Here is a 72,089-nt window from a genome sequence, read left to right as displayed (position 1 = left end):
GTGGAGGCATAAAACAAAAGTCAGACGAGTTTTAATTTCATCGTCAGACAGTCACCCAGATCTAACCAGGCCTCACCAATCGTAGCAGAGTCATGGCACACAGGGACTTGTTTGCGTAAGATATAGCATTTAGCATGCTCCTACTGAGGTGATGGATGAGCATTGAGCAGAACTGTCTCGGAGATGCAACATCAATGTTTATCATTGTTTGCCGTGCAGCTGCCTTTAAAATACACAGGCTTAAAGGAACTGCCACGACTGCGTGTACTGAGTGGCTCAACGTGGGCAACAAACGTCCATGAACTCGCCAGTTGATTAACACTTGGGCTACATCTTCTGCAAGCTTCAGTTAACTTGAAAATGCTGTTGCTTAGTCATAGTAAGTGACATCTTTTGTCTTCAAATAGTTGACGACGCATTTTGGAAGGACGCCTTTCACAAAAATGATCACAAACACAAAGCAAAGCGTCTTAACGACAGCAGGATGTTCAACATCAACATTGTGCTCTTGTCTCTCATCCCATCTGTGTGTCAGCGTTCTCCAGGCTATCAGCCCAGAGACCTTGTCTGTCAGGAGTAGGATGCAGAGGCTCCCCGGGCTCCAAAGATGCCTTGTTTCCATGCCAACCATCTGTTAGCTCACATCCCTCAGCTTGCCCTCACATCCCTCCTTTCTGGAAAATCACATCTGATCTGAAGGAGGCGTCGCTCCTGAAAAGCTTTGTGTGACGTTACTGTTGCGAAGCTAAATTCTTTCCCCGTTTGCGTTATTGAAGCTAACAGCTGACCTTTTGGCTCCAGTCCAAACGCCTTCGGTGCTCAATTAAGAAGTCATGTCACTTTAGACAGGGCAAACACCAAACCATCATCCATCTTCTCTTAAAAGAAAACAGCTGTGACTGGCCTATATAGTCTTGTATTGAAATACAAGCTTGTAATTTGGCATCTGCAGCCATAGAAATAGTAGTTTATGTACTTCCACGGTAACAGAATCCACAGAACCTTAATGTAAGGAAATGAACTAGTTAGTCAAATGGACTTAGCCATTAGAAAGTGATCAAACATGAGTTGGATTCTAAATTTATTGATTTTAATTTTTAACTACTGCACACTTTCACATTTCTACACTTTGTAAATAGCAGTGCGATGAGGGGATATCTTCAGTCAGTGGTTAGGACAAGACATGTAGATCTGCAAGAGCACAATAAAAGCCTGATAATAAACAGCATCAGTCCTGCCATCAGACAAAGGAAACAGGCAGTAAATTTGGCAGCTGCCTGAAAAAGGCAACCGCAGGGATACAGAGCTAAAACTGAAGCCTGGCCAAAAACTGAAGGCACTGATGCCGAAGATGGAGCAATCAGGAAAACACACTCGCTGCTGTGCGAAACGAGAATTCATGGCTAAAAGAGACCAATGTAACATCACAGCACATGCAAAGCAAGTCATCTTGATCAAGACGTCAGTATCAGTATCTTGTCAGGAAACACGATAAGTAATAAGAAAAGCATTAGCATGAATGTGTTTCAACATATTTTGCCAACATATCCTGGCAAAAACTCAGGAAGACACTTTTTTATATACAAGCTCTATTAATATCAGCGATGCATCAATCAATAGCTGATACCATTTGTCTGATAAACTGGGCTTCCATCCAAGTGTATTGCCATTTTTTTATTAATTTAAAGAAAATCAGCAGAAGAAAATGTGAATAAATGCTTGTTTCCTTCCACTAACGTTATGCGATTATTAGGAGTTGGTTCATTGAGATAAGCAGGAGGTGGCACTAATGCCGTTACGCCATTGCAGAAGAATAACAACGACAAGAAGCAATTAAAAAGAGCATCAGATTCATGTGTTCATGTGAGGAAGGTTACGTCAGATCGACAAGCCTTTTTTTTAGAATTTCTAGAATCAACATTTTCTAATGTGATACTTTGATAAAAATACGCTGATTTAAACGTGGGTGTTTAAAGTTTTCATCGAACACACCAACATCGTTTTATGCCTGTGCACATTTTTTATTTAAATGTTTGTTGTAGACAGTTGATAATAAAATCGCTTTGTTGCAATTAATAATGACAGTAAACAAGATACCCAGTTTGTTTAATAAAATTAGCATGGCGTTGATATCAATGTATCAACTGATCATCAAGTGACCATCTGCATCACTGTTTCTTAGCCAGCTAATTTCCTGCACTGTCGTCTCAATCACCTAAGCATGCTAGCATGCTAATGTTAGCATTCTACTGTAAAAGGCTAAAATTTCTGAACTTTATTCTGAACCGTGATATGCTTACACGCACAATGGCATGTTAACATGCTGACGGTTGCATGATAAGCAACTGTGGTCATGCCATCATCAAAATGGTATTATTATGACTGAGAATCTCATATTTTTCTGAAAATTGACAATATTACAACTTTATTACTCGATATTTAACAGAATATTTATTTATTGTCTAGGTCCACGAGTACACCATTAGCATCACCGGGGTTAAGGGTTCACTTCCCAGTGGTTTTATCAAAAGAACTGAATGCAGCCATGGCACATTTCTGCTGCTGGATAAAAGCTTCCACCAAATGGCATTCAGAGTGATATTAATGCTTCTGCGAGAGAGTGAGGAAGGCTTCCAGGAACACTGACAGAGAAAACATTACACAACATTACCAGTTAACTGTCCATCAATACCAGCCTGAACATGACGTCTTTCTCTAGTTCAATACTGCAACAACAGGAAGACAGGCGCTGCACTCTCGCTGTTATTCTACCTATACTGTATGTGTGTTCAAGTGTATGTGTGTGTGTGTGTGTGTGTGTGTGTGTGTGTGTACATCCCACTCTCACTGTGTTTATCTTTGTAACTGGCTGTTCTTCAACGTCATCATACAACCCCAATTCCAACAAAGTTATGACCTGATCCCAAGTCCATGAAGTCCAATAGCCATCTATGGGGACTGACTGGTTTTTGGAGCAAGCCTCAAGTGGCCATTCAGGGAACTGCAGCTTTTAGCTCTTCAGTGTTCCCTCCTGAGCTGCACAGGAAATTCTGTCTGGTTGTGGATCCACATATTCAGTGAAAGGCCTGGATGCCAGAGTCCAGTGGTTCAGCTGAGATGCTAATGTGACCTGCTACAAGCGTAGCACACCTGAATCTCTGACTGAACTGTTACTTGTCGAGCTGCATTGTGGGTAATGTAGGCATCCACAGGTGGTTTTACAATAGGTCATAGGCAATTACTTGGGGCCTCAAATCTGTCAACATGTATCCATGGGCCCATCCAGTTAAATATATATATTTGCTGATATTAATATCGCCCACATTTCACATTTAATGGACAAACTAATGGACATTAGCAGCCTTACTTACTTGTAGCATCACTGCCTCTACTGGTTTTGGTGAACCAGCTACAGTGTAGGACCGAATCTGTGAGTGGGACTGCGATCATTAGTGAAGAACCACATGTGGTGGCCGGAAAAGCTGACAGATAAGGAAAGAAATTAAATTATAAAAAAAGGCCCAATACAAATAAGGGATATCAAGTTCCCCAAAAATACAGACACAAGCCTGAGACAGTTTACAAAAAACAACAAAACAGAACTATAGAAAAGGGAAGTGAGATTAGAACAGAGCAGCACTGAGGATAATAACGCTACAGCCACAGAACAAAGTAGAATAAGACCAAACAACCACAGAAAAGAGAGTAGAATAGCCTTCATCACAGCACAGCAGAGAGGAGAATAGTAAGACTTTTGTAAAGTAGTTTTAAATATATGATCATTCATTGAGATATTGTCGATTGGATGTGATTAAGCCACTGACCTGCTCCTTTCTCTTTATCTCTGTCCCCAATTTTCTCTCTCCTGATTGGTCCAACATTGAATGATCCAGCATCCAGACTTCCATGACCCTCCAGCCACCCCACTGACCTGCTGCCTGTGATCTGGCTGTGACCCTAGCATCCCTCCATCCTGCTTCTCTTTTCCATCTCTGAAGATCAATGAACACTATTGACCTGAAGACTTTTAGTGGATGGAACAAGGCAATAGCTAACAGCAGTGTGTGTGTGTAGGTTTGATTATTTTAAATAGAGGGAATAATCTCAATATAAAAGCATTTGTTATATATTCTCGCTGGCTGGGATTGTGTTGAGAAGGGCCCCACAGTGATCTTTGTCTGGGGCCTCCGAACCACTAAAACCGCCCCTATAGGAACCAGGTTTTGACATGAAAAAAGGGCAATGACATGAAAAAGACTATACCTACACTTCTGCTGCATCGATTGCGATACTTTTCATTAAACTGCCCGTCCTGAGTGTGACAGTTTTACAGGAATGCAGCGCTGAATCGGTGGAATATTCCCTTCCTCCCCTGTGTGTCTGCTGGCTCTTCCTCATTAGTCGTCGCTCCTGAATTCTTTGCTGCTGAACTCTCCAGGCCTATTTCTAGTGCTAATTTGCACGTCTTTTTTTTTTTTCCTTTAGCAAGAACGCATTCTTGTGATATTGATGGAATTAGAGACTTTGACTTCTCATCTTCCATCTCTGAGTCAGACATAACCACATTTAGGCAGCGAGCTCGATCCACTCCTCCCTCCACATGCTCGTCAGCTCAGTTTACTCCCTGTCTCAGCATTAAGTGCTCCTTGATTCCCGTCTGTTGTTTGCTTTGGGTCATCGTCAGGTGATTTGAAGTATTATGAGACAAGGCAAAAAAAACAAACTGATCATAATCATCCAAGAACCAATGCTTTCCTAAAATTCCTGACAGAAGAGAAGTTTGCTTTGTGGTGTTTTTGTAGAGGGTAGAGTCTCTGAAACCTCAGCTCAGCGTGATTTTCTTTGTGTCTCTTCTGTGGTGTTCATACCACTTATAAGCATGTTTGAATGTTGCTTTTGTTTGACTTTTGGCTGCGAATGCACCGTGTTCCTCATGAAAGCACCATTTCTACTTCGAGGTCCATCCACATGTCTGATCTCCACAACCCATCCCCAAGGGTGGACACCCTCAAAGGAAGCTCATTTCCAGTGGTCACATCCATCATGCTGTTCTTTTGGCCTCTCCAGAGGAGTTGTGAGGGTTTGTGGCGACAAACTAAGAGTAAAAAAGCTGATCCATTGTTCCACAACCAGGATGGGATCAGCATTGCTTTGCACTGAATATGTGGTTCCACAACCAGACACAAATCCTTTCTGGTTCAAGCAACAACCTTTAAGACTGAAAAACTGCAGTTCCTCAAATGGCCACTTGAGGCTGGCTTCAAACGCGAGTCAATCCCCATAAACCCCCATATTAAAAAAACAAACTTTACAGCCTGAAAAACGGTTTTGGTTTCTATAGCTAAATCATGACAACTGTATGGTGGTAAATTATTTTAATGTAGCTCACTCGTTTATCACTCACTCATTATCCTAAGGTGTAAAGTGTTTCTGGAGTTTGGCGGAGTCCGACACCGCACCAATGGTTACGGATGGAGCCACTGTCACAATGGCTCTTTAGAAACCAGCAACAATACAAAAGATTAGTGAGAACATTATGATGCAACTGACTGATTTCAATGCAAACATGCAGGTTTTACACTGTCAGTCTTGTTGACTTTCAGGGTTTATTGTTTTTAATTTGATACGATTTTATCGCCAGTGAAAACAGGTGTAACACTGCTATGAAACGGCTGCATCTGATATTGCTTCATAAGTACTTTATTACTGGCACAAAGAATGGGAAAAAAAACAATGAAGTTTACATGGACTTTCAGCATGGCGTCATACACGGCGACACAATGAGGCCACCTGTCGCCTCAGTCAAGTTAATTACTTTGTCAACCTTGCAAAAAGGTTGCACAATAATTGTTCAAATGTACACAGAAAGACTATTAATCAAGGGTTGTTTGATTAGGATAATGCTACTGTATTGAAGTGTAACGATGCAAATAAGAGCCAGTGTTATTAACGAGTATTTACAGTGCAATAAAAGACCCTTGTCTCACCTGTAGAAGCTTTGTTTAATGATAGAGAGATGCCAAACACATGTTGGTCCTGTCAGATACTTCTAAATCTGACACCACTGTCCACAGGCAACATCATCTGGGTATTCGTATTACTGTATTTAGGGTTAGTCAAAGCAGCAGCAGTCGACAAGACAAATTCTTTTTTTACGACACCTTTAAACAACGAGGCGATTGAAGAAAAGATTTATTCATGTAAGTTGCAAAGTGCTTCACAGGAAAAGACGTGTTTTTCCATGAATCATAATACATGAAAAGATGTTAAGACAAGATATAAAATAAACACACTGTCAAATAAAGGGGTGCATATAAATAATATTTAAAAGCAATAAAATAGAATGAAATGAAATAGCAAAAACACTGAATTATAACTATAATAAAGAATTAGAGTGCAGTTATTGCGCTGTGAGTTATGAATAAATAGCCTCAAATTTAATTTAATGACAGGTACTAATTCTCAAAGGGTTTAGATCCAGTAATTTTTAAAAACTAATAGCATTATCACATGCTCACAATACTTTCCACAGTGTTAACACTGTGGATAATACACTGGAATAAGTCCAATCACTTAATGAAAATGCCCACAACGCACCAGTGGCTGCGGTTGCTCTAACTTTAAGGAGATCAGGGGGCCACCCCTTCTGCAAGGCATGACTGAAACTGGCTGGCTTTGGTTGCCAAGTTTAATTAAGAAATAAACCTTTAATCGCCTGTTTCCCCTGCTTGTGGCGCGCTTTTGACAGGATGCAAAAACAGATGGAAAATTGAGGCAGCTGGGCGAAGGAGAGAAGAGGAGCAGAAAGTTAAAGTAGGAAGATGAGACGGAACAAGGGGTGATAGGGGTTGTTTTACTTGTAACGGACCACAATACTGTTAATTCCTCTTGGGAACAAAAGTTCTGCGAGACTCCAGCAGACTTCTGAGGTACCAACGCCACTCATGGAGACATCAGGCACGAAGCATTTCTCCAATACTTTGCAAATAATTAATGATGCTTTGACTTATTGGAGTTAGAGCTGGCCCTCACTCACTCTGTGCATTAGCAGCGCACAGAGAAGATTGAGAACATGACTGAAGTAAATGAAACAGTCTATCCATTGTGTTCCCACAGGACCAGAGGACACAAACACAGCTCAGTTCCCGCTGATGTTCTGCTCCTCGAGCTGATTCTGACGGCTGATGGCTCTAAACCTGCAGTCACTAGAGACCATGTCGTCTGCACAGCAAGGGATCACCAGCGTTCGCTTCGTGATCCCTGTTTGCAGCACATTCGCTAAGAGGAGATGTGAAGCTTGCTACCGTGTCATGGAGAGAGCGCAGCCAGCTGTTTGTCAGGCTTTTCTGATGCATCCAGGGAGTATGGAGCTGTGTGAGGGACATGAACATTGCTGAAGGATCCATCCTTTCCCCACTGGACAGAGAGAGGTAGTGATGTTCTCACGACATGACAACAGGCTCTGAGCATTCCAGGACTTAAACCATGCTTATGGTCTGCCCAGTACCACCTTTTCCTTTCCCTTTGATCTGAGATCCTCAATCAGTGTTCACAGGGCTCTACAATTAAGTGTCGGCCTTTAATTAATATATTCTTTCAATAAATATATTCATTTATTTATTTATCAACACATCAATAAAAAGTTGATCAGATTAAAAGCAATGGAAATCGAGAAAGCGGCGCTGGAGTAAAGAAGGAGGATTATGGCCACTCCGATCTGCTTGGAGGCTCCTTCGGCCCTGTTGGGCCCCTGTTTGGCCCCTGCTGCCTCCAACTTCACATGAAATCCAGAGCACACAAACCAAAATAATAAAGGCCTTGTTAGAACTAGATTATTGTACATAATGACACAGCACCCTGTTGGTATTGTACTTTATTGGTGCAAATTCCCATCCAAAGTAATCTAATGACTAAAAAGCAACTGACGCAGTGAGTGGCATGGAGCAAGGATGGAAGGGAAAACTTCTCAAGAGATAAAGTGGAGGTTGAAAGAGGAGAAAAGTGGAGACAGATGGTTTGTTTGAGGAAGAAACGTAATGAAATCAAAGAAAAGAGGAGCACATTAAACAGAAATTCAAAGCACTGATGAAATATAATCCAGGAAGTCGGTCTTGAATAATACATCAGAGAGTCTGAAGGTGCCATGAGACAGAATGTTACAACTGGGCAGTTATTAAAACTGCAAAAAATGTTATAAAGTAATCTGTCAGGAATGTGCACCTGCAGAAACTGCAGCGTCGTCATTGCATTTTGTTGTTTGACCATGGTCTTGTGTTTGTTTTCCCTGAGTGAACACAGTGGTCTCATTGAAATGAATGAGGGGGCTGTGTCTGCGTATTGCCTTATGATCAAGAAATGGGAGAAGCCAGAGCAGCAGTAGAAGGAGGCGAGCAGTCAGGGGAAGTGACCCAACAACGAGGAGGTGAGCTGGGATAAACACATTCCAGAAGGTGTTCATCCCCAAGAGACAGAGGGAGAGGTGAAACAAAGCAAATGTGTTTATTCATATGAGAGGTAATGGTGCAGGTAAAGATGAGAGGAGGAAGAGAGGAAAAATTAAGGAGGAAGGAAGGAGAGAAAGTAATTGAAGCTAGCTTCAAGGCTTTGGACGAGAGAGGCGCAGTTTGAACAGGAGAGAGAATTTGAGTGCATTTGTTTGGTGTTTGGAGGTTGTATTGTGTGTGTGTGTGGTTGAGAGTAAGACACAGAGAATGTGTTTAAGGACGAGTTTATCCCTTAAATCGAGTTAAGAGGAGATTTGACGTCCCCTTGTAAGGAGAAAAAAATAAGTGACTCAGGGTGTTTAATGAGCGAATAGCAGAGCAGCAGCTCAGCCGACCGGATAATGCTTCGTTAAGGAGACGCTGATTGGCCTGCCGGCTAAATCCCCCACCAGACGCACAACAATAATGAGGTCTTTTGTTAAGTAACAAGCGAGGAATCATATAGACACAAGACACAGAGTGGACACAGAAGCAATGAATAATGTTGTAATTAAAATTCCTCCATTGATTTCAGTGCAACAAGGAGGCTGAACCGGGAGTGCAAACTTCACATGTCTCTGAGAGTGCCCGAAACCTCATTTAAATATAATAATAAACACACTTGCATGACAAGTGGAAGTGGGGCCTTCATGCTAAGCTAAGCTAATTACTCCCTGCTCCCAGCAACATACTCAACACATGCATCAGATGTAAGAGTTGTGTCAAACTTCCCATTTAACTCTCAGCAAGAAAGCAAATCGTAGTGTTTTCTAAAATATCCAACTTTTAGGGGTCAGAACGGTCATTCTGTCAACATGAGATTGAGAAATTACTTTATTTTCATTCAGAATTTTGATATTTTAATGTCCACAGGAACATGAAGATAAGAATTTAACTGTATTAAATACGACATGTCACACACCTTGTAGTTGTGTAGCAGATACCTTCAGTACATGCCAAGAAAAAGAGTGCTTCATGCATGGACAGAGCGACTCTGGAGAGCACAAATCTCTCCCAGAATGCTCTGCAAAACACAGCCTCTGCCATGGTAACACATCGACTCTCCGTCTTACGCTCCGCAGCAATGATTATTACCATGGCAACATTATTAAAAGTTGCATGGCAACAATCAGAAGCGTGCCAGCCAGACCTAAACAGCAATGTCTTTCCTATCCTGCTTTCATCACTTTGATTCTGTGCAGGGAGAATAACAATGCCACAGTTTCACATCACATGTCACACTTTTTTTTCCTTATATTGCTTCATTATTGTTATGGAAAAAGCCTGTTTAACCTCAGGTTGTTAGGAAAACATCATTTAAAAGCTTGATTGGGTTATTTATTTGCATGTGAAAGTGAACAGCTACAGAGGAAACAGAAGAAAGGGAAGAACATCCAGAGGCCGTAATGAAGGCATATGTTTACCTTTACAGAACTGTTAAATTGAAATATCTCCAATAAAGTGTAAAGGTATTATAGCAACATTAAACAAATTACCTCTTGGGACACATTTCCTGCAAGTTTAAATCCGCTGCAGTGTTTATGAATGAATTTAGATCATAAAACACAACACAGCATCAGGATATCCTGCCCCTTTTTGTTTGGTAACCATAAAACTGTCTCAGGCACCGCTGCCAGCTGCACTTCTTTCCACGCTTTCAGTTTAGTTTACAACAGTATAGTGTCCTTATTATCAGTGCACATGGCTGTGCTTGACATTCACTTACAAAATGCTGTGTATGTATAGATATAGGACTAACCAACAAACAAGAATTCTATACCTACCTGGAAGCTGTTATCCTGGAAGAAGAATCTGGATTTGTGTCTTTAAAACCTGCTTTAAGCATACAGTATTTTTTGATGTTAATGTTAAATGAAATGTACATTGGTGACTCATACTGTGAAACCTGCAGAGTTTTAGCTCATGTGTCGTGTGACAGATGTACTGAACATTTTTTCTCAGGAGCTGGTGGAGACCAAACCAGAGCTGAAACAAGACACTGGACTTGCAGCACACTGATCACATGATGTTATTGTTGTTGTAGTGGCTGCAGCGTACGAGCAACGGCTGTCTTCCAAAGACTCCTTAATGGTGCATTCAAGATCCCAACAAGATTAACTAATTTTTCACATACCAGAGCCCTACATTTATGCTGGAAATAAGAAAACATGTATATAGCATAGTGAGAGTAAAGCTTTGCATTTCTTGCATTAAAATGCATATTTGATTTTCTGAAACTAGGTATGGATGGTAATTAGCAGGTCTCTGCAAGCATCACCAAATCAGTGGAAACCAGTGGCCTCTTGGATTGGAGGACATCAATACAAAAATGTTTCATCCACTTTCAAAAATGGTTGGCATCCATATAAACCACACATGATTCTTAGCTAAAGAGCTAGTCCTTTAAATAATCCTGATGTCATGACCAGAGGTGCTGTCTGACTGTTCAGAGCTGCATGAGAACACGCATGAATGGAGATGGAGAAACAGGCTGACTAATGAGATTTTGTGCTAAGTTGTGGGGAGAGAGGTGGGTTTATCCATGGGGGATAAAGGCTCCAACCTCCAAACAATGTCAAGTAGTAAGTTAAGTCCAGCTACTGTTTCTATTAAAGAGCATAAGAGCACTGTCAGTGGTCACGCTTTGTTCCAGGACCTGACCGAACACCGGACAGTTCTAATCCTGTTACTTCTGCATCTCTATCTATCTATCTATCTATCTATCTATATGGAAGAAATGGTTTGATGGATTAATAGAGTGCATGCATGAACAGCAAACCACAGGTTGGACTTCCTGTGTAGATTTGAATGTTGCATGTCGTTGTAAAATTAAAATCTTGAAATTAAATCAGTCAGCCATCCATCCTATGTACAATCTTATCTTTTTATCTCACTCTCTTTGTCATCTGCCACATGTGAAAGTGTTCAAATAGTGTACTTCCTGCCTTGAAATAATAGAATAAAGAAAGGCATCCTCACAAAGCATTTGTCTAGTTATGAACATTTTTCCTGCTCAGAAACTAAGCGAGCCCCCTTGCCTGTAATGCTGGTGTTTACTAGGAAGCGGTGCATTTATTTCAGTTTAATCCCTCTCCCTGGCTGGCCGGGGCGGTCAGATGACAGGCGCTAATCTCTGGACTGCCTGCCTCACTGACTGCCTGCTTGCTAATATGGGATTAAAACCTAGCACGCCTCCATCACGTAGCAGACTCTCAACCCAACAAGTGGGGTGAGTGGTGATGTTGACCCCGATGAACTGGAGCAAGCAGATGAGCTGTGTCACCTCTCTTTCACCTCTTAGGCCTTTCGTTATCTGCAGGCCCACTTTGCCCACTGTGTCGGTTGATGTGTGTGTTCCTTCTACATACTTCAAGATCGCCTAGTTGGCTAGTTTTTAGCTTGTTTTTTATCACATAAACAAGCTAGTTTTTTAAGCATGGCTCCACACACCAAGTGATGCAGCGGAGACATCTCTGATCTCCAGGAGAATCTCCATCCTTCAGCAGATCAAAGATGGATAAAGGCACATCAACTCGCTGGTGAAATTTGGCCCAGTGTTACTTCAAGAATAAATTGGGATGTGTACACTGGACCAACGTCTATTAATAGTGCTCGTATATACCCCTTAAAAACATCTCTAAGCTCACATTACAACCTTTTTCTAGCTAATGTATTTGAAATTATTGATTCTAGGAAACTCAAACTCAAACTCAATCCATTCTTTTTAAGCTTTCCGGTCCATTTACTATTGAGCAAATAACACATTTTTAATCTCTCCATTTCAAATGGTACAATTCCCAGTATCTGGAAGTCTTCTCATGTGATCCCTTTGTACAAGGGAGGAGATCAGTTTGGACAAAATGAAACATTGTGCTGCCGTTTTTATTGACTTATCAAAAGTCAATACAGTTGATCATTCTTTGCTTACTCAGCCACTATCTAATACTGGGTTTGGTTTTCAAGTGCTTGTAGATGGTTTCAGAACTACCTTTCTGAAGGATTTAAGAGCAAAAAGCTGGAATTATCCAGTCAGAGTTTCTGCCAGTCACAAAAGGTGTTCCACAAGGATCAGTTCTGGGCCCTGTCTTCTCTACAATTTACATTAATCATATTGTTTCTTCTATAGCTGACTGTAATGTTCATCTTTACGCAGATGATACTATTTTCTATTTTTTTTGCTGACTCAGTACCACTTGAATGGAGACGTCACTGTCACTGGGTTTTAGCCGATAAGTACAGCCTCACAAAGCTGTTAGCATGGCTGTAGACTATTTGTTTTATTCTGTAGAATGAATGCTTGCCTTGAAATGTGTTAGAAGCCACTTAGTGACATCAAGCACCAGATGCGACCACCATAACTGTACCGGAACTGAATCAGAACTATGAAGTGAAGTTTTCTGAAAGAACAAACACAGACATTACACAATGGATGGGTAAGTAATACAAGTAATGAAAAAAAAACCTTTGATAATGTGATCAGAAACTATGAATCACAAACTCTGACCAGCTAGTTAAATATTTACAAAAGTGGGGCACAGGTGGGGATTTCAGAATCAGAATCGGCTTCATTGGCCAGGTATGTGTGCACATACAAGGAATTTGACTCTGGTTTAACATTGTACTCAGTGTATTTGCGTAGAAAAAAAGAAAAAGGACTCAAAAAAGAAAAACAAACAAATAAAAGACTGAAAAATAAGCTACACAAATGTATGTACTTTGGTGCAATGTCACATTTATTTTTTAAAAAATGACTCCTGTTGTTCAAGTTCAAAGTTTTGTTGTATGAGATGAGATTAGACATTGCAACATTTTGAGGAACTGAACAGAAACTTGGAAGTGCACCTTCACTTCCTGTAGAGCTGAAACGTTTTTGCTGTTGTTCAGTTGTTTCCCACTGTGCATCAAACTTCATCTGAGAACCATCGCAAACATTTGAACTATTGCCCCTCCCATAAAACCAAGCTGCCTTCCTCTCTCTAAAATGATATCTTATTGGTTTATACTTTCTTCAACAAACCCTCCCTCATCCTGTCTCACTCGAACATTCTGTTTTAACCTGAAATACTTGACATTAAGGAATCAAGATGCACTTGAAACGTAGTCTCATTGAGAGTTGATGGTTCCAGCCTCCCAGTCGTCCTCTCTTTCATTCATTCACTCTCTGTTTCTTCAGTCTGTCACAAGTCTGTGTTTCCTCTTGGGATGAACATGCTTGTTATCTCTTCTCATTCCTCTCATTCCTTCTTTCTGTTTCTTCTCAGTTTGACATATTGGAAATAACTTTTTATAACCACAACAAGAAACAAATAATCATTGCATGTGGAAACAAAGCAAATAAATAAATCAGGATAAATTTGGTTTGATAACGTGTTCATAACCACAGTTTACATATGGACATACAAAAATGTGACAAGATCCATTTGATCCAAAAGTAGAAACAAAGACAATTTTTAATGCTATCAGGAATTATAAATGACACGGAACTAACACAAATGAGATTTTGAGATATTCGAGACAGCCTTGAATTCACTCTCTCTGCCTCTTTCAGGAAGTCTGCCATCTAGATGTTTGTCACTTTTCCTGTCACATGACCTCCCATCCAACGACACTAACAGTGGCCGTGCAAACCGAACACCATTCAGGATGTTGCAGCGTGTAGTCTGCACAGAGTGCTTTATCTTGGCTGCAGGCTGCAGAAAGAGAAGCTCAAAGAAAGAAACGGCAATAAATTAATAACACATTTCATTACTGTCTATTGATCTTCTTGACTCTATTTGCACAGAAAGATGAAGAATTTATAGTGGCCTTAAATTCTGTACATAAATATTTTGCTGTCATGCACTTTTGCATGTACACAGTTATTTAGGAAATCACTGAGAGCTGTTTCTTTTTATCCTGCCTGTCCTATAACAGCACAGCCACTCTTAAAATCTATCAATCAAATATCAAACACTCGCCTGGTGGAGACAGGGAAGGTGACTTGAAAAAAGTTTTGTAGTTTACTGAAGTCAAGCTGAATTTCCTGCAGTTGGACTGGATTCCCGTGCAGAAGTTTCTGTCATGGTTGTGTGTGTGGAGGTGTAGATGTGATGGGAAACCAGTGTTCTTGAACGCACCCTTGTGTTCAGGCCAACCCTTCCCAAGTCTTCCCAGATTAATCAGAGGGCATTTAAGGCACCTGTGGCCTCCTGGCTCTCTCTTTGTCCCTTCTTGAGTGACATGTGGGCTCCTTTCACCTGGTCGTTTTGGTGTCTGCACCTACTAGTGAATGAATGAAGGTATGTTGTGAACTGCGATACCTGAGGTGCACGTGACATGATTCTAACAAACTTGAATTCTTGCAATCTCTTATAGTTCAACCCCAGTGTTGTGGGTGCTCATTGTACAGCTGAGTTAACCTGTGCACCATTTTTTTATTAAGATATCTAACTGACTGTAAGGCTACATTTGAAAGATCATTGTCAGCTGCTGTTTTGCCTCGGCTCTAGTGTTTGCCTTCGTTACTGATCTGCTTTTTCTGTACGTCCCTCACATGTTAGCCTGGACCAACTGGTGTGTTTTGTTTTCCTGAATGTTTTCTTTTTTTTTAGTGGCGGTAGTCGGCTTTTTGGGGAGGCTAGGCACGTTAGTGTTTCCCTTCACTGTTTGTAGTGTTAAAGTTCACTGGGACACAGTTTGCAGTGGTGCACCATTTGCAGTAATTGCCAATTACCATGAGCACGCCAGGTGGGTAAGTCGTTGCACTCCTGGAACGCACCATTTGGTAGGCTGCCTCCTTTTAGCTTCTGTCCACTCTTTATGTAGGTTATTTTGGAATTTGTTAATTGTTATATATTTGTAGTTTGATTAATTTTCCCTGTGTTATTAACCCCCTTATCTACAGAGAGTTCTAGTAACTAATTATTTCACTTACGATTAATAAATTTGGCTTTATTTTGGAACCACGTCTCTGTCTTGTCTCAGTTAAACTTGTGCTGTCTGTCAAGTAATTGAGGTCTTAGTGAGATTTTCAAAAGAGATTTCCTGGGGTGCAACTCCCCAGGTGGCATAGTCAGGTTCTGGTGACACACACACACACACACACACACACACACACACTAGCGTTTGTCTGTGCAGCCAATGCCAGCAGCCAGCCCCATTACCTAAGAACTAAATTGATTGTTTCATAACATTAACCACATGTTAGGAGAGGCTCTCTGGCAGGAAGGCTTTGTGTCGCTGGGGTGAGAGCATGTTAAATGGCTGGAACAGTTGCTCTGGGCATCTAATATCGCTGTGGATGGTTTCGTATTGGGGTTGGTTGAAAGCCTGGTGCATCTTATGCAGACAGTCGGCACATGCAGGAAGGTGGAGTGGATGGATGGTTCAGACAAACAGGACTTTCACCCAGAAGACCGCTGTTTGCACCCCGTGTGAAGCCGTTAGCGTTAGCTTTTCAACACACATGATCCTGTCTGAAACCCAAACAAGTGGTTTCTACTGTACATCCGTATGCGCAGAACGCATAAAATTCCATTTAGTTTCCCAAAATAAGTGAAATATTGCAAAAGACAGATCTGCTTGCTATGGAGGTTAGCTGCTCATGTTCATGACCACATTCAGTCATGAACGATTTGTGAAGCTAGCACGTCTAAAAACAATTAAGCTATTTTGCTGAAAATTTTTGAAGCTAACTGAAGCAACGTTTCAGAGCCACAAGTCCACAACTGGTGAGTATTTGATGCTTTGGGGTGGAATATTCCTTTAATACCAACATATTAGCATGGTAAAACTTACACTAGATATTTATAATCGTCGCATTTACCTGACAAGTCTAATTTTTAAACAGCGTATTGTCGCCTGAGCTCAAAATACATTCATGTATATATCAACCGACGCAGTGACAGAGAGTGACAGAGCACATCATTCTTATCTGCTTGTCTAATTTGTAAATTTTAATTTTTTTTTTTTGTTTGGATGTGTCAACCCCATGCCAGCTTCACGTCAACTCTTCATATCTTTAACAAAGGCAACATGCATTCTTCAAATCTTTTGGCTTCAAATCAAGACTCTGTGACACACTTGCTCTGTCTTTCTTGGTCAGATGTGAAGGTCAGATGAGGTGTGAAGCCGTTCACTGACACAAAAACATGAACAGGAAAAACGGGTTGAAATCAGTTTAGTTTAGACGCAATTAATTAATGGAGGCTAATTAATGTGTCAATGACCAATCAACACGTTGGCTCTGTCCGTTATTCTAGTTGATCTGCCATCTGCTTTTCTCTTAGTGTTCAGATAACATCCGACTCTGAGGGGAAGAACCCCAGCTCGAAATTAGATTTGGTCACATAAATATAGACGGTGTAGCATTAGAGCTATTAGAGGGCAAATGCTTCCTCCTAATGTAAAATATGTCATTAAGAAATAGAATTTGCAAGCGTAGCTGCTTGTGTGTCCTGTATATGGTTGGAAAATAGGATGCACTTAATAAACTGGTAAAATCTGATTTGTCAATACGCTTCAATCTTCAGTTTCACACATATCCCAAACAGTCACTGATGAGAGTTCAGAATCATGTGTTCCTGCAGTTTGATGTCCGTAACGATGCCTACATAATTTGTGCTGCTGCCCCTTTTTGCAGCGTTGATATTAAATGTTTGTCAGTTTTTTGTTTGCGCTCTGTTGTTTTGTTTGCCTGTTTACATGCAGCACGTTCCACTAGAACGCCATTGATTGTTTCAGGTGTGATAACAGAATGTGGGAACATTCCAAAAAGCAGGTCCAACAAACTTGATGATGATACCGGTTGTTAAGGGAAAAAAAAAAAAAAAAAAAAAATAGGTCAGCCAGATTATCTTGACCTCTTTAACTGGAAGTTAAATTGAGGACACCTGTAATGTCACAAATAATCCCTCAGTGTGCAGGACATTTGTCACATGTACACAATTATGGAAAGAACTGCAAATGCAAACCAGGAAGTGAGACTGTGATGGATGTTCACATGAGTGAACATTTTGGGTACTAATTTCTCCACGTTCATCTTTGTTTTTTGTTTTGTTTAAACCTGCGTGACTGTCTGATAGCTCGTGTTTCTGTCCCTGTATGAGCTGCTTTTAGCGTTGTAGCTTTGGCACATTTCTCTGGCAAGGGAAATATTATTATTGATAGACCTGATGGTCAGAAACACAGCAATAGAACCCATGCTGTAATAAACTGCAGTCCTTGTTATCAGCCATCATTTCTGACTCTGAAACTCATTCAACAAGCAATAAAACCTGAACTACAGATCATCTCAAAACAGCTGCCTTTGGGTATATGAGACCCAAATGTTGACACAGTTAAGTGGACCATGTTGGTCAAGAGCAACAATACAATCTGTAGCAATTGTTTGTGTGTTATAATCTATTAAACCTCCAGTTTATTGTTGTAAGCATAATACGGTACATTGTCGACTCAATCTTTTATCAAGTTTGATGTCAGCTGCAGTTTGTATCCAGTCGTTTTTCTCCTCCGGATCAAGACGTTGCCTGAATTTGATTGTACCTTGATTTGCGTAAGAGCAAAGAGTAAACAAGGTGCAGCCTCCTCTGCACCAAATAAATTTACATCCAAGCTTGCAATTGGACGTCGTCAACCGTACTTTGCGTAATGCAAATGTTTGAACTCGCACTGACTGTTCGTGGCATCCATCAGTGATTGATGGCAGGTTTGTGTGAGATGGCCAATTATTTTGGTAGCATGTAGCAACTAGCTTGTGACAAAACAATGTGTATGAACACTCTAGAAGTCGTCAAGGTGTCTATTTTAATGATGTATTTCATATATGATCCATGGGGATTTCATATAAAGTAGGCTCCGTGCTATAAAAAGAATTTGCATCAGGAAACCGTCTACTTCTGCCACAATAAAAGCATGAGAGCAAAGGTCACATGACACTGAGTGCCTCACTACTGGTTTGTGCTTTATAGCCAGAGCAACAAGATCATGATGAGGCTCTACTTTAGTTCCCTTCTTCTACAGTAAACACCTGCACAGACATTAATCTTGGAAAGTTTTGAAGTGAGTCTAAACCTCTTATTGGTGTTAAGTGTTGAAACTTGCCTGCTTTTCTGTGCCAACAGGATCTGCCCTGCTGTCAAATGAGCCAATAAAAAGGTTCTGTAAGCTTAATGAAGGAGGATACACTTAAACAATGAGGAGCTTGCAGCATTTTCCATTTAGAAAACACAGGACATCTCCAGTGAGAGGAGCTCCAAGAGTACGTTACTAATTAATCTGAGGTGGTTGTAAAACTTGATGCAAATCTCCCTAAACAGTTTTCAGAAGCTCACAACAGAATCTTTGAGTTTTGGAGTTAAATTTCACTCCCGCATCCATTACTGTTTGCTGATCACTCTTCTAGTTGTTTTGGAGCTGTGTTTGAGCCGTGTGTTAGGTTGCTGCTAATGCAAACCCACCCTTACCCTCCACATTTAAAGCTTTCCCAGAGGGATGCTTTTATTGTGAAGCAGCAGTGAGAAATGTATAATTTGAGGCCTGTTGCGCTGCACAACATGGTACACATAGTGTATATTAACAGTAGTTTATCGCGGGGGGGGGGTTAAACAAGGTGATGCACAGGTGCAGGCAACAGGCTCTACAACAGTTTGCAACTGCAACACCACACCTCATCAAGGTAAACGCCCTTCACCATGCGGTGCTTCTCTATAGAAAAACATTCACACCGTGCCAACACAGCTGAAAAGTTTGCAGTTGCTCATGACTCGCTTGGCACTTTGTTGTCGTAAGCTACACAAATAAACTTGCCTGATCTTGCCTTGACTAGGCCCAATTATGCCCACCCTCATCAAAGAACAGCAACATGGGAACATTTGTTTTGCTCTGCAGCGTTGTGGTTATTTGTAAAATATCTCCAAATTGCACCTTCATCAAGTTGCTGTCCTGCCTCGTCACTGTGCAGAGGCCTAACACAGAGCTGTTTCAGAAGGTCTTGTTTTCAGCGCCAGAGCAAAGGTCGGCGCATGCAACTGCATCACAGCAGAACACTCCGATCCTTGAGTGCTACTTTATTATCCAGACCAGAGCACTTCATCTGATAGGAAAGTAAGCAGGATGTTTGGTTGCTCGGAGCAGATTTCAGTGGCCAGTGAGTCATTTGGATGATGCAAAGTTGCCTTTAGGAGCAAGTATGTGCATGTTTGTGTCATTTATTTGAGCGAAGCAGTTGTTTTTTCAGCGTGTAAAAGGCAGTGTGGATGCATTGTGTGTTTCCGTGTGTGTGTGTTTATGGAGATCCTAAACAAATCAGGTCCTTAGCTCTTATGTAACAGGCAGAGAAACAAAGCCAAAGCGCAGAAAACGATGCACTCGGCATCTTATTTGCGTGTGTGTTTGTGTGCATGTCGGTGTCTCATTTGGTGTGTGAAATGCTCATGAATAAAATTCATTGTAAATCACTAAACAGATTATATGGCAGCATAACACACAAAAAATACATTTGTTTGATTTAATAAGATACTTTGATGTTAGAGCAACACGTGATAACATACCAACTCATAGACAGTTTTTGTGTTAGAACAATATTAAAGTTGATATGCATGGTATTTGAAGTGGGGGGGAATAAGTTTTCAACATGTCAATGTGTTTTTCATTAAACATATTTCCAATGCAGCTTCCCACTTGAAATTGAGACCAGACATTAGTATTAACTCAATGAAACTACACATATAAAGAAACTGTATTCCAGTCTTCCCGTCTCTTTGTTTGTAGAGCAGCCAAACAAATTCATTGAATCACAGTGTTTTAATAAGAAAGATTAACCCCCAATGTCCACCAGACACATGACTAATTTGTCCAATCTGTCAATTTTATCTCGTACCAGCTTGCCTTCAGTATTCAAGAAACGGGCACTCTGCCTCTGAATAACTTGCACTGGAAACTGGACCCTTGACGGAAACGTGACAGATCTGTGGTCCAACCAGAGCAGTGGACATCTGAGGTGGTCGGCCGTCAGACACGGTAACACTGAACTCATGATTGAATCAATGTTGTCTTCTGCATCGCATGAGACGTGTGCGTGCGCCTGCTTTTTGTCCACTGCAACGATGATTTCGAAAGTGAGGCAATAAAAGACACAAAGAAAGACGACATTGGTTTACTTGAACCTCCTGATGAACAGGAACAGAAACAAGAGGACATGTGATTCCTATCTATCACGCTGTCGTGGCATCAAACCGTCACAGTAAATGTGTTTCAAAACAAAGACACTCCCACGCACTTCTTTCTGGAGGTTGAGCTGCCAAGCATTGACGTATAGCTTGGTCCTCATTTAAAGGCATGATTGGGGACCCTGTTTGGGGCCTGAGGGCATGTTTTTGCAAAGATTGCAGTAGAAAATAATGCAAGATGCCACTCAGTTGATATTCATATGACTAATCTAGCAGTGTCAATTCAGAAACTTGCAATTAATCAAATTACAAAAACACTTGGGCGTTTGGGGGTCCCTGTGGATCTTGGGCCCCCGGTCAGTTGCCCATATAACAGCACTTGCTCTCACTCTTTAGTTCTGAGGTAAACAAACTGAAATGAACAAAGTGAAGCAGCAGAAGGCAACTAATGGATGATCTGATAATTCATGAGTATTTTTATATGGATTGTTGTGTTCGTACTGCATACTATCTTTTGCACTAATCAATATTTTATAATGATAATAGATCAAATGCGTGATGTGAAAGGTGTTGGTCTTCTATTCCTCGCACTGAATTATTACTCAGTCTTGTTAATTTCAGCCTTTTGAGCATATTTTATTATTATTTTTAATAATGCTGCCTGCCTGTTTTACTCTTCTTACCTGATGTGAAGTTCAGTAACTTCATTCAAACCCAGCAGACACACATTCACATGAACGGCATCTATATCTTAACTGTTACGGCCTTGGGTTGTTGCTTAATCTGTTTCCTGTTTTATTTTGTAAATTATTCTCCTTGCCTATTTGGACTGCCTTATCTGGTTTTGACCCTGTCGAAGGACCCAGCAGAGGCTGCCTCAGATTAACTTTATGACTTGATCGCCGACCTTCTGTGATGAAATGATTTTTTTGGAGGAAGACATCTTGTGAGGAACACAGGACGGCAGCTCGCTTTTGCATGAGAGACGGCGTCCTCAAATCCTTGGTTAAAGATCTCCATACCTGCGTGGGCCACTAGCATCTGCTAGCATCCAGCATGCTATTAGCCAGCGCTCTGGTTGATTAGGCTCAGGTTTGTGAGTCTGCAGCCGTCCTGTCCTGAGCTAATAGCCTGAGTGTGGCACAGCATCCCCTAGCCGCCGGCCTGCTAGCCTCCGTCCAGTTCCAGAGTCGGCAAACCAGAGGTCTCCAACCAGTTCCTGTTATTAAGTTGGCAATCTTCTTGCCTCATTACACCTCCGATTCCTAGGAATCCCACCAATGTCTCCAGCCTCCATCAAGGTCCTGCCTACATCAGTGGCCCCCATAGGAGCTCCACCTTCGCTGTCAGTCTCGCTCATCTGTCCAGTCTGGTCGTCCTCCTGAGTCACTTCAGATTTCTGGTTGTCCTCCTGACAACCTCCTGGTGTCTGGTCCACCTCTTGAGTGGTCCCACCCATCTTTCCAGCCTCCTGGTCACCCTCCAGCATTGCTCCACCATTTGGTTCTGAGCCCATGCCACCCACCTGAGGTCTCTGGCTGTGCCTCGGTATGGGAGCCGTACCTTGAAGGGATGTTGTTATGGTTGGGGGGTGTTGCTTAGTCTGTCTCTGTTTTATTTTAAAAGTCACACTCATGTGTCACGTTTTCTTTTTCTGTCTTAAGTGTTTTCCCACCTTTGTGGTTAGCTTTATTTATCCCTCATTAACCTTCTGGTATTAAAGTCTGTTTTTTCCTCACTCCTCATTCATTCATCTTTGCACCACGTGACAGGTGTTAAGTCTTGATCACCAGGTGTTTTGGGGGTTTTCTCTTGGTGTTGAGAAATTTTGCCTGTTTTGGGATTTTTTGCCTTCTCCCAGTTGGACTTTGTTCGTGTGTTTGGACTGCCTTGTCCCTGTAAGCCTTTGTACTTTTGCCTTTCTGTATGTTAAAACCACTGAACAGCTCCAACCTTGCATCAGGCATCTGCATTTGGGTCCTTCCTCTCACTCGTGTTACCTGCTTGTACAACCAAACAAGACTTTAAACCATAAAATGTGATGGTTTTCCTTTCTGGGACCAGATTTTTGTCCCCACAGTGTGGCTGTGTGTGGGAGCTCTTTGTTCCTATAAGGAGTAATAAAATCAGATAAGACAAATCAATGTACTAAATATTTTAAAAGCAAACAAATAGAAAGTGCATAGGCCGAGTATAATAGCTTCAGTGCTAGTTGCAGGGCACATTTGACGGTACAGTCTCCATTTGTGATGTTTTTTTGTTATCTTACTCGTTTTATTTATTGCGATGCAGTTTGTAATGCAGGTTCAGATAAGAGCTTCAGGGAAGACGTGTGTGTGTGAGTGTTTGCACAATCTGAGTATCTTAGGACACTTAAAGGTACAGTGTGTAGGATTTAATGACATCTAGCAGTGACTGTAGCAACACGGCAGAGGACTGTCTCCCTCTGTAGATATTTAGGGCTCATTCTAAGGTAACAATAACACATTTTCAGGTGTTGATACACCTCAGTACACTCAGGAAGGCTAAACTTTGGAAGTCCCTGGCAGCCAACTTTAGGAAGATGGCTCTGTTTAATAGTTGTTCCACGGCACGGCCTCCTGAGCAAACCTGATTGGACAGAGAAATGCAGGGATTTGGCCACCTTCAGGCTAGTCTTCACACCTTGCAGTTAGCGGTCATGTTTTAATAAACTCATCGCCATAAGCAACTGATGAGCTGCTTACAGTTGTGCTGACTCATGAGCACGTCAGTAATGCACATCATCTATACTCAACGTGCATACGGTGCAGTGCAAGTGGTGAGCTGTGAGCTTACTGATGGTATCGCACCACTGAAATGCTGCACACAAATAGGAGAAATGATGATTGTTGATTTCTTCCACAGCATAGAAAAAGTTGTGCTTCCAATTGTCCAGAAGTGTTATAATATGCAGGAATTTATTTCTTTTTACCTCCCAGTTCGACGCCACGCAGTGAAAGTATCCGCTACAGCAAAAAGCACAGAAATCCAAGCTGGCTTCCCTCTCGGCCAGTTGTGTTTGTGGGAATGTGAAATGAAGCCAGAGGTGCTAATGCCGCTTGCTCTGCTCGTTGCCTGTGGATTTAGCTCAAGTGTTTCTGCATTTTGATGCCAAATTAATTCGCAACCAAGCGGGTTGAAGTACAGTATCACATTTCTGCAATTCAGAATGTCCTCTGAGCCGGTGGCCGTGTCTTAGCATTCAAATGTCCTCCTAAATGGCACTAAAAGTTCAGGCAAAGACCTTTTCACAAAGCTGCTGAAAGCAAGTTTGACTTAGGGACTTTGAAAGTCGTCAGATCGCTGCACAGGGTGTCAAACATTACAAGATCTTCCAACGAGAAGAATCCCTGACGACTCGGTCTGGTCTCCAAACCACGTTTTGTCACTAAAATAAGCGAGAAGTGACACAGGAAGTGACGCGATACCCCGATTTTTCTCTTCAATAATGGAAGTACGCCATGCAGTGAAAAAAAACAATTAAGAAAAAGAAGTGGTTGTGGTTTGGACGTGGTTTCTGGCTGCTGCTCTCTCCTCCTCCCCTCCCCAAACCTGTATCTCCTCTCGCTGGCTGTAGCTCATTGCATGGCTCCCCAACCCGTCCAGACCAGATATTTGACCTGCTTAATATCTATCTATCTATCTATCTATCTATCTATCTGGCGCCTGCGAGGCGCTGAGAATCTCTCACGTCTTTGAACCGTTCTCGCATGCGATCAGAATTTGTCCTTGAAAGTTCATTATCATTGCGTTCCAAAACCACCGATACAACGAGAAGCATCACCTGCAGCACATGACTGACTGTGAGCATGTCCTGACTCAGGGGTCACCTGGACCGCCTCAGACTTTCAGCGCTAAAATGCTTCGTGAATTAGTCTCACAACAAAAACTTCGTAGCAATCGTAAAGTGACCGACACGAGCCTTTGTCACGGTTCTGAAAAGACGACCCAAACCCAGACACAGACTTTGAAGAAGTGAAGCAAAGAGCAGGGGGGGCTGAGGAGAAATGCTGGGACCAGTCGGGCAGGGTTGACGATCGTGGTGTCAGCAGGTTGGAGACAGCAGGTGAACAAACAGGCAGATGACTGGAGATCCTGGAGCACACGGAAAAGAAATTCCGGTTCACTTGCAGCAACAACACCAGAAAACTATGCACTAAGAAAACTGGAGATGTCTCAAAATTAAAGCAGCGCGGTGGCTGGAACAACGGTCCGGCCGGAGGAAACATAAGGAAAACACCAGAGAAAAAAGATGGGACTCAGCCATAACTGTGACACCCTTATTTTCAGGGGGTTTTCATATCTCAAATAGTTAAGAGCTTCTTTTAGCCTGAGGATGTTTTTGTGAAGTCAGCCCCTTTTCAGACATGCTGAGTTTCCATTCCAACATCTTGTATGACAGCATGTTAAGCATGTCCTGCTGTATAGTCACTGTAGAAGGAACTATATGGTCCATCTGGTCAGTTCGGTTTTACTGGTATGGACATAACAGATGAGCGACTCTGTGAGATCCCACATCAGTCAACCGCTCTTTAATCTCTCTGTTACACTGTGCTATTTGCCTTTAAGGTTCAGAATTTCAAGTTTTTCAAGTCTGCAAACGTCAACCTGTTCTTGGAAGGTGAAAATGTCTCCAGGTGGTGAGAATCAGGATCAGAATTAGGTTTGTTGCCAAGTAGGTGTACCTCGTATATTAGTGCATAACAATGAACATATTATGAGACAATATTACTAATGATAATACTTATTTGAACCCGAACCAGCTAGTCTTGGTGCCTGAACATAACCACAGTGCGCCTGTTTTCACAACATTAGTCCCGGTGTGTAATGTCCCCGGTGTGTAATGTCCCTTTTGTTTTTACAGCCATGACAGTGTGTGGGCTGCATCATGAGGTCTTCCAGTGGCCTTTTGTCTGAGATCAGTGGTTATGTGCACAAGACCATTTACGTAATCTCCGTCCCTTTAGTAACAACCCAACTGCACCGTCTTTAATCTCTGTCATTAATCATCCTGCTATGTATGTATACATATGCCGTCACGCGCCAGTCATGTCATTCACTCTTTATGCACATGCGCCAATAAAAAGCAGAAAATACTCAACTTTACATACTATATGTCATCTCATACGTTTCACCTTGTGTAAACTTTATAATATACTGACTAGTTAAGAAGCTCTACCATTTACTTCTACTCTTTCCCCTTTTCCACCAGCTTGGAACAGGTTTTGTTCTGGTTTGTGCATTTAATTTTGAACTGGTCAGAGCATTTGGACCAGAAATAAAGTAGCAGCAATAGGGAATATGTCTACTAATCAGTAAGAGTTGGTCCATGTTTCTTTTTCAGATAAATGCATGTGTAATAACAGAACAAATGCTTGCAAGTAATCAGTGCAATCCACCTTCTTGCTGCTGCTGTTTGCTTCCATTGTGCATTGTGCATGGTCCTCTGTTGGTGATGCACCCTTGATTGCAACGGTTCTGCACAAAACTGGTGGAAACATGAGTTTGTTAGCTAGATGGCACCAAGTTTCCAAAAATCCTGAAGAGAACTGGATCGAGGGCCGGAGTCATTTTTGGTTGAAAAGGGTCATTTTCTCCATTTTTCAGACTCAAACATAGCTGAACCATGTCACATGTTGTGCTGCTGCAGTACACTTTAAGAACATATATTCCTGGGACCACCACAGAGATCTGTGGATGAATTATATTTAAGATCTCCTAAGCTTAGACCTGCACACAGTATTCGTAGTTTTATACATATACATCCAGTTTGATTCCTCTCTCAGTACAAATGTTCAGATTATTTTGTATTATGGCTTTAAGTCTGTTATTCTTATCTCTTCTTATCATATTATCTCATTTCATGGTTTGTGCCTCTCAAAACTGCAACATGCATCAGGGAGGGGGCTGTCAGTCATTACACAAAGCCAGTGTAAACAAAGTAGTAAGATAGCGTTTGAAAGACAATGCAGGGGTGACATTCACTGCCAGTCAAGGGCTCAAGATAAGACAAGGATATAAAGAGTTTTTAGGGCATAGGTCTGTCAACACATTGTCCCGGGAGTTATAAACAGAATGAACTGGTCAAGGATTTTGGCCCCTAGAGCAAGAAAGTTTCCATCGTAGCTGCTGGAAACGCTTCTCAAACCTGGCTTAAAGTGGCACAGCAGAGGAATTTAGTAAAAGCTGCGAGGCAGAAAGGTGGAGCTAAGTGATCGCTGAAACACGATCAAATTAGAGCAAAGGTGAACATGAACCAAAATGTCTGCATGACAAAAGGCATTCGGCTTAGCCAGGGTCTACCTCTGCAACACAATGGATGGCAGTTTGCTCAGTCATCTGTGTATGTCCTCCCTGATATGTGAGTGTAGCATCGTACAGATACGTCTATCAAAGTATTCAAATCTTTCATCTACTCCGTAGCGGCCCAGTCGTCTAAATTACGTCTTTCCCCAACGGTCAGGAGTTAATTCCTACCATTCACACCTACTTCATCCGTACCCCAATAACCGTCTTCCAGCCAATACCAATCCTGCCTACCTAAAAGCTCTTATTCATTGCTCAGAACATCAGCTTAGGCGGCCTGTGTGGCGATGAGGGAGGACATCAGCTTGATCGCCATCGGCTTGTGTGTAAAGTTTGCGGCGTGATCCCGACTCGAGGCATAAATCACTGTTCATCCAGGAAGCTGCGACAGCCGACAGAATACTGTTTACTGTTGGAAATCCACATGTAAGATCCAGGAAGTGCTGCCGACGCCTAACCTGTTGCTGCATTGTGGATTGGATTTACTGCCAGCTTTGGAAAACTGTGTCCAAGCTGTGGAATGGCTACCTGATACCTGTACATCACCTCACCTACACTCACACATGCACACCTATTATGATCCAGCACTGGTTGTCAAATGGTCGATGTGACTGAAGGGAAGCAGCGGGGAGCAGATGAACACGTCCAGCTCAGAGTCTGTAGTGAAGCTGACCTGTGACCTCCGATTGCTCTCCTGACTGCTCTTTGATGCATCAAACACAAAGCAAACGTTTGTTCTGATCAGGAAGTAGCCTCGACTTTTGGATCACCAGCCACTACGGTTGTTATTATAATGCTTGAATTCCCACCGGCCTGAAATGTTTCCTCGAATTAAATAAGATTTGGAGTCCCTGCATCCATTTCAGCACATTTGTTGCAGAGCATTAGTGTGCTCAGTAAATTTAACAGCGAGCTGCCCATTAGGAGCATGTTTGGCCTTATTGGGGCGCTATTAAATCATCAAAACACTGCATTCATTCTCTGAGGATCATTGTTATTCTCAATTTATTCTCTTATTATTTCATGGAAATCCAACCATTAGTTATAAAGATACCTCATGGAAAAACAAAAGAAAAGCGTGCTGGAGAAAATGACCAACAAATTCATGCAAACTGTTGTGAGCCTGCATTAAACTTTTTAAAACTATAAGCAAAATATAGTAAAATGTAATTTGTATGTTGGGACCATGCACTGAAACTTCACATCACACAATACAATAAGTACCTATAGGAATGAGGACATGGAGTCGTAGAGACTATTATTACTATTGGAATATAAATACTAAATATACTAATACTAATACGATATATAAAACACTATAAACCATCTGCAGAGACTGCCTCAGATACAAAATGAACGAGCGCTGCTGCTGTTTGTCTGCACACTGTTTCCTTTATGTCCACCGCCGCGTGCACTCCGGCGCCTGCCCTCGGTCGCTCGCATATAGGAGGAGGGTGGGGGTGCTGCCGGGAGCGCGCCTGAGCATCTGAGCGTGTGCCCGTGAGAGCCAGTAACGATACCAACCAACTCGTGAAATGGGTGGAGGAACTGCCACTTTAAAGCTCCTTAGTGCTGAGTTCAAGTGCCTCCCGTAAAGCTGTGCTTCCTAGTTTGAAAAATGAAAAAATGAACTATAAAATATATTCTTTTCCACCAGTGTATTTTGGGGTTCATCCATCGTGTTTGGAAAGATGCACCGATCGGCACAGTTTGCACTTCCAGCCCTTCTTTCTGCGGCTTCGCTCGCGCAGCGGCGTAGTAGAAAGAATTCCGAGGTTGCGCGCGGTCCGTGAAGGCGTCAGACACACAGCTCTCCTGTTGCTCTGAGAGGAGGCAGGCCGGTGATTTTCCACTGCCGCTGATGTCTCTGGTCCCCCCGTTTTAAGAGACAAAGGTCAGAAAGAGAGGCTTATAAGCAGGCTAAAATATAGGCAACCGACGCGTCTCGCCCTCAGTCGCTCTCACGGACACAAGAGGACACGGACAAGAACGGAGAAGGGACCGCGCTCAGAGGACATTAAGAGGACAAAATAATAACAACAGAACAGGTAACGGGAAAAAAACGACATCCTCGTTGCACACCTATAAAGCAAGCAGGGAGGGATGACTGTGCTGCTCTCAGCCGTCCTTATGATTTTTATTAGAAATAGGATTTGAATGTGTTTATTTGCATCTGGACCGCGTCTGAATGAAAGCAGTTCTCTCTTTTTTGGCAAAACAAGAGATGCAATTAAGAGACGTTTAGGGGGAAAGAAAGAATGAGTTTTTGGTGTATTTTGTGGTGGTTTTATTTGTATGCAGGGATGTGTTTCCTGGTGAGGAGGCTGCGATGTGGATTCAGATAAAGACTGCTCCCTCTCCCTCTCCGTCTCAGGAAGGGTCGCTGGTGAATTTGCTGTTTCTTCGCAGCTTTGAATGCTGCACGAACACGATCCGTGAAATGCGTTTAATTTTTCCTCCATGTGTTTTTCACGTGCTAGGTGCAGACTGATTGACATGCGTGCGTCAGGCGCTTTTAGAAAGGCTTTTATTTGTATTTTTTTTTTTATCATTTTGTCTTTCTTGTTGTTTTTCAGTCTTGTTTAGGCAGTCGGGCAGTCCATTTGTTAGACTTTAGGTCTGTAGGTTATTTTCTTTAATGTATACATACAACCATACACTCTTTTTTTTTCACTGTGTAGATTCTGTGTATATTTGCAGTTTATTCAAATGGAAGGAAACAGAAATGTAATTTATTTCGCTTTATTTTACTGACCTTGTTTCATTTAATTCCGTTATTTCACTGAGCCATAAAGGGGAAGTGAGAAGGCGGAGATGCTCGTCGGGCGCACGTTGCGCACCGTGCGCCGCTTCTCCTCACAACGAGCCTCCTCTGCTGCGCGCGCCCTCTCTCTCTCTCTCTCTCTCTCTCTCTCTCTCTCTCTCTCAGTCTCTCTATCTTTGTCTCGCTTCCTCTTTTTCTCCCTCGCGCTCTGCCTCGCGCTCCCTCTTTCTCCCTCTGTCGGATCTCGGGGTTTGATTGGGTGTTTTTGGCCTCGGTGTTTAACCTGCTGGGATAATTCAATACGTTTAGAGCTTCGTTTCAATGTGCACAAAAAGTGCGATTATTTATATTTTGGACAATTCTGCAAAAATCCCGCTGTGTTATTGACAGCGCGCGGGAAGTTTAGACAGAGCACCTCAAATGTCAAATGCATATAACTGTGCGTTTTGATTGGTGCATTGGGTGTTCATCTTTGGGTCTGTTAGTGGTGAGTTTCTGTGTAGCGTGTGTCTTGTAATGGCTGAAAAAGAAAAAAGCTGTAAGTAGAGCTGCGCCGTTGCTTCAGAAGGGTTGGGTTGTGATAGCTGGTTCCATTTTGGATCAGTTTCAGCACTGGAAAATTACCCAGAGCTGTTCACGCGCAGTCTAACAAACCTCTAATGGATTTTTTTTTTTTTCAATTAACAAAGTGCACGGTGCAAAACATTCAGGAAGATGTGTGTGAATAGATAAGAAAATGCAAAACTTTCATTTTAGGTCTTATTTATCAAATTGTGACTTTAAATTTAAAATTGGTTAAAGCTAAGCCTGAATAGATTTGATAAGCAGTTTCAAAATTCAGAGTTCAGAGTCAACACGCTATCTGACTCCGGCCCTATCGAAGATGACCATGTTTGGTGTTGTGGTACATGTGCTGCAAGGTTGAGCTGATAAAGGTTTTGAGGGTGATACTTTATTCGCAGCTGTCTGTTGCAGGTAGTTTGCGCTCAAATTGCAGAGACTCAGTGTTCTGCCCCGAATGAGACTTTTTTTCAGGATGGAAAATCCCCTGAAACAGCTTTAGACCACCGCGGGACCATAAAACCCTCCCCTGAAACCCAGAGTGAAGAAGTTTTTGATGGCTCTTTAAGATATGGTGACACTCTTAGTTAGCTTTTTGGGGAAGTGTAGAAGGTGGCAGAAAAAGCAACTGAAACTAAGTGCACAAAGAAATAAAGAACAGCTTCAAATTGTGGGGGCTTTTGTCAATGTAGTCGGGTTGGAACCTTCAATGCTTCATTGTTGTCCTGCTGGATGACACTGACTGACTGACTGATAAGCTGCTATACAGGTCCTACCGTGGTTACAACTCTGCAGACACAAAGCTGTGTGTGTGTGTGTGTGTGTGTGTGTGTGTGTGTGTGTGTGTGTGTGTGAGTGAGCTGCTGGCCCTGACTTTAATCTAATCGTTGCTGCCGGTAGAGTCCTTGTTGATCTGATGTTTGACACTCTTCTGAATCGGCCACTGTGAGCTCAGGACAGCATCAGAGCTATCACATCCAGGGACACACCTCAGGCTTGACTATAATGCTCTCTTTGTGTCCTGTGTGTGTGTACGTGCGTGCGTGCATGCATGTGTGTGTGTGACTTTTGGTAAGTCAGCATCTGCCCTATGTAACTTCCTGTATATCTGCGCTCAAGCTTGAGCTTGAATCATTGACACATCATGAATCAATGCATGAATTAGTCATTTTTCACAATTCTTCTAATGTGTGAACACCTTGAAACGCTGATGCATTTTAAGGTTGCTTGAACTAAGATTTAAGGTAGTAATCCTCAAGATCCTTTGATTTCTATTTGGATGGAGTTCCAGCTTTTGTAGGTGGCGCACTTTCCTCTTGCTGCTCAGCCAGTCGCTGCTCGTGCCGAGTTCCCAGTTCTTCATCCAATTATGAAAAAAACATCACTCGAACACATGAAACGCATCGCTTCCTGTGTGCCACGAGGTATTTCAAGGGAAAAGGATCCAGTTGCATGTTTGCAGAAGCAAATTTAACAGATTTCATAGGCTGTTGCTGCTTGGCGATTGCAGTGTTACATCAAATGGCGACTGAGAGAAGTGAAAATGTGCTGGAGTTTAGTAGTTTTTGAGTAATGGCTGTTGGTTCTCATGTCACTCAGTCAAAGCAGCACTGAACGCTCCTTTATTAACTGTAGGCTTGTTTGCTGTTAAATAATTTATTAAGTCAGTAACCTGAGGTTAGTGGAGTGTGTGTGTGTGTGTGTGTGTGTGTGTGTGGCACAGCAGCCTTTCCAGACTAGCTTCTATAAATGAAAACTGATAGAGAGCCGACAGTGAATGAAAGCATCGGCCCGTTACGCTGCAGGAGCTGCTATCAAACCTTTATGACCGTGTGTCCTTCACTTCAGTTCTGACTGGACCTTCACTGCCACTGCAACCAGCGAGCCACTGACCCAGATACACTCATACACTCAGTCAGTACACAACACCTTCAGTGCCGTTAGAGCTGCCCCATTGATCGTGTATGATTTTTGTTTAATTGTGTTGTTTCTGGATCTAATAATTGTGGTCAGCAGCTTTGTCAGATGCTGTCATGACATATTATTGGACATATTAGTGTAAATCGTCACACACCGTCAGTATGATAGAAGCCCATCAGTCTGTTTTGAAGGTGAAATGGCTGGAATAGACCAGCGCCCCCTTTTGGCCACCAGGCTGAAAAAAAGGAGGAGATTGAGGAGGCAGGGGTTGAAGACACTCCAATAAAACACAAGAGAGATGCTTATACTGCGTAATATTCCTAAATTAACTGCTGACCGTAACACTTATCTCAAAGTGTCCATGTGGTGAATTTTTATTTGATTGTGTCATCTTTAAAATAATTGTGATTCATGCATTTTTCGCAAATCCTCTAAGTAGCTGTAGCATGTGTGACTATTAGCATTGTTATTAACACATGAGGCTGTTTGCTACTGCGCCATTCTCCGTGCTACCACTAGATGGCGTCAAAGCAAGGAAGCAGATCTGACAAACAAGCATAACAAATTCATAGTAGTGACGGAAGTAAGGATTATTTTCATTTTCAGTTAATCTGGTTATTTTATGCATTAATAGTTGTGTCTGTAAAATGATTACTTCAGTTTTGCAAAGCTCAACGTCACATCTTAAAATTTCTTGGAATAGATCACAACTTCTCCCAGTAGGAAAGGGGCCTGCTCATGGTGATGAACACCACACAGTTCCCCTCAGCTCTGCAGTGCTTTATAGCATCTCTCAGCTCATTCTTTTGACTTTCTACCCTGCAACTTTTCCAGTTCTCCCACACCTCTCCCAAAGTGTCTTTTTCAGCCACAACATGAAGCTGTTTTCAGTGAAAAACCCCTAAAAACCCACTGTGCACAACCTGTCCAGCACCAGATGGCAGACATATGAAATTATTGACCAGCTGCTGAACTTAGTGAAGCATTTAGCAGCTAAAGAGTCGGTTATTTCCCAAAGGAGTTCCTGGAAAGCAAAACGGAGCTGAAAAGAAAGTGATAGTTGGACTTTGATTCATCCAGTGCACACAAACACAGCTCCAAACCAATGTTAATGTTGCACAACATCTACTGGATGTTCAACAGTCTGTTGGTGCAGGCTTCAACAACAAGAAGTCGTGCATTCTTATAGGATGAGCTTTCAAATATTTTGCCTCATGCAGGATATCATGACCTGTCATCGTAATACAGTGTGTTGCAGTTCTTAACTGCCACATTGATTTAGTGATGACCGACGCACTTCAAGGAAGGCTCAATGCACAAGTCGAACGAATAGGTGGTAAATGATGGCTGTGGTTGATGTGGGTACGAGTACCGTTACATTTGGCTTTTTTCATATGACTCAGACTTCCTGGCAGCAGAATGTTTTATGGTCTGACTCCTCAGTGTTCATGTGGAATTTGCAAGTTAACAGTTTGTACTTCCGACATATCTGATAAGACATGAATGCGAGGTTAAATTGATAAAAGGCGATGTGGTCCTGCAGCAAGCACGCAATTCACGATAAGCCCCCCCGCATAGCGTTAGAGTGACTCACTCAGGATAAGAGCGCCTCCTCCGAGCGACCAAAACAACCCTCAGTTTTTTGGAAATTTCGAAATGATACTGATGCTGCACATGCATAACCATCATATTCCCGGAGTGTTTCATGATGATCATGATGTTGGCAGCGTGTGTTAGCAGGACTGAAGCCTGCTGAACTGCTGTAACCTGCAGCAGTAGAATGAAAAAAAGCATAAACTTACAAGGATCAATAGTGACTGTTGACTCTAAGTTAAAGAAAAACAGAGAGGTGTGCACCTTTTCAGTCATATGTTGCTTTTCCTACTTCCTTCTCGATAGTCTTTGTCGCTCTTGACAGTCACGTCTATTTTTGTCTTTAAACGCGCGTGACTCACTTTTATGCGTCACATTCTGTGAATTTGTGACGTTTCATTTTTAGTTACCACTGTCGGTGTCTGCATACCTGTTGCTTTGTTTTTTTGACTCACCTTTATGTCACTTTCTCAGATATTTTTTTAGTGGACAGACAGGAAGTGGGGGAGAGAGGGGAAAGGGCCTCGGGTTGGAATTGAACCCGGGTCTCTGGCCTTGGTGCTTGGACAGGTGCGCTACCAGAGCACTCAGTTAGCTTTTAACTGCACTTCTCTCTCCCTTTCTCTCTCTGCCCCCCTCCTTTCCTCATTTCCTGTCACAATTATACACACAATAACTTCTGTCTCTTTCTATTTCTCTAAAATGAAAGTCAGACAGACAAGGAGGGACATGGAATGTGTAAAATGAGGGAGAGGGAATGCGTGGCAGGAAAAGGAAGATGCAAAGGGAGGCAGGAGGGAGTGAAGTAAATGCAATTAGAGTAGGTGAACGGCAGAATGAGTATAAAGAGGGGAGAAGGACAAAGGATTGGACGGGTGCTGAAGGACAGGAGGAGGGGGGAGGTAGTAGAGTGGAGGAAAAACGAGGACGAGGAGACACTGAGGAGGAGCTGATTAGAAGATAAGTGACACAGGAGGAAAAGGATGAGTGAGCAGAGGAGGAGAGGAAGCAGAAAGAGGAAAAGGTGGAGGTTAGGAACACAATGAGGGATAAATGATGGAGGAAACTTTAGGAGAACTGGAAGAGATGAGAGAGGAGAAATGAAAAAAGGGAGGTGCAAAGATGAAGAGGGAGCTGGGGGAGAAAAGAGGAAAAAAGGAACCGGGGGAGGAGGAAAGGAAAAAAAAGAAAAGAGGAGAGGGAGTGGAAGAAATGTGGAGCGGCAGAGGAGGAGGAGGAGCTGGAGGGAGGAGAGGAGGGGATTTAATAGTCAGTCAGCCGAGTGGAAATGTACATGGTCTTAAAATAGGAGAGTGTGTTATGTAAGTGGTTAGTGTGTGTGTTTCACTGAGTTCTGAAGTCACTACATGAGTCTGGGTCCAGCCATCACACACACACACACACACACACACACACACACACACACACAGCAGACAATGAGTCTCTATGTTTTACAGTGAGCTCTTGGCCTGAGCTTTAAACCATCCCACAGTTCATTGCGGTTCCCACAGCCAGCATCGCTCTCTGGAGGTCGCTCTGTAGGCAACAACATTTCCTGCTAATATATCACTGCTGAGAACTTATAACAGCAACTCTGAAGACTTTCACCGCCTGAAGAAAACTTTGTTTATTTGAAAAGTGAATCTGCAAATTACTCGTCTGAAAATCAAACTGGAAACCTGTACGGTGATGTCATCTAATTTGGGTTTCCTGTTGGAGCCTCTCTCGGTGCCACTGTTTTTTTTGGCTATATAGCCAAGGCGGCTACTTGTGCTCATGCTCACCACTGACTTCCATCCTTTCTCCGCTGCTTATCCAGGGCTGGGGTCATGGTGGTAGCAAAGTGAGCAAAGTAGGGTCCATACGTCCTTCTTCTGAAGCCTGCAGCTCTTCCTGGAGGATGCTGGAAACACCTCATCTGGCTCCTTTCCATGCAAAGGAGCAGCAGTTCCACCCAGATGTTCATATGCTTACGCGCTAATTAACACACAACTTGATGATGCAAGAACCAGTTGTTGATGCAAGTCTCAATGGAACCCAAGAGAAGCGTGCTTTGTATTAACAAAGTCTCTAAAGCATTTTTTAACGTGCACAGTGGCGCCATTTGCTTTGGCATCAGGCTTTTAATGAATATTTGTCAGCAGTTTTTACATTTTATTATATTCTTTTATGATACAAGAAATGTAGCAGCCATTTTTTAAAAATTCCTTTAAACAAACTAGTTTACACATTAAGAAGTTATATTATGTGCGCATGGTATATCGCCACTGTGGTAAGCACAATGATGACATTGTAAAAGCTTTGTGAACTCGACAGGGTTGCAGGAGGATGCAGAAACATAAAGTGGCGAAACAAACATCTATTTGTATTAACACAGAGAATCATTCTTTAATAATTTATATTAATGCGCATCACTATTGATTGTGGATCTCATTAACTCTCATCATCCTCCTTCCCTGCTTCTCCCGTGTCTTCTTCCTCTTGTTCAGCGGCACAGACGTTGTTACGTTGTTGTGTGTTGCAGATGACTGAATATGCAAGATAATTCCAAAGAAGAGCTCAATATGAAAATAAGGCTCATATCCTGGAGATCAGCCTGTTAAAAAACAAATATTTGTTTAATACACCAGTCCTAGAATTCGCCAAGGCATACCCGAAGTAAACCGAAAACTGTTCTTGAACTATTTGGAATACAGGTGCAGTTTTGGACACACCCATGAATTGATGAATACATTGAAGTAAAAGGGTTTTTTTTTCAACCTGGATATTTTCTTGCAAACAGAAGCCTTCAGATGAGAATGTCTGGGCCTTATTAGCTGGAAAAAATAACGGGACCACAGCACTTCATCCTTCTCTAGTCCAAGTTCAATAAAAACTGATACCAATGCAGCAGAAAATGAATATTTTACATAGGTTTCTCAAACAATATTGAAGCATTCTCTAAAAAAAGGTAATTTTAAAACCAACATGATGCCTATGTGTGCATGTTTAGTGGAGTTAAAACAAAGGGAGCTGGAAGATTATTATTGAGATGACAAAATGATTATTATTGTGTTTTGGACTAAATATTTTGCGGGATTCTCTGGACCTTTGACCATTTTTGTCAGATTGTTATCGGTCGGTGGATTAGCATGAGTGAGCCTCAGTTTTGTAATTGTTAGTTGTTGGTGTGATTGTGTATTGAAATGGTTTGCATCAATCGAATCACGCGTATCTTTGGCCCTTTGTAACCAAGCCTGCGTCTCCTTTGACACGTATCACTCACTCATATCGCTGGCAGCTGTTATGCAGGTGAGTTAACAAAAGCTTTCATGGAGTGCCGCAGGGCTCAGTTCCTCTAATTTTCAACCTTTATGTGTTACTAATCGGGGTCGTCATCCACAAGGATTGTGTTTGTTTGTTTGTTTGGTTTTTTAATTTATTTGCTGATGACACTCAACTCTACAGCAGTGTTGATCCTATTTTATTTCTTATTAGTAGTAGATTGATAGAGATTGTTTGTGTTTTTAGCTGTTCCAAAATGAACCACAGTTACACTAAAATGCATCCATAAACATGATACCGTTCCTTTAAATGAATTAAACACATTTTGTGCCTAAGACTTCTGCTTTTCTGCAGATATAATTCATTTAGATCCTGGAACATCGCGTTCTAAATCCTAACCATTTTTTCCTAATCAGTTAATTCAAGTGTTTGTGTAAACACAGCCTCATGATTGCGTCCTCTCAGTGGTCAAAGAGCGTCAGAGTGCTGGTTCTGTTAGTCACATTAACATCTCAGTCCACTTCCATACTGGAAGTAATATAACTATCACTCATGAACATTTCTATCTGCTGCTGTTAACAGTTTGTCACAGACACAATGGAGTCCACTGTCTCTGCAAACAGGAAATGCTTAGACACGCACACACATACAAAGCAAGTACTTTGAGTTTCCTCTTAGTGTTGTTAATTAACTGTCAAGGAAGTTAGTCATGAAGGGAAATGTAGGTGTGTTATTGTGAAATCAGTAACTTGTTTGAGGCTCATGAGAAACAGAAGATGGCGTATGCACTGTACAGAGAGACAGAATACAGGAAAGTCTAATTTCTTCTCCTTTTTCTGTCTTCCCAGGCTCTCTCATTTTATCTTTGTGCAGACCTATACACAAAGAATATTTTTGGGAAATATAATTATGATTGCGATTCCATTGGAAATATCTCAAAAGAAAGCCAGTGAGAGACAAAGAGAGAGACTGGAAGCACAGCAGACTGACAGATGGAAAGAGATAAAGACATTTTCCACAGAGACAGACGTCTGCTGACTACAAAGTATGTCTGTCTCTCCCTCTAACTCAGTCTCACGTGGGCATTGTCAGGTGGACGTTGACAGCTTCTGCTCAGACGGCCGACCAATCACGGAGTCGCCTTTAATAGTTTTAATGAACAAAGGAGGGAGGAGGAACAGAAGGGATAGATAGAGTTCAGTTTTTCCTCTCATACACATACAGGTGAACATCCCTGACTTAAACCCTGAAACTGACATTTTGTGAAGTTTTGGTTTTGTTTAGCTGTAGCTAACATTCAGAGCAGGTACATTTAAAAAAAAGTAACTTCAGCTCACCTTCAACTCTCCACTTCAGTTTTGTGTGCCTTGAAGTAACCAGAACATTTGTTGGTGCAGTCTTTGTCATGGCGGTGGTTTACACGATGGCACAAAATCGAGGGTTTATGCACAACACAACTTTGCATGTTTTGCACTTTGCTAATATAACATGTTTTTTTTTGTTAGGTTTTTTTTACAAATTCAACTGGATCCATAATGGACTCGCTATCAGAGCCTAACTCCAATCTGGTGCACTGTTTCGCCTGGTATTCGGTGTCGCTGCTGGGTGTCCCTTCTGCACTTTAGTTCATTTGACCAGATCACATTTACACCATTTGATCTGAGCTGGCATAAAATAACCAGACTGAGCCGTTCAAACATAAATGAACCAAAAACAAAAAATCCACCAAGTAAGCTTTTCTAATGCGGTATGAAGAAAAACCACTTAAGCTGTAATTACATCCTTAGAGAGTCATCAATTAAAGATAAACAGCTATTATTGGTTTTGTAGGTAAGGTTTTACAGCCAGTGTTGGCCCTGAGAATGGCAATATAACCAGATTTGTAATGTAATGCAATCAAACTGTTAATGAATATCAATACACACATGCACGTGTTTTGGCACGAAGTATCTCACCGGTGAAGCCAAGAGCTAAGCCTCGTAGTTAGTTAATGATATTGTGATGTCTTGCACGAACAGTTTACACGACTGAGGGAAGCCTGTTGCCACTTGTACGCTCCAACCTCGCGAGTATGAGTCACTTCGTAATGGATGGCTTACAGTAAAGAACAGCTAGAAAATGTGTCTTGTCAAACAAGACAAGGGGAAGTTATCTTCTTTAATGGTTCGCTACAGACGTTGCCCTCCACCTTTTGACGATGGCTTCTGAGGTTTGGGGTTTAGAGAAAGGTGTCAATGATCATTTTAAACATCCGTCATTGCTCCTCATTGCTTCACGTGTAGCACAAAACACGCTTTATTCTTGGAAGTAGGAAAAGTCAGTATTACACTCCTTACTCAGGCCTGATATTATAATAATGTACGTTTACTGCACATCACCTGAATGGTCAAAAGTTATTTTAAGTGCACCAGACATCTATTTGGGACAGGTATTGCTTCTGCAAGTCCAAAATCACAAGTTTGATTCCCATTGCGACTATTATAGTTTGCGTATTTGCTGGTGCAGTTGACTCCTTGCTGAAAATATCCCAGACCTCTGAATTGTAATGAAAGTAATACACATATATATAGACCTGTTGGAAACAGTGCAGCAGTACAAAGAGCATGTGTGAATGATGGTACAATGCCTAGTTTCTCCTCTATTCATTTGAACACATGCATGAAAGGTTTCAGTCCCAGTTAATTTTAGTTGGTTAACAGCCTGAGAAACGACCACCAGCCAAATGCTGGAAAGCCTTGGGTTGTGGCTGATGTGTTGGTCTACCACCCACTTTGGCATGTAGCCAGACACCATCAAGTGGTTCTGTTAAAATCTGGATTTATAGATCGATGATGAACGATGAAGGCTGCCGTCAATCGATTAATTTCGGCCCCCATTCTCACTGGATTGTTTCTCTGTCTCCTGTTTCCACAGAATGGCTCAAAAAGAGAAACTTCAGTGCCTGAAGGACTTCCATAAGGACACTCTGAAGCCATCTCCTGGCAAGAGCCCTGGCACCCGGCCTGAAGACGAGGCAGAGGGCAAACACCCCCAGCGGGAGAAGTGGGCCAGCAAGTTGGACTTTGTTCTGTCTGTGGCCGGCGGCTTTGTTGGTTTAGGGAACGTCTGGCGTTTCCCGTACCTCTGCTATAAGAATGGTGGAGGTAAGGCATTAAAACAAGATTTGCTTATCAAACATCTCTTTTTCAACATTGATTCTGCTTTGAATTTGTGCTGATTACATTTTCGTTCCTATCTTTTACCTCCTTCCCCCCATTCTTCATCTTCAATTTCTTTCCTTCAACCATTTCTGTGTGTCATCTTCTCTCTCTGTCTTTCCCGCTGTTGCTCCATCCTTCCTTCCCTCCACCCAGGTGCATTTCTCATCCCCTACTTCATCTTCCTGTTTGGCGGAGGTCTGCCGGTCTTCTTCCTGGAGGTCGCCCTGGGTCAGTTCACCTCTGAGGGTGGCATCACCTGCTGGGAGAAGCTTTGCCCCATCTTTACTGGTACGTAGCCCCTCGCCGAAGCCTGATCGGGTCGTAATGTGGTCGTATAGAGCAGGAAAACAGATGGTGCAGAGGTGGGAGTGGTGGGTAGATGGTGTATTCACCCTCATTAACAGTGTCCCAGGTGAGTCTCGTCTCATGAGGGTTCTAAGACTCTGCTTCCCTCACTTACACTTTGGAGTCAGTCTACATTCACAAGAGAACAGAACCACGTCAACAGATTAGAGATTTAACTGGAACTGGAACAGTATATGTAAATTTAAGGGGTTGAGCAACTGAATTTCATTCCCATCAAGATTGTGCATGGTTATTTAAAAATATTTAAAATCTTGTAGATTTATGGAAATTTGAGGAATTTAATGCATAAAATAAGAAATGTTCAGTTTATTTGAAGAAATTTGTCGGCCATGATCGTTATTTTTGAAATAACAATGACAACGTGAAAACATTGCGGCAGTTAGAAAGGTGTCGCTCATAATAAGCCTGCAGAGAGTTATCAGCTGAATCTGTATCTGCCCTCAGCTTTATGGAGCTTTATAGAGTTTCAGCCCATTGTTTGTCTGTCGGGCCGCAGCTTCCCCGCTCTGGTTCCTCCTCGCCGCTCTCAGCAGCACATAACACCGAGTCAGCAACCTTTTCCTGCTCAGCGACTGAGTTTAAATTTTTCCAGACCTCTGTTGCTTTTCACAGAGGAATGGCTGTGCAACATAAGGCTGAGTCACACCACACTCCTCCAATCAGACGGCTGAGACTTTACCCTGCAACCGTTACCAGGCAACCAGGCCTGCACTGGTACACCAACACACTGAGGCCTCTATTCTGCTTTAACCTTCTCCAGCGCTCACCTCCTCTCCCGTGAAAACCTTCTCTCTTCCAAGAAAGCGCATTTCGAGTTGGATGTCTTCCCTGATTTTACTTCTGGTGTCAGATGAAGACGTGTTTTGTTTTGGGTTTTCCTTCCCCGTCCTTGCTCGTCTTTCCTCAGTCTATCTCCTCCTTTCTTCCGTCATGTTTCCTTTCCTTCCCTCCTAAGCTTCTCCACTTCTCTTTCTCCATTTCCCTCATCGGTTCTTCTCACCTCCCCCTCTCCTCCTGTTCGACGCCAGCTGAATAAGGTTAATGTATTCATCGCTTTCTATTCTGCTCTGAGTGGTATTTTTTTTCTGTTTTCTCTTCTTAATATTCATACTGATGATTCGTCATAAACCACTAATTCCACCTCTCCTTCGTAAATTTACTTCAGTGATTTAATCGTTAACTATTTGCCATCCTCATTTAATTATTTACTTGTGCCGCTATTCTCACTTTCACATAAACATATTCCTTCTTTGTTTTGGACACATTATACCCCCCACCCCCGTCGTCTCGCGCACACACACACACACACACATCCAGACGGTGTACAGAGTGTCCCAAATCACATGTTGCTACGGCAACAGCGCGGCAACACATCAGAGAGACTGAGGGAGGGAAAGACAAGAAGCAGAGCAGCGAGATCTGAGGAGCTGAGACACGGATTGATAAAAAAGAGAGAAAGGGGGAAAGGGAACAACGGCAGAGAGAGAGAAGGTGGAAGGAAAAGAGGAGAGAGTGAGGAGGAGAAGAGGGAGACGAGAGGAAGAGGGAAAGGAAAGGAGGCAAAGATGGCGATGGAAGCGGGGGAAGACAACGCCGAGGGAAAAGATGGGGAGTGAGGAAAAGGGTGAGACAGAAAAGAGGAGTCACTAGTGGGGTATGGGCTGAAAAAGGAGGGACAGGATGGAGGAAACGAAGAGGAAAGAATGAAAAAAGGTGAATAAAGGAAGTAGAATGAAAGAACTCCCTCTATACCTTATTTATGCTGTTGAAACCTTTGAGTAAACATGGTTGGTAAACGTGTGCTTTGTCGTGCTGATACAGCACCGTGGATTTGAGCTGAAATGAGAGAGAGAGAGAGATAAAGAGAATCAAAGCATGTGATTCGTCTGTTTATCGCTGCCCACATCTCTGATTTATCAGGGAATGAAAGGGGTTCGTGTTCTTTGAAAACAGCCCAGTCACAGCTGTGTCTGTCCGTTCTGAGGCGGCCTCGGGAAACGAAAAAGCTTCAATCAACAGTTCTTTGACTGACATGAAAAATGCTAAGCTAACTGCTCCCATCAGCTGACTGAACGCTATGTAAACAGGACGGATCCTGTCTGTTTGCCGCTTCAGGAAAAATAACTCCCAACCCAAACTGAGAGTGGTGACACAGCGTAAAACAACACCAGCAAAATGAAAACAAAGGTCTAATTATCAGGCAACATGTGAGTTATGATCTCCTAAAGCTTGGAACAAACTGAAAGATTACTGAAACCCACAAACATAACAACTCCATCCATCCATCCATGAAGCACATTTTTAATGACCGAGAAAATGCACTGAAAATACTCAGAGCGATAGGTGGACTATTTTTAGAGTCATGTTTCTTGGCGTTATACACAACAGCTGCTTTTCGCTGCAATCCACACGGAAAAGTGGAGAAGAAATGCTAAATTTGGATGAGATGGTGCATGGAGAGCTGCTGCAGCAGCCCTGTTAAAACCAGATGAAGTGGATTATAGGATCATTGCAACTCTCCGTTTGCCATTTGCTTGCAGTGTTCGCCCAGTTCCGTTTTTATAATCACTTCCCCCCCATTAGCACAAATGATGCGAACGGTCCAGCCTCAAATATCAAACATGTTTCGCTCAATTCAAAGAGGACATCTGCTGTTGTGAATATGGAGAAGTAGAGCCCTGAATTATAATGCAACCCACAATTCCTTAGAGCATTGATCCCCAACCCGTGGGCCGTGGGTCATTCGGTACTGGGCCGCACAGAAAGAAAAAATAATTTCCATTATTTTGTTTTTTCACATAATTTGAAAAACATATGGTGCCTGACAGTGCCAGTCTGCAGCCAGGTCCTCTTGACATGATTAAAAAGTGGATTTACTTTCATTATTATTGTTATTATTATTATTAAAGAGAAAATACCACAGTTTTTAATGCCGATCTTATCATTTTATTTTGTTTTTATCTGCTACACCTTTAGACTGGGCCGTGAAAATATTGTCAGACATTAAACTGGGCCATGGTACAGAAAGGTTGGGGACCACTGCCTTAGAGCACAATCTCAAGAGCAAAATGTGTCTAATATTCAGGCAAGTACAGTAATTTTAATACCACACACTGAGTGATTTTAGGCCCAAACTGGAACAGACCCCAATTTGACAGCATCAGTCGTCAACGCCCAAATCATGTTTATAAAGGCTCAGCAATCATCATCGCCTCTGCTTAATCGTGCTTGTTAGATGTGATCATTTGATTTAATATCTGCACAATCAAGCCATTATTTCAGAATTTAATGACACTGACCGGCAGATATGACACATTATTTAAAAAGGCTAATAGCAGCGAGTCGTATCAGCTTGATGCTAAACAACGCTGCACACAGTTCCTTCTTCAGGCTCAATCCTCCAGACAGACTTTATTCATCCCGATGATTTCTTGGGGAATCATGACACTTGCAGTGAAAAATACCTTTTTACGCTAGTTCTGTGAGTTGAAAAGCATCAGTTGTTAATGTAAACAGACCGAGTGAGGTCAGCTGAGGTCAGCAGACGAGCGCAAGAAGTGACATCATGGAGGAGGACGCATCTGTTTGTTTGATCAGCACTGTCCCATGTGATCCTGGCAAGTGTGTGCGTGTGTTTAGAGATGTAGATGTGTGGTAGCTGCTAATTAGCAGAGTGATTAAAAGGACATGATGCGATGGTGAAATGTTCCCACATTTACACACACACACACACACACACACAAAGACACACTCTCAGATTCACTGTTCGTAAGACCAGCACACACACTCTTACACACAAACACACACACACACACACAGATGGCCAATGACGTTGATGGACATTAATTTGGATGAGTGGCCTCTGTTGGCTGTGTGTGCTAGCTGATAGTACACACACACACAAGTTGTGCTAATATGCTTGTGAGGTCCTTCAGCGACCACAAACCTAATCCATGTTCAAATCTTGACCCAAATCCCAACTCCTACACCTGCTCCCATTTTGCTGCACTTTCTTCTCTTTAAGTCCTTGTATAATAGAAACACACAGTCATGTTTCCATCACTTCAGAGGACATTACATTGACTTCCATTCATTTCCCGTCGACTCATCCTAATATAACCCAAACCACTACTTGTCTAACACTAAACTCTAAATTTAACCCTTACCTTAACCCTTCGCCATAAAATGTGATGATTTATGTCATGGGAACTTGTCCCACAAGAAAGGCAAGTCCCTGCAATGTGACTGTGTAAACATATATGTGTCCCCACAACACACCCAGACAGCCGTAGTCTTGATCTGGTGTTTACCACCAGCTCTGTCTCCAGGCCATTATCAACACAATGAAAACCAGCTCATCAGTCTCCTTAACATGTCAAACAAAGTTTAAGTGCAGGGCAACACCACTGAAGGTTAGACAAACTAAAACACTTGCGCTGTAGGATAAACATACTGCGAGCACTGATGAACACAAGCTCATGTGATTAAATATCAACACGGGTGCTGCTCGCTCTTCTCAATGCCAACTGCTGCGACTGAAGGAGCAGGAATTTGTATTTACAGCTTGGTCAGGGTAAATGCTGTGAATCGAGTGCAGTGCAAACAAAGAACACCTTGTTTCCTCAACATGAAAGAAAAACAAGAAATCCCCAAAACAGGAAATAGTATCTTAAACGCTGCAGAATCAGGATGTGGTCGGCTGGATTTATCTTTTACCTTTTGTGAGGTTCATTTCACAATCAAAGGAGAGACATTTTCATTTATTAAGACGTTTCTTTCTCAATTCGTACACCTCTCTGTATGTCTCCACCATTGCATCAGATGGAGGTAGTCTAAGTGTATTTTACATCATTTCATACACCTTTCCTTGTAGTTTAGCCTGAAGTATTTATCTTTGGAAATGTTTGGGTCTTATCCAGGATTTTTGATGAAGTTCTGTGGGTTTAAACAAACGTGGCTCTGGCAGCATTAAAGAGTAGAACCCCGGAGATAAAGTCTAACCCTAATCCGATTCATTTCAAATGTAAATCACGGTGAAGGTGATAGACAATCGGCACATAACTCTCATCCACCGAACATCATAGGTGTCTGTTCTCATTTTGTGAAATGTGGCCTGATGTTTCATCATGAGCCGACAGCGTTTACATCCTGTTTTCTGGCCAATCAAGATCCAGCACCACCTCCTCTTGCACAAAATGTGGAGACACTACGTGGGCTAATATGGTGAAAAGTGTGGGTGTTTTGGAGGAAGTTGACTGTGTTTTTCAGTCACAAGGGAAAAAGGGAAGTGCCAGTGTTCTTCTATTAGGCCCTAATTTCAAGCCCAAGATGGTGTTTTCTTTTAGATAAAAATGGTATCTATTGTTTTAAAGAGTTTAGGCCAATTAACTTGCGTAAAATTCCTCTGCCGCTGTCAGAAAATGAACTGCCACCAGACAGTTTGATCTCATTGTGACCTTCACTCACTCTTGGCCGACTCACAGGACTGCTGATGTCTTTGTGTATCATCACCTTGACTTCTCTCCTCTCTCCAGGTATTGGTTACGCCTCCATTGTGATCGTGTCCCTGCTGAATATCTACTACATCGTCATCCTTGCCTGGGGCCTCTACTACCTGTTCCAGGTAGGTTTGGAAAAAAGAAACCCTGGTGGCAATAAAAAGTCCCTCTTTTTATTTCTTTGTCTCTCTCCTTCATAAATGACTTGCATTGTAGAGATACTTCAGGATTTTTATCAGAGCACGGTGACATCTGGTTCTTGCTAGCCGGAATGCCAGTGTTCCAGAAATTCAAGGTTGTCCTGTAAAGTGGAGTATCAGGGTGAGCCAAGTCACCAGATAACAGAAAGGAAGTCATAATTTCCCACCAGCACACAATCACAATGTTAGCTTAAGTTAGTTTTAAAAGAAGCTGCTAAGACTTTGCTATGACAACCTGATTATTCCTGCACTTTTGAGGAACATACCACTCTTTTACAAGCTCTTCTTTGTGTGCTAAAATATAAATCAAGTCCAAAAACATTAACTATTAATGCAATTTATGATGAGAAAATGTTGTAAAACTAGAGCAAGAATCTAACAGCGTGATAAAGACTAATCAGATCTTGGATTGAATTTCTAATACGGCAGAAAAATAACAATGGTTGCACAAATGAAGCCGTTTTCACTGAAGTTAAACTAAAGTAAAACTGTTGAGAAGTTCTGCTGTGTAAAGAAAATCTCACACACACACTCAGCCTTCACTGTGATAGTTTGACAAACACTCAGTGCGAATGGCGGGCGGTGGTTTAGATGATAGCATGACCCCAAAACCCCCAAACCATCGACACGATTCTGTTACTGACCTGTTTCTCCTTGGATTCATACGAAACCAGTGTTGGGTTACAAAGCAACTGCAGTATCTCTACAGTTTAACAAATGGAAGCACAAAGCAGCCTGGTGAATGGCTCAGCTGTGAGAAGTGTTCATTAACACCTGCCAGTCAGTCAGAAACAAGCGTGTTGCAAACCTAAGATATAACTCTTGCTTTTTTTTTGCATTCTAGTGTTTTCAGACGGAGCTGCCCTGGGCCAAATGCAATCAGCCCTGGAACACCGATCGCTGCATCGAGGACACCTACCGCAAGAACAAATCCCTTTGGCTGGCTGCCAACGCCTCCAACCTCAACTTCACCTCCCCCGTCACCGAGTTTTGGGAGTGAGTTACATAAGAACACAAATACCTCAATTGTATAACCACACGCCATTTTCATGTGAAAGTTCAGGGATGTTTTTGAGAAATGTTCTGCACTTCAGACGGTTACCGACTACTTTGCGCAGTTATACAGAGACTTTGTTTTACTTTGATTCGATTGGCTGCCAGTAAGAGAGACTGTAAAGGGACACATTTGGAAAAAGGCGAAGACCAAAGACTGCAAGCTTTTATGTTCTTAAATATTGAGCAACATGTTCAGGACGCAGGAAGCAGCTCACACATCAGTTATGTGGTCATTAAACATGTAAGCGCTCACACACAGAACAGTGATTGACTTGAGATCAATGAAAGTGTCATCGTGTCGTGAAGTGCTGTGACTGAGTTACACAGGTGAACACACACACACACACTCTTACAGAGCTTTCCTTTGATGTTGCAGACATAACGTGCTGGGCATCAGCAATGGTATAGAGGACATTGGTCCTGTTAAATGGGACCTGGCTCTGTGTTTACTGCTCGTCTGGGTCATCTGCTTCTTCTGCATCTGGAAGGGAGTCAAGTCTACTGGCAAGGTAAATATGTGTCTGTCTTTCAAAGCTGTCCTGTGTTTATTGGTGTGTGTGTTAATGGTTGTGTTTTGCACTCTTGAACTTGCTGACCAAAAAAACTGACTTGACCACTTTTATAGTGGCTGCCAGAAACCCTGACAGGGTGATGCTCATATGATTTTTTTTTTCAATGCGGTCTGACTAAGAGAACAATAGGGTCTATGTTCAAACTGAGTACAGGAAAACTTTTCCTGAAGGCCTGGGTGGGCTGAGGAAGAGGCAAATGCATGTGCTTGCAATTTTGTGGGTCTGAATCTCTGATGTTTAACAAAACAGAAGTGGAATAGCCACTTTTCAGCCCATATATGAAAATAAGTGAAAGACAAACAAAAAAAAAAAGTCTGCACAATTATGTAACCCCGTCTCTAAAAAAGTTGGGACGCTGAGTAAAACATAAATAAAAACAGATGACAATCATTTGCAAGTGAATTGAGTTTACTGACAACAGTTTTCTGAAGTCTTCTTGAGCCCATGTACTAACAACCTTAATTCAATCATGTGTTCAAAAAGTGAACCTCACTCCATCCCCGCTTGTTAACGGCTCAGTCTTTCCAGGATGCTCCTTTCATACCCAATCATGATACTATCACCTGTTACCAATCAACCTGTTTACCTGTGGAATGTTCCAAACAGGTGTTTTTGGAGCGTTCCGCATCTTTCCCATTCTTTTGTCGCTCCTGTCCCAACTTGTTTGAAACGTGCTGCCGCTGAATGAGCAGACATTTACAAAAATCAGTGAAGCTGATGAGGTGAAACATTAAATATATTGTCTTTGCACTGTTTTCAATTGAGTACATGTCAAAAAGTGTCAGCAAATGATCACATTCTGGATTATCTACACAGCGTCTCAACTCTTTTGGAATCAGGGTCGTACATCGTGTGTCGTAGCTGATGTGTTTCAAGGGTTCTGAGATCATTATTTAGGCTTGACTAGATTTGTGCGCAGAAGTGAATTTTGGTCACCAGTAGAAGAGCGAGTGCTGTCAGGGCAACACCTGGTTTAACTTTGCTGTTGTATGTCCTTCAAAAGATTTTCTACTTTGCAGCAGTTAACCACACCTAGCACAGTTGTTTTAAGCAGACCTGTCATTTCTGTTTTGCTAGCAATATTTTTGAGGAAACAGCTAGCTAACAGGAAGGCTTGGATAGCAAAGAGGAAATTTAAACAGAAATAAAAAAGTACAATGCTCCTTTCACTACTACTGTTAACATTCATGTTGTTGGAACATAAGAGGGCTAACTAGCTAGCAGGTTCAGTATCTTAACTTATTGAAGTTGGAAAGTAAGCTAGGCTAACTAGCTTACATGAGCCATTAGCAGGCGTTCCATTAATTAGCGCCTGAATGTAATGTGAGGCTAAAACGTTATGTTTTAGCATTTAAAGATAACTTACGCTACATGTAAACGCTAAATTTGAAAGGAATGATTTGATAATTTAAGAATTAACGAGTCCGAATTACAGTATTTATATGTGTCTGCTGAAAAGCTTAACTTTCAAGACATATAATCTATGTAGGGAGATCTCTGCGCTGCTAACGTTTTGTACAATACTGCAGGATGGATGTAACCTTGGATAACTGCAGAAAACAACATTTCAGACCATGTTCAATTGCTGCTACAGCAACAACAACAACAACAACAACAACAACTGGCCCCGAGACCAGAGACAGCTCAATCAATCCCAGACTGCTCTTTTTATAGCCTCAACCCTCTTTATTGATTGGTCTGGCCTGATTTATGCTCTCTGGTTGCTCCATGTTATAACTCTAGCAATAAAGTCACTCGTACAAGACCAAGTGTGGTCACCGCTTTCCAAATAACAGATACTGATACACTGCTGCCGATTTAAGGGACATCCTGTGGTCTGTTCTTGTTGTAATCCAAAAATAATTTCCAGAGTTCACACATTTATCAAACATAACTCCCTGTAATGACTCCAAGGATATTAGGCAGTAACCCAGAAAACAAGTAACATCCCTGTCATTGCCAAGGCAGAACATTTTTGAAACTCAGGATTCAAAAGCTAATTAAACTGCAGTGTTTCTGTGTGTGACCTTGTTTTTCTGTACTCTGATCTTCCCCAGGTGGTCTACATCACAGCCACGTTCCCATTTATCATGCTCATCGTGCTGTTGATTCGTGGCGTGACGCTGCCAGGTGCTAGCCAGGGCATCAAGTTCTACCTGTACCCTGACCTCTCTCGCCTGAAGGACCCAGAGGTAGGTGCCCCTGTGCTGCCTGTGTTCAAGACAAAGAAACACAGGCTTTCAGTCTGAACAACCGTAAGATAGTCAGTCCATGGTGGTTTCCAAGCCAAACTTTCACTAGCATATCATTGCTATCTTCTGCTGGACTTATGCAGACCCTGGATCATGAGTGCATGACAGAGTTAGCCACTACATAAATTCCTGCCATAGCTTCTCCACCTGTTCTCCGCCTCTGTGCTTCCCCTCATCAGCAAGCCTCAGCCTTTCTGTCCCCGTTGTCCCCCCGTACTTTGCAGGTGTGGATTGACGCCGGCACCCAGATCTTCTTCTCCTATGCCATCTGTTTGGGCGCCATGACGTCTTTGGGGAGCTACAACAAGTACAAATACAACTGCTACAGGTGAGGCCTCAGTTTTCAGTGAGGGGTTAGCTGTAGGGGAGAGAGGGGGTAAAGGGATCCTTGTGTGTTCATTAACAAATCCTCCTCATGACATATGTGTGACATAGGGACTGTTTGCTGCTGGGAGCCCTCAACAGTGGTACCAGTTTTGTGTCTGGCTTCGCAATATTTTCCGTCCTGGGCTTCATGGCACAAGAGCAAGGGGTGGACATTGCTGATGTGGCAGAGTCAGGTACGAGGGTCCTGTAAAGGCGGCAGTGATGGTGGGCGCTGCTTCCTGGTTTACAAATTAAACAACAGTAATTACAGAGAAAAACAGCAACGAAACCCAAAAGAGAATTAGCCAATACGGTCCATTTAGAATTGAATTATATGAAATGGATTAATTACACATGACGGCATCGGAATATGGAAGTTTCCGCAATCAAACACTCCTTGACAAAAGCAGAATGTGAGAAAATATGAGCATATTGGGGCATTTCAGTAAAGCAAGTTGTATGGATTAGGGCTAAGCGAGAGATGGTTTTGAGTTAGTGACTTTAAGAGTCGAAACAATAAGGCAGAAGTAGCTGTGTGATATACAGAACATCTTGTGCCAAACATGCTATTAGCGTTTTGTTTCTGAGAGGTTCCTTTTCTACCTACATGTGACAAGCTGACGTCACCATTGTTGGGGTTCCTATCTATTTGAGTGATATATTGGCATTTGTTGTCATTAGTGGTTTTTACAAAAGCTGATTTTTTTTAATTCTAGCATCTAAAACTGGCAGTTTTATCTTTGTTTGATTTATTTTATGGCCCTCAGCCCAACAAAGTAAGAAAGTACTGTATCTCAGGTTTAAAACATGTACTCACATGTGATCATGTCCATGGCCTTACAGTATATCTCTTCCAGTATCTTACCTTCCAGCTGAAGGTGGAAGTCATGCCTGTTTTCCCATATAATCACACAAGGATTTTACGTATGCTCCTTTTTCAAATCCCAAAGTTGACTGTTGACTCATTCTTAAAAAGAAGTTACACTCAAAGAAAAAGGTGTTAACACACCAGAAGAGAACTGAAAGCTTCTGGGGCTTGTTTGGAAAGTCTGATTCTCCTCTTTTCTGAATCTTACATGCTTCTGTTACATGTTTAAGACATAAATCATCTTGTTTGACATCAAATGAGGCACAAACTTGAAACTTGTCATTTTTGCTTATAACAAAACAGTGATATTGTTAAAGTCAAGTGCTTTTGTGAAACCCAGTCTTCATCTATCGCCCCAAGATCACCCAGTTTGCCATAAGCAAATTTAGCTTAGCGTTGTCGGCTAACTTCAGACATTTGTCCATGCTGCCAACCCAGTCGATACAAATATTGTACAATTCTGTAGTCTCCAATTTACATCCAGTGCCAAATAAATGTTTGCAGAATTGTGCAATATAAACATTGTGTTTGGCGAGTGGGTTGATGCTCCACAGGTTACCAAAGCATAGAGGTGCATGGAGGACAGAGCAGCACGCCTATCATAGACCATGTCCTTTGAACCTAAGAATAGAGCAGGTCAGCTAGGCAGCAGAATGCAGCAAGAGTTCATACTCCTGCTAGGAAGGTATCTAAAGTTCAGGAACATCACAAGTAAGTTTGCTTTAACTGCAACTGCTTGGTTCTGATGTGCACAACAGTTATCGCCATTCGAGACTATGCTGACTGAATACGCTCAGAATGCAGTGTGGTTTTCACAGTGCAGCATAAGCTGCTTTGGCTTCTGTTGCTCAAATGAAATGTGTCCTGTACTAAAAGATGGAAACTTAAGATTTTAGATTGTAGTGTTTTATGTTTTGTACAGTCAAGTAATGACTCATCACACCGTTTGATGTGGCTCCTATTTCATGAGTTGATATCCTCCTGGTTTGATTAACGTTCTGCTCGTGTTTTCCCTCTCTGGGGACGGAAGTTGGCACTATTTTTTGAGTCAACGCGGTGTTTGGTTGGATGCCTTGTCATAATTTGCAACAAAAACTGAACATATTTATGTATCTTGACATCAGCTGCAATGCTATTTTGCTGTTACGACTGCTTCTTTCTTTCTTGACTTCTGTTTTACAGCAATGAAGCATCAATGTCAAATTAGACCTCAGGGAAAAAAAAAGCCTTTGCTTCTTATTTGACATCCCAGTTTGCATCTGCTGCTGTTTTGCAATGGCCATTTTGCATTCCTCATAGAAAAGATCATGCTTAGTTCTGTCAGGGATGCAGAATTGCTCGAGTGATGTAATTGTAATTATTCGAGGAACCACTTGATTTACCTTTTCTAGCAGCTGATGGCCTCCACGCTAAAGGCCTTCAGCTGCCTGGAAAGGGAAATGAAGCATACCTTAAGCAGGTGAAATATTTTGTTAAATTGCTGCGATGTTGACAGTGGTCTATGGTCTTTTTAACTCCACACAACACATATGCTAGTTATGATCCATACACACTGTACACACTTCATATATCATATATAGCGTGCTTCACAATTTCTCTCATGATTTACTTCCACAGAGATGCTGTTACACAATGATTGTTAATAATAGTTTGCCTTGTAATGTCAATGGAAATGGTAGGAAATTGTGTCATAAAAATAGTACTGTTGTCAAAAGTAACGGGTAAGTAAAGATGTGTATTAGACCTACTCAATACTTTTACACAAAGGCATAACACACACACGCAGACACACACACACGCACACACACACAAACATCTATTCGCAGTATTATAGCCCGAGTTTTATCACCCATTCATATCTGGTTCTGCGTCTCCATTGTTTGGGGTCTTTTCTTCCCACAGGGATGCAGATCAGATGAGCTTATCACGATGCTAATTTTCCCTCCCCCCACTCCCCTCTGTCTGCTCTTACCCCTGAACCCCCTCCTCTGCAGGTCCAGGCCTGGCGTTCATTGCCTACCCCAAGGCTGTAACCATGATGCCTTTTCCTACAGTTTGGGCAGTTCTTTTCTTCATTATGCTGCTGCTGCTTGGCCTCGACAGTCAGGTGAGCAGAAACTTGAATGCCTTCACTGTTTGAGCTGCAGGAGGAAGTGAACAGCTGTTACTAAGGTGCATGTGAGCAAAACCCTGAACTGCATCGAACACAAGTAGAAGCCTGTGCGCAAACTTTCAGGGCGTCTTTATTTTTTTTGGAATATGTGTGTTTCTGTGCATCATTTTTAAGCAAACTAAATGCAGATTTGCTGATTAACATAAATCAGAAATGAATGCAACATACCAGTGGATTTACAGATATAGGTTTCTTTAATGTGATGCAAAGTAGCACTTGAAAACATATAAAGGAACGAGGTCAACTAATGTGGTGTATTAGCTAACAAGCCCATCACTGCATCACCTACTGAGATGGTGTTCAGTGAAGTCCAGTCATGACCAGTCATGGTGTTTGGAAGTGTTAGAAACCTTCTACTCTGTGTCACAGAAGCAAAAAACACAGGAAAATAATTCCTCAACTCCACAAGTGCACCCATAATCCGCTGCAGTCTGCATGTGCGGTCATCAACATGGCCGCTGACCCTCACGTGTCTGAGTGTTAGTAGTGGATTGTGAATAAATGGAGTTCAGAAAAGCTGGTTCCAAACAGCAGCGACAGAAGTGAGACTTCAGTACCTAGAATCCCTGTAATATAACATCAGTGATGATTCTTCCCAAAGTAAACTAACAGAACGAGAATCAGAAGATGGATAGCTGATATTTCACAAGTATAAACCTGCATGTGATGTTGTGAGTGGATCTGTATCCACCGGTGTTTTGATAACACCTCCGTGTCTCTGTGCCCTCCTGCAGTTTGTGGAGGTGGAAGGGCAGATCACATCACTGGTGGATCTGTATCCGTCCTTCCTAAGGAAGGGTTACCGCAGAGAGGTCTTCATCGCTATCATCTGCTGCATCAGCTACCTGCTTGGACTCACCATGGTTACCAAGGTAACAACACCGTGAAAAGTGAACAGTGTTAACAGCAGACAGCCCAAAGTTTTAGTGTTATGAACTATTATCAACCTCAGAAATCTGCACATGGTTGAACAGGATCACAGTATTTATCCAGTATAAATATGCACATAGCACTGATTGATAGTTGTACTCATATACTGTGGCTGCTGACCTCGTTTCAGGTTCGAGCCCGCTGCTCAATACACCAGGAACAACAGTGTTCAGGCAGCTATTAGTGTCGGCCCCTGGGGAGGTGACAGGGGGCTATTTATACTGTCAAGTCATGAGAACTTCCCCTCCCTCCCTCCCTCCCCTGGTATTAATAGATACAGTAGACCTGACTTAGCTTTTCCAAATCTTTCTCATCCTCTTCCTTCTCTCCTATTTCTGCCTCTTGTCTGTTTTCCCCTGTTCCTCATCATTTCTTACTCCTTTCATTCATGTCCTCTCATTCATTTCCACCTCTTGATTCTCATACCCGATCTGCGTTCGCATTGTTCCTCCCTCGTTCTTCGTTTTGTTTCTCATACCTTTGCATCACTTATGTTGAATCACTTTTTTTTAACTCGAAAAGTTGACGTTTCCTCCTCCTCGAATCATACAGACGCATCGTTGTGACGTATCATCCTCCCAACACTTTTTTGTCAAATACAGGTGTAGCAGTCAAAACACTCCGGTGTTCTAGTATTGTCCCTGCTGGCTCGCTGGCGTGGCCTGGATGGAACCATCCCGCTCATTAGTCACAGCCGAGCACCCTCTGCTGCGAGATAAAGCCCAAAATGCTTCATTCAGCAAAGGGTTTCTTCCATCTTCCATGAGAGAAATCTCTAAGACACCAACGTTTTTTCACACATATCGCCTCCGACTGGCCACTTTAGAAAACCATAGCAATCTTTTTTGTTTTTTCTTACCCTTCCTAATGTCTTTTAAGGGTGGGTGTAAGACAGATTTGATTAGTCGTGTTACATTGAATTATCAGCCAAACTCCATTTACAGAAACAAGCGTGCTTTCATCCAAACCCTGACACTGACACGCTGGCCTCCGACAGGTCTATCGTCTAGAATGACGAGTCCCTTTCTTTCTATACATATATGTAGTATAGTAGTAGTAGTAGTATATGTAGTTAGTTTGTAGTATGTATGTAGTACATGTATGTAGTTCCTGTATGCATGCTAAACAAAATGTAAAACATCTCATTTCCCAGAGCGAAAGGCTTTTTTTCCCACGACAGGAAATACAATCAGTTATGATACAAAAACAAATGAGGCCTTTAAGTGAATGTTGACCTGCGTCTCCTGTTTGTCGTTTAAACTCTCACCCCCCCTCCTCTCCTCTCTTTAGGATGATCTTCGCCTTCTATCATCACTCTCTTCATCCATCCTCTTCCTCTCCTTCCTCTCCAACCACCACCCTCCTCTCTGCTCTCACACAACATCCAACCTTCTCACTGTCATTCTATTTTCTGCCCCACCCGCCCGCCTCCCTCCCTTCCTCTCTCTCTCTCGCTCTGTCGTTCCCATGACAACATCTTTTTATGGCTGCGGTGGCCTGGTTCAACTTAAGGATTCCCATGATTGTTAAAACAGTTTTCACACCGGACCCGCACACGTGGGCGCACGCAGGCGTGGACGCACACGCTGGGAGGCAGCCGCGCTCTCACGTGTGGACACGTCTGCTTCTCGCATTTAGTCATTTTTAGTCTGAAAGCGTCTCTGTCCCCTCACTCTGTCTTCTCATGATCAGAATGATTCATTTTAAGAATTACATGTATAATTTACAGTCTTTGGCAGTTGAATATTTTGATGAGTTCCTGAAGCTCAGAGCATCAATGAAGGCAAAAACCCAGAAGAAACCTGGAGTAAGCTGATTTTTTTTATTTGTCTGTCTCTCTGCAGGGTGGCATGTATGTTTTCCAGCTGTTTGATTACTATGCAGCGAGCGGTGTGTGCCTTCTGTGGGTGGCATTCTTTGAATGTATAGCTGTTGCCTGGGTTTATGGTGAGTACGGCTTTCAAAAATAACTAAACACCGTGAACCAGCAGGATGTATACTGTGCAGACTTTAATGAATGCGTTTAATGTATTTTCCTGTTATGTCTTCATGCACTGAATGTAACTATACTTTGTTACTGATGGCCAAGACAGATAGCTGTATCACAGGAAAGTCCATTTAGAAAGATCTTATCAGACCAAACATCAACTGCTGTTTATGCAAATGCAGAGACAAGAAGGTTTTGTATGTACGTCTGAAATCATGTACATTTTTGCAATATATTAGTTCTCATGAAACCTGGGATGCTGTTTAATGTGAACCTGCACAAAAAAATGAATTTTTATAACAACGTTTAGCTGTTTTTGTTGAGGCAAATGCAGTCTAACGCCATTGCTGGAACTTGACATTAAGTTATAGCAGCTGAAAATCATTCATGCACAGAGTATCCAAGACTGGTAATCTGGATTACTGTTACTCCACGTGCCTTTGGATGATTGATTTTCTGCTTTGCACTTGTATTTTCCACGTTAAACTTAGGGCTTTGTAAGTGCACTGAAACTTACTTGTCTATTACTTTGTGTTCATTTTTTTTCACATGTAAGGCGCTTCGAATCGCCTCTGTGTTTGAGACACGCTTACTCACTTATGAATTGCCTTTAAAGAATTAGTCTTTTTGCGTTTTCTTACTGAGAAGGATACAAAAATAAACAGAATATATATGAATGTCTTCACAGGCGTTGATAATTTCTATGATGCGCTTGAGGACATGATGGGCTACAGACCAAATCCTTGGATGAAATGGAGCTGGACTGTTATCACTCCTTTACTGTGCATGGTAAGAGCCTGCTTTTCTTGTGATAAACAGTAGAAAACTTCTTCTTCCTCTCTTTGACACAAAAATTCCACTGCTTCCTGAAAAATGTTTTTATGTGCACAGCAGAAAAAAAAAACAAAAGTGTTGCATCCAACAAACATAATGATATATCAATACATAACAATAAATAGTAGACTACACTTACCAAGGCTGGAATATGCTGAATTTAGGCTTTCAAACGTGCTTAAAATGTCTTCAAACATCTGTTCCTCTTCCTCTGCAGGGCTGCTTTATCTTCTCCTTGGTCAAATACAAGCCATTGACGTACAACAAGGTCTACGAGTATCCTGACTGGGCCATCGGAATAGGTTGGACTCTGGCCTTGGCCTCCATGATCTGCATCCCCATGGTTGTTGTCATCAAGATCATCCGATCTGATGGGCCACTCATTGAGGTGGGTGGGGCAGCGATGCGCTACGAAGCCGTCAAATAGTTTAGTTTTGCTTGTAGAGATTATATTTGTGATAATTCCACTGAATGAATTTTCAAATCAAAAGAATAGGTTGTTTTCACGTGCCGTCACGTCACTCTTCTGTTGTGGCGCGGACTGCAGAGGGAGGGCAGGGAGTGATTTTCTGGATAGGAAGCACTGCCTCAAAAGCAGGCGAATCTTTCAGTTCAGTTGGTTTTCACTTCCTGCCCTCCATTTGAATTTACTGTCACATGACTGCAAACAACCTATTATTGGAATCGCCTCTTCAGATGCAGATTTTGTAGCTACAGCCATGTGTTTAAACTCTCTTTCCTTTCCTTCTCCTCCCTCCTTCTCCCTTTCCTCCTTCCTTCCTGCAGAGGATCAAGGCGGTGGCAGCCCCGGTTCGGGGCGGGGCCAGCTCCCGTCCCGCAGACCATCGTGGCCTCAAGGAGCTCTCCTACCCTCTGGACCCCAACGGGAACAAGGGCCTGCTGATGAAGGCTCCCACCCACACCATCGTAGAAACCATGATGTAAAGGAATGAGGCGGAGGCTCTCCATGAGATCGCTCTCCTCTCCTCTCCTGTCCTCTAAAATGCTTCTGAAGCTAGCTAGCGTTCTGTCTATCTGTCTCTCTGTCTGTCTGGTGGACTGATAAGGGTTTTAAGGAAGAAAAATGTTCCCGTTTCAAATCTTTTAAGAATACTTTGGAAGTAGTTTGCTCTTGGTGGTTTTCTTAAAAGGGTAGCAATCACATTTCAAATCTATTTCTGAATGACTCACGAGTTGTTGTTTTTTTCCTATTTGTAATATTCATGTGACTACATGTCCCACTATTGTCTCGTTTAAAGGCAGAGTGGCGAAACAGCACCAGCCTCTGATCAGACGCTGGTGGAGTTCTGTTCCACCAGCTACTTTGGCACAACACCAGCCATTGTTCTAAAAAAAGAAGAAAGTGGTTATTGAGTCTTGGAATCAAACAGCCTTTTGTAGCCACAGTATGAAAAAGGTTTCCTCCATTGATCACAGATCATCAAAAGCAAATTTTTTGGGCCGTTCTTGATGATATAACAGCTCTCTGCTTGTGATATGATGAATTGATGCACTTATCTGAGGGCATGTGCCATAGAGTTTGACTTATTCTGTTCCACTGTGTTCTGTAGCTGAGGTAGACGTTGGAGGCGCTACAGACACAGGATTATTAACTAAAAAAAGCTAGTTACAGATAAGATATCAGAGATCGACAGATGTAAATGAATGTCCCCCTTCAGAAATCGGAAATTCTGATGAGCATGTTGATGTTATTTCAGCTGCGCGAGGCAACATTGCTAATGAGAAATATCACCAATCCTGTAGATTAGCGTTTTTCTGTCCAATCTTAACAAAACTATCTAGCAAAGATCCAAAAATGCAGCCTCGTTTTTCCCCCTATAATCATAAACCAGCCAGATTGGAAACCACAAGCATGCTGAAAAATCAGATAAATGTGTAACTGACACCGCCGTAATAGCCGATGACCCTTCTCAAACCAGCTGCCTGGTTCTTTAAATGCACCTTAGCACACATGCCCCCGTCGTCCGTAGTCTTAAACTATGGGTGAAAGAGCAAACTAGCACTGAGACTGTGTCGGGGAAACCTGCTCCTGCACAAAGAGGGAGGTATCGGAAAGGATTTGAAGTGTGGAGGTTGAACCCTTGAGTGTGTTGTCTGTGGCGTACTGTACAGTAGTAGCTAATCAGTCTATCTATATCTATCTCTATCTATCTTTCTCTGTCCTAGACCAGTTTACAGTACATTAGTGACTGCACTAGGCACTCTTGGCTTACAATTTTGGATTGGATTTATTTTATTTCTACAGAGGAAGTTACATTATTATTAGTTTTCCTCTGTTAATGTAGTTTTTTTTTATTAAGACTATAATGTTATTGGTATTCACTATTGATGGTAATTGCTGTAGTTTTACATAGAAGAAGGAACACTTCTTTCATCTGAAAATACTAAGCTATTATACAAATCACACGTTTGCAGTGGCAGCCATTGTAGTAAGAGTCCTCATCATGCACTTCTTCAGCGTCGGTCCTGCCAACAAGTCCGTCTCTATCACCGCACAGCAAACAATGCAAATGATTTTTCCCAAATATTTCTCTTGTGGGGGTTGTGGGTGAAACATTCAGTGAGAAGTTCAATGTACAGCGAAAAATGGGAATTCTACAATGGCTCCATCTGTAAGTTTGTAGGTGTTTGGGGTTTATAGCTTTTCCTCTTCTGTAAATACCAGGGGACAGTATTTAATTTGGATAACTTCATCAAGACGGGGCATGTAACCTGCGGTTAAACAACACGTCGCCAGCTCAGTGACTCAAGGCAGCCATTAGTTTGGTGGCACTCAGCCGGCGTCAGACTGTCGACTCACCTGAGTGTCAAACTGCTTTCCAGACACTGTGAAATGAGGCAGCTGGCTGCAGGCAACTCCGAGCCGGTGGACGACAGAGTTTAGGCACCTTTTTTTTGTTTTTTCCCGTGGTCGCCATGTTGCTGCACCTTACTTGAAATGAGAGCTGCAGAGCTTCATTTCAAACACGGACCCCCAACTGTTCTAAAAAACAGTTGAAAGTTTGTTCCATATACAGCTTAAATTATTAATAATAATAATTCTAAAAAAACTTGACTTTGTAAGACCAAAAATGCTGCCTGGAATTCAAATGAATCCTAACCAAAAATAACAGTAAACTTTGAACATACTGTATTTAATAAAAGCTGTAAAATTGGGCAACAGGAAATCTGACACCCCTAAAACCTGCAGGAATAGATTCAGAGCCTGAACTTGAACACATTGAAAATGTCTTTTCATGACCTGCAGATAAACCCAGACTAACTCCCATTTCTCTCAGATGAACGTGTGCTGCGTTGATCCGAGCTCTCACGTTCGTCGCTGCAGATGTGTGCGTGTCATCATGTTGAACGTCCAAACTCTGTCGATCATCGGCAGGGTGAGAAAACGTGCCCTGCGATACGTTAACAATCGCTGTATCTTTAACTCTGGCTGTAGTAAAACTACATTACATTCTTCATGAAAATAGAGGGCCATAATACTGACAATGTGAACTATTGACACCTGAAAGCATCTGAGGAGTATGACGGTTATAGCTGTTCCATTCATTTTAATATGTCTGTGTAACAAGGGGTTTCCCATGTGTATGTGTCACCAGCGACCATCCACTCAGGACCTTCTCTGTAGTGCTTTTATCTACTGTATAGCTGCATTAACCCAGCATCCAAAAAATTAGACTTGTAACTGTGGGTGACAAAGAGCGAACATTTAACAGTAGCAATCAAAATTGATGTTTTGTGCAGCTTGAAAGGCACTCGATCCGTTCTTTGCCACACGGAAAGGAAAGTCACACACCTGAACTGCCTATTTTATCCACAATCAAAGACAAAAATAGAGAGAGAGTGAGTTGACGTGAGTTTTTATTGCACCTTATTTGTATAATTTGGATGAGGCCACACAAACACTGCCATCTTTTCCTTCAGGGTCCTCACTGGCCTCAATAGAAACGTAAAAAAATCTGAATATCGTCAAAACACTTAAGGTTTTAGCTTTAGGTGCTACTCTCCTCCCAAAAGCAGACATATTAAAATAGATCAAAACATTCATAAACAACTCATTCACAGCAGATATACAGTTATACAGTACACACGCATTGCAGGAATCTCACCAGTAACACCACATCAGAAGTGATCGCGAGACCTTGTTTCATGTTTCATCTAAGCTTCGATCATGTTTTTGTCAGTTAACCTTTCAAATAAATAGTTCATATCATTAAAAGGGATTTGTGAAACCAAATCCACAGCAGACATCTATTTTCATACGGTAACAAACTTTTCCTATATAAGTCGTCTTTGTACAGTTAAGCTCCCATCGCAGACCTCCCATTTTAATACAAATACAGAGCTTCATCTTAATCTTAAACTTTTGTACAGATCTGGTCCTCGGTCCCCCTGAAGGATCTTTGCACGACGGTAAAAAAGAAAAAAAAAATCTGAAAGCAAAAAATTTGCCGGCACCTTCCAGGAGGACCAACAGCACAAAATAATTTCAGGCTTTTTGAACGGTGAAAGACTCTGTTTTACCTTTTAGTTTTGTCTACTCAGGTTTCAGCTTTAGTGCATCTATAGAATTTGAAAAAGATGCACAGAATGGAAAAATTGTTCAATATCATGGGAACTTAGACAAATTGCTGCCAGTGTTTAGAATTGAACATCTGTAGCAAAGAGTAAAAACACAGAAACAACAACAGGTTCAGGCCGTGTAAATACATCCGCCCGCAGCCGAATTTTCCGAGTGCTAAGATCCTTCCTTTGTTGGGGAAACGTGGTCCAGAAATAATATCTAATGCAGTCATTTATTGGTTTATTCTGCCTCTCTGTGTATATTTACAGTATGTACCAGTCCCTCTGCCTTCTTACACTCCCCGTCAGTTAGCCTACGTATGTAAACCTTCCGATAACCTAAGCTAACCGATTTTTCTCAGAGATAATGAATTTGCAAGAGAATCGAAGCATTAGCGATGCACAAGTTTTTACCGCCGAATGTTGAAATGTGAAAGTCACCTGCGGGTGAATGATAAAGTTTCTGAAGATTTATTTTTTAGGGTGAAAAAAAAGAGAATTAATTTCTTTTTATTTTCGTTGATCTTGTTTTATTGAATTTAGCCGTTTCTTGTCTTATTTTGTTTTTGATTGTATGTCTGTCACATTTGCCTTTTGTATTCCAAATATAGTGTATTTGAACCTCTGTCATTGGAGTAACATGTACAACTATCAATCAAAAAGAAACAAAAAAAAGCTACAATTTGTTACGTGCAATACTTTGTAGAATACTTTTATTTTTCATGCTGTTTTTCCAGTAGGTGGTACTAACCTTTGAAGTAAAGACGATAGCCTGTGAATTCTTGAGGAAGACAATTTGAATCTTCAGGGTCAAGTTAAATTAAAACCTGCCACAAAATGCTCTGCAGTGTGGAACGAAACCAAACGAAACCACTATTCCATCAAAGATCTTGTGGTTTGAAATGCACTGAGAATAAAACGATTACTGAACTTCATCACATCAAATGGAATTTCTTTGCGAAATACAATTTTTTATTTTTGTGACAGACCGAGTGAGTTTTTTGACGGGTATGAAACACAGTAACACTGCCACTAAGCCCACCGTCTTTTTCTACCTGCCTACATTTATCTCAGCACTGCTTCGTTGCTAAAAATCAGGCAGCCTTCAAAACACAAGCCACCACCAAAGTTCATCACATTAAATTTGCAAAACATCATATCTGCTAAATGGAACCAGTACCTTACAACGCCTCTAAGCCTAATTTGCTTGTGATGGAACAAATACCCTGGAGTAATTTCAGCTGCTGTTGGGAAGGCTGCCCCTCAGCAACAAAGGCAGTAAATCCAATAAAAACCAGATTAAACCATATCAAATGTGGGCTTTCCTTTAAAACCTTGTATGCATTTTCTACATTCTGCTTATCACAGTTCAACTCCAGTCCGCCAAACCCTGCAACCTTAGTGCTTTATCAAAGAAACTGAGAAACCAAACTACATCTACACAGAAACAGATAGCCGGATTGTAAATTCCATGTCGCCTACGTCCCGTTTGTTATAAAAAACAGCACCATATCTGCAGGATGCAGAATCTGATCGTCTGTTTCTGTGATGAAGATGCAACATTAGACCATACAGATGTGATCTTCAGGCTATGTAGAGGTGACACAAATCTGTTTTATCAGTCAACCTGTGACTCTTTGTGTGGCTGCGAAGGAAGATAAACAGGGCTCCATTTCCTGGCAGTGACCTTAATGCAAAGATCGTCCTCCTTCTTCGGCTTCAAGTTTGAAAAAGACGTCATCAGCTAATCGAAATGTTTGCCATTTTTAGCTTTAAGTTTTGACTTGTGAGGAAAAGATTCTAATAATGAAACGAGAGGCTGTAAAATCATCTTTCCCCCTGTCACTTGCTTAAATGATGGCAATCTGTGCGCAAAGCCCTCTGGGAAATGGAGTCCTGCTCATCCTCCCCATCCTCTCTGTCATCAGACTCATTCTGATCATGGTCTCCAATGACAATGCCTCTGTCTCTCCTGCATTATACTGTATACCAGCCCTTCCTTTTCGAGAATGTACGTGGGAAAATGTTTTTTTTTAATTCTTGGCGAAGAAAAAAAAAAACATTTTTAAAAGAATTTGAAAGCTTTTATTTTTTATTTCTATGGCCAACCTGTAAGCTAGAAAAAAAAAAAAAATATATGTGTTTGAACAGGTTTTACAAAGGTGTAAAACTTTTTTTATTTCTTAATAAAAAATTTGTCTTCAGAAAAATGAGGCGTGAGTTTCTGTGTCCTGACTGATCATTGAACATTTTCAGGTGATGTACACACACACACACACACACACAAACATTCAAGCATCTACTCTCAGTTTTATAGCCCAAATTTTTATCACCCAATCATCTTTTCTTCCCACAGGGATGCAGATCAGATGAGTTCATCACAATACTAATGTTGCCTCCCCTGACTCCCCTCTGTCTGATCATTCTGCTCAAGTTCAATTTACCAACTCAGGGGACTTATGTACCTAAATCCCCTTGACAACATTATAAACTCTAATCCTACAAAGCCTGTAATACAAGATTTAAGGTATTCAAGCCAACGCAGCAGGCTGCATTCCAGCACAGTCACTGCAGCCAGTTTCCCTTAAGTGAAAATGTGTTGAAAACTGCTTTGAGACAAGTATGAGAACAGGGCAAATGTAACCTGCCTGTAATTAAGACACATGATCATTTTGCTGTTGATTTGCAGTATCAAAATGAAAATCCTGTTGGACATTTCAGAGTTTAGAATAAAACCGAGTTTGCATCTGTTCCCGGTAGGCACTGATTAGGTGAGTTACAGGTCAAAGATGTCTGAAACCAGCCTAAATTTGGTTAAAAACAAAGTGTTTTAGATGTGACAGAGCAATTGTTTCAGTAGAACTACACGTTGCTCCTCATTACATATTGACATACATGTTTCCATGGAGCCCTCAGAGTCTGAAAAGATCTTTTTTATCTTGTGCAAACACAAGTTAACAGTAGAAGAACAATATTGTGAGCAGTGCAGATCTACGTGTCTTTTGACCTGCAAATAAAGCAGTCTGTGCTGCGCTGGATTTTATATATGTAGCCAACATAAAATGTTAGAAACACTTTTAATGCATCTAGTTGTAGTACAACACCACCGCCATACTGCACCACATCAATTCAATTCAGTTTAGTTTTATTTATATAGCGCCAAATCACAACCGAACTTGTCTCAGGACACTTTCCGCGTAGAGCAGAATGATGAGTCAGAAAGTTATGCTGCCTTTTAAACAGACATATTATTCAGACAGTAATCCCGTTTTATAACTGTACTGGAGACAATGAGTTAATCTTCTCCAGTCTAACATCTCCCTCTTTAGAGCAAACAGTGTGAGCTGTGATATTTTTTGTCCTGGCACAACCACCATGTGTGTGCTTTCCCTACAGTAAACCGCAGTTGGTCACTGTTAGTGAAGCCCACTTTTATTGTTTTCTTGATCATGAACCTATTGGAAATAAAAGTTATAGATCTGATCAGTACAACTCCAGTTTGTATTGACAGGCGTGTGTGTGCTATGGTGTGTGTTGTGGACTTTCTTCCTGTGGACCCGTTGAGGTGCAGGTGAGCTGCTGTGATTGGTTGGGTTGAATGATGTCCAGGTGGTTCCTGGTAGGTGATTGGTTCCTTACTGGTAGCCTTTGGGGACATAAGGCAGGCTGCCAGGAAGGTAACTTTTTCAGGTTGAGGCTGTTTTCTTGATACAGTATCTGTGTTTTGTTTTTAGTAAACAATCTGGTGCTGAACCTTTACAGTCCTGGGAATTTCTGGGGGTGAGCAACTTTTTTTTCACCTCTTAAAGGTTGTATTTTTCCAAAGAGCTTGTGTTAGCTTCATGGTGGCACTACAACCCACAGAAAGTGAGTTAAATCAATCCAACCTATGATTACCTAACCAAACAGAAATAAACCAAAACAGAAATCACTTACCTAAGCTCCTAACTACTGAAAACAGGAGCAGAACAGTACAAACACCCCCCCCCCACTCTGATGGCAGTCAGCACCCCCAGCTTCAGTTTATGGAATATTTTGACCCAAACATCTGTTTCACAACAAGGACATAAAGGCTCAGACATGCGGGTGATTAATAGAAGCTGGGTACTGAACACAGCTAATTTTCCCAGACTGTAATTTTCCCTCAATAGCTGCGGTTACATGAGCCTTTTTTTTTTTTTTTTTACTTTTCAAATCAAATCAACCGACTCCCATGAAAGTGTTTATATGAATGCTACACAAAATACTAATTTATGTCCTGTTTATGCCTCAAGGTAAGTAATCAGTACAGACAGAAAGTTCTTTCAGGCTCAGCACAAATCCAGTCATGAGTCTTTGTTCCTTGTTTTGATTTCATTTATACATTTGCCCAGAAAATGTGAAGGACAAATGCCACCACAGTCATGATTATTGCTCCCATGTGACCCGGCGAAAGCCCCTCTGTTCAGCTGCAGCACAGGGGTGGCTTGTGGCTTGAACTCTTGTTAATAATGTTAATTTTGCTGTTGTGTCGCCACAGTCTGAGCTTTAAATAACTGGCACTCCAGAGGAAGAAACGTAGCGCTGACATTTCCATTCTCTGCCTGCCAGCTCCAAGAATAGACTTTGCTGCTGAGAATTTCTTTTTCCATTTCATCTTCATGACAGTTTTTTGGCATTCACACAGAGAAAACAGCAAAAACAAATTCTGCATGTTTTTAGAATGAGTGTTTCATGGTACTCTCGCCCTTTGTTCTCCAGTTAAAAATAGAAATAGACAGGAAATGGAAGGGCAAAGCAAGTGAGCAGTGATGTGAAAATCAAATGTGACCAGTTTTGATCCCAGGATGTTGTGGTTACTTGGTACAGGCCATAGGGACACTGTATATGCACTTTTTTTCCATTTGTTTTTGCAGATTTTTCCCGTTTACTCCCATTTGGCACAACCAATTCCCTCGATGCTGCAGCCAACTTACTGCTAACTACTGTTTTCCTGTGGAAGGCTGTGTAAAGACAGGTGGCCCTTTTGCACACATTTTCATTTTTTTTTTATTTTTGCAAAAAACAAAACAAAACATGCCAGTAGTGCACTTCACCTGGGCATAATGCATGAGAGGTTTGCGCTGTGTCCCTCAGGAGGTCCACCCCCGACTGTACACGTACCAGCCAACCAGCAGGATCTGGCAGTTAAAAGTTATTATATACAACGCAGATTCAGAAAACGTCAATAATAATAATAATAATAATAATAATGTAAAATTAGCACAATATAGGAAGGGGATAGTTAATGGTTCTAGGATCTTATGTGGCCGCCAGTTGACCAGAACCTCATTTGCTGAAAGGCCTCGTGAATTTGTTTCCTATATTTAATATATGAAACATTTTTCCTTTCTCATAACTTTAAATGATAATTTGTAGTTAATAACAATTTATCTGTCTATATGTTAATGTGGGGCTGTTTTAAATTAAATATATATTTGAAAATATGTATTATCACCCACATTTTACATTTAATGGACCATTCCACCTTGACCTTCGACCCTTGCACGATGCGTATGCGTGACGCAGCAAGTTGATTTACCGTCAGACGGACAGATATTTCTGATATGAAGCGTTTTCAAAGTCGATTTGAGAAGCGAAAGAGGAGGAAGGAAGATGCGTAGTTCAAGGAGAAATTGCCCAAACTATCTGGAAAAAAAAAGCATCCAGCGACTCTACGTAAGAGCAACAAGTCGGTTAGTTGAAGTAGCTAAGCTAGCTAACGTTAGCAGCCCGGCCAAATTTAAGTTTGGCTAAATGCTAAAATGCTGACGGTGGCTCCTGCAGTGGTGACTTCTGCTTTGGTTACGCCCTACAGCTTCCTTCAGTAGGGTGTGTGAGGCCTTTCTGCTGTTTTGGACTATTTAATTCATAGTTGGGACTGCACAGCCTCTTTTAGCTCAAAATGTTTGACCTAGAGGAGCGCAGTGGGGCAGTGGTGGACCAGACCTCTTGGGACGGACAGGCTACGTGGACTGGTTTTATTCTGGACTGAGAGTAGTGAAGCAGAGAAGCTGAACCAAGAGCAGATTGTTGAGGACCTTCGGTGCACAAGGCTCCCCGACTGACGCAGACAGGTGAGTAGTAACAGCTACCGAGAAGGCCGTGAACAGCCGGTGCGTTGCCTTGCTAAGTAGTTAACATTATGTGTGCGTGCTGTGCGGTCTGTACAAGCTGATGTACAGATCTTTCCTTGTGTATGTGAGTTTGTGGCTGCAGCTGCTGTGGAGTTTATCTTGTTTGCACATCTCTGTGTTGTCTGCTTTGGACATATTTTATTTTGCTCTTAAAGTGACAGTTAATACACTTCTGTAGCCTAATGTTGAGTATTACTCCATAACTGATGAGCACTTTGTACTGCAGCAAAGCTATTTTCCTGCGGGGATCAATGAAGGTGTTTGAATCTGAATCTGAATTTACATCCGCCGCGGTGTCCACAGATATATTTATTTAATAGTTGGTCATTTGTGTTTGTCTGAACTTTGACTCTCTTCTAGCTTGTTCTTGTGAGGGCCTACAGAAACTATATTTTTAATCAGGTGCACACACAGACTGCAACATCTGTCAAGAAAAATGTAGGAGTTAATTGCTGGGTTGGACTTGCTGTAAGGGCTTGGTGGTGTGATGCTGTTCTAGTGTGCTGGATTGACATTGAAGGCAGGTGTAGCATAAAAGTGTTCTCTAAAATGAGGTGGCAAACACCTGAACACACATCGATGTATCGTGCTGTTGCTTGCTAGCTTACCAATGATTCCTCTGTCTCTGCTGGTAAAAGTTGAAGATTGATTGATTGGTGAATATTATGATGTTATTGGTTGACACTGGTTGGTTCAAGCTTAGGTGATCACGTGTCATATTTTGTTTTACAGGAAGAAAACTGGATTTTGATATAGGAATACGACGAGATGTATTTTTTTGTATTTCTTTGGGATATACTTACTAATATAATGAAATTACGAAATATAAGGAATTTTTCATTTCATCCCGACTTTAAAGTGTTGCTACATGATGATAAATGATCGTTCAACTGATTATGAAAATGATCTGGGAGTGCTGACTTATCAGCATCACATCTCAGAACAACCAAAATGTTTTCATAAACTCTTCGATTGATGTCTTCTTTCAGTTTTGGTACAGAAATACTCATTAATTTATGATGGCCTGTTGCTCACTGGTACATTCTTAACCCGTCACCCGGTGTGTTGTCTCTGTATTTACTAGGGCTGCAACTAATGATTATTTTTGTTGTCGACTAATCTAGTGATTATTTTTTCGATTAGTCACAATTATCTTCTTTGTTTACTAACACCTATTTTGGGCTTTGTTTAACCTAACTTGCTTAATAAGCCTTCACACCTGTGAAAGTTACCCTGTTATACTCTAACAATATATGTTTTTAAACATATATATATTAAAATAATGACACATGAAACATGTATCTGTAACAGCTGATATATTTTTGAACATATAATATCACTGTGACCACAACAAAAAATTTATTAATTAAATAATAAAATTTAAAGTGCAAGTGATAGTAAACAAAAAATCTTTGTAAACAACTAACTCAAAAAGCTGCAGTTAACCAGCCTTGCAGGTTGAAGACACAATAATGTTTAAACCAACTAAGGAGTTGCTTTTACTTAAAGCAATTAAGTCCATAAAAGTAAAAAAACTAAAACAAAACAAAACAAAAAACATCAATGTTGACAGTTGGTTGTTAAAATACCTGAAACAAATTATCACTGATTTTTTTACAGCTTTAATATGGAATTAATATGCTCCAAATCACACAGTTGATAAGTGAAAGATGTTTACAATTCAGTATAAACGCTAGTATCGACAGGGGCTGAAATAAAGTATGTCAAAGCAGCTTCGCCTGTGATTCATTGATTTCTGCCGTAAAATACGCATTAACGTAAGTGAACTGGCGTTCCCTCAGCAAGCTTCTTCCATGATTTTCCGGCTGATAGACGTACGACACAAACCTATTATGTACGTGCATCATAGGTGGACGGTTAATTAACCAGTTAGCTTTGTCTAGTTGCTTTATGATTTAAATAAATTTGCTAACCTCTACTACAAACCTGTCTCACCATTTTTTGTCATGGCCTACAAGCCAGGTCGTGATAATGTAATTTAAATAAAAAGCATCTAATCGGCATCACCGTGGCTCCGGGGTGTCAGCGTTTAAGGTGTCCGTGCATCGCTGTCGTGCTGCTATGAAATGATAGTTGAGCTTCACAGAATTTACATTTCAAGTGTTTCGCTGGATTATTTTCCGTGAAATGTTCAAACTTTGTAAAGTTTAGGTCGGAGTTTTCGAGCCTCTCCATCTGTTTGTTCCGCCATAATTCATTCATTCTTCTTCTCTGTTTCCTTGTGCGATGTAAACGGCGAGCGATACTGCCCCCAGCACTTCCTGTAGTGCACTGCAGTTACTGATGAGCACAAAGCAGACTGTGTGTTTTCATCATACATGATCAACAAATTTTTATTGTCGACGTAATCGATTACGTCGACTAATCGTTGCAGCCCTAGTATTTACTCAGTCATTTAGTATGTGCTCCTTTCTGGCAGCCAACACAGAAAAGATCTGCATGTGACAATGGAAATCAACCATTAGGTGTGGTGTGTCCAGACTCTCAGGTTTAGGTTTCAGCTGGTCCTCAGGTCTGTCCCCAGCTTTACTGTTCACCCTTGCTGGTCTAGAGAGTATGCCGTTACTGGTTGATGGAATGACTCCTTATGAGACTTGAAAGCTTTTGTAGCATTTTCTGGAAAAGTCAAACCTTCAAATTGCATTTGATAAACTCAGCACTGTCTTTCAATAGACTGACTCCTAATTGTTGATTACATGCTGTTTTGTCTTTGTAATGTGTGATTAGCACTGGTTTTGGCCTTAGTGCCTGACTTTTTGGTTGCAATGCCCCAATAAATTTGTATTTGTCACAGGCCAAAGTGGCCTTGCCCTGAAGAATGACGTTATTCCAGGCCTGTAACTGCTAGGAGAGTACATGCATACTTGTGTGTGTGGGTGTTTGTGTGTGTGTGTGTGTAAATTTGCATATTGTGTGCTATGGGTATTTAACTACTTTTCCATGTGTTACTGCTTTGCCTCTGTGTGTGTGTGTGTGTGTGTGTGTGTGTGTGTGTGTGTGTGTGTGTGTGTGTGTGTGTGTGTGTGTGTGTGTGTGTGTGTGTGTGTGTGTGTGTGTGCATGCGTTTTGTATTCACTGTGTGTGTGTGCATGCGTGTTGGACCTGTTATGTAAGAGTTGACTCTTGGGGATAATTAAATCAGCAGATGCAGAATGTACAGTACAGTATACACGCACAGTACCACGTTCTTTAGCAGAGTGAGTGGAAAAATCACGTGGACACACAGGAAAGTACATACAAAGAGGCTCAAGTACTTGCATTCAAACACAAACAGACACAAACATACACACTTTGAGTACATAACACATAAATGTGTACAGGCCTTTGTCTGGTAGAATGGGAAAGGAACCATTATTAAAACCAGGTGTTTCTCCAGTTGTGAAACTCTTCTAAAAAGTTCTTGCACAAGGTCCTGAATTGTGGATGACAATCTTGTGAATAGTTTGTAAATAAGAAAAGATATGAATCGTCTGTCCTGCTGTCTCATGAATTTGTAGTATTGGCACTGAAGTATCGAAATGAAGGTTCCAATAAAGTTCACGAAGATGCACCAAAATCATGACAGACCAGGAACCCAACATAAAATTAGACATTTTATTTTTCTTTCTTTTGATCTTTTCTCATGTTCTTCTTGAAAAGAGAAGTATAGCAGTACACTCTTTGTTTCATAGAAAATGAAGAAAAACAAAATGACAACAACAACAAAGTTATACATTTTATTTTCCCTTTTTCATAAGTTTTGTTTTGTATGTTCTCCCATGTTCCGGAAGAGTAATATTGTCATATAAAAATACTATATTACATAGAATAGAACTTTACACAATTTGAAAAGAAAAATACACAATATCAACGCATACATTATTAACAGCCCAATCCGGAATCGCAATAAGATTTAATGCCACTTGTCACCACATCTTTTGAAACTATTTAATGCTTAAATAAAGTCAGAAAAGTAATAGAAATGTCACAGGC

General features: G+C 41.6%; 1 protein-coding gene across 1 annotated transcript; it reads left to right on the top strand.

Moving 5' to 3' along the window:
• The first annotated feature begins 28,818 nt into the window (after positions 1–28,818).
• Positions 28,819–64,154, top strand: LOC121616083 (sodium- and chloride-dependent taurine transporter-like). The gene is made up of 15 exons (XM_041950713.1): positions 28,819–29,004; positions 39,972–40,201; positions 40,412–40,546; positions 46,159–46,247; positions 47,167–47,318; positions 47,755–47,887; positions 50,008–50,142; positions 50,427–50,530; positions 50,638–50,762; positions 53,431–53,543; positions 54,344–54,481; positions 56,384–56,486; positions 57,215–57,315; positions 57,578–57,748; positions 58,147–64,154. Exons 2-15 carry the CDS (start codon positions 39,973–39,975, stop codon positions 58,303–58,305), a joined length of 1,887 nt encoding a protein of 628 aa, XP_041806647.1. The 5' UTR covers positions 28,819–29,004; position 39,972; the 3' UTR covers positions 58,306–64,154.
• Positions 64,155–72,089: the final 7,935 nt, after the last annotated feature.

This window comes from Chelmon rostratus, chromosome 2 (assembly GCF_017976325.1).
Source record: "Chelmon rostratus isolate fCheRos1 chromosome 2, fCheRos1.pri, whole genome shotgun sequence".
Classification (NCBI taxonomy): domain Eukaryota; kingdom Metazoa; phylum Chordata; class Actinopteri; order Chaetodontiformes; family Chaetodontidae; genus Chelmon; species Chelmon rostratus.
Note: the sequence above shows the minus strand (reverse complement) of the source record. Positions and strands in the feature narration are given on the sequence as shown.

Coding starts and splice junctions, on each gene's coding strand:
- LOC121616083 (XM_041950713.1), top strand. CDS start 39,973: ATGGCTCAAAAAGAGAAACTTCAGTGCCTGAAGGACTTCCATAAGGAC. Junction 50,143..50,426: donor CTCGCCTGAAGGACCCAGAG/GTAGGTGCCCCT, acceptor CGTACTTTGCAG/GTGTGGATTGACGCCGGCAC. Junction 53,544..54,343: donor TGCTTGGCCTCGACAGTCAG/GTGAGCAGAAAC, acceptor GCCCTCCTGCAG/TTTGTGGAGGTGGAAGGGCA.